We start from the raw sequence: 60,758 nt of genomic DNA, 5'->3' as shown, positions 1-60,758 counted from the left end.
AGCATAGAAGAGTATGAGGTAACTGATCGTTGTATAGTTATAAGGAGCCAAAGTGAAGGGGGACTGTCAGGTGAAATTTCAAAAAAGGATAAATTTCAGTTTCTCAAAGTATTTTCACTCATCATTGTGAAATAAATTCTCTGAATAGAAACTGTGCTAAATTTGTAGATTGCATTCAGTGTTACTGAACCCTGAAAGGGGGATTTTAATCCCACCTCAAGTGAAAAACTCCACATAATTGTAGCTATGGAGTTGTTTCCAATGCCTCCATAATGTTGCTTAAATAGATGGATGCTTGGGGTAAAGCCCCAGCTCCAATGAAGTCAATGGCAAAACTCCCATCAATAGAGCCCTGTGCGGATACACAAAGGTGTATCTGCATCTGACCCACTATCAGCAAAAATGATCTGTGGCTATCCATGGATTTGCAGGCTGAGGCTCCAAGGCATCTCTTCCTCCCCCCGGTCTGGTCAGGGAGAGCCGTGTGGGGAGCCCATGCGGAGTTGTGGACCCTCCATATGCCCTCAGCAGGGTGAGGAGCCGGGGGAGTGTATGTGTGTGTGTGTGTGGGGGGGAGGGGGACAAGGCCAGGGCTGCTCTCTGCACCCTCCCCACCGCACCGCGAGCAGGTGGAGGGTCCACCGCGGCTCCCCCCAGCTCCCCGGGGGCTCCATGCTGACCTGGGGGAGACCCGTGGAACTGCCCAGGAGCTACTCGGGCCTCCCACCCAGGGCAGGTGGAGGCTCCGCTGTGGCTCCCCACAGCTGCCCACCTGGTTGTTACCGTGGCTGGGCTGCGGCTCCAAGCCGCCCCTCCCCCGGCTGGAGCCAGGTCGAGGAGAGCTGCGCGGAGCCGTGGCGGACCCTCCACCTGCCCTGGACTGGAGGCCCGAGCAGCCACCGCCCAGTGCCCTTGTCCCCGCCCCCTGCCAAATGTCCCAGCCTCCCCCAGCTGCCAGTGCGGCTCTGTCTGACCCGGCTCTGGCCGGGGGGCGGCTCGGAGCCGCAGCCCAGCCACTGTAAGAGCCAGGCAGGCAGCTGTGCGGAGCCGTGGCGGACCCTCCACCTGCCCTGGGCGTGGGGCCCAAGCAGCTCCCTGCCCAGTGTCCCTACTTCCCAGGCTCCCCGCCCAGGGCAGGTGGAGGATCTGTGCCTCGCTTCCTCACAGCTGTCCGCTTGGCTCTTACCGTCAGAGCCCTGCGCGGATACAAAACTTGTATCCGCAGCCATGCTGCTATTAGCTGAAATGGTCCACAGATCTCCCCATCTGCAGCTATATAGCAGATACCCACGGATCTGCAGGGTTCTACCGCTCAGTTCCCATGCTAAATATTTATAGTTACATCATCACACGGTTTGGCAAAGAAATTATCAAAATAAAATAAGCATTATGCCCTAGGACTACTACATATCGTAAAAAGGGGTGCTTGAACACACTGATATTCCAAAGCAGGATTAGATTGCAGATAAAAGGACTGTCAGTTTCTGAATTGTACCAGGCTGAACTCAACGTTTGTGCTTACATCATAAATGAAAAGAATGACAAGGAAAAAACATACAGAAAATGGGAAGATCAAAGCTAATTGCTGGACATTATTTATATATATATATATATAATTACACACACACATATAAAATATGGATAAGTACTTCCTTGAAACTCAACTAAGCCTCAAACTGACTTGATTGGAATATTAATTGTATGTATCCTATCTGTTAACATATTTGGACAACTGAAATGCTTATCATGTAGGTTTCATGACAAACTCCCATGGAAATAATGCTTAATTGTGTCTCAAAATAATTACAAAATAATCAGTTGCATTCTCCACACATGAATCAGAAAGACCACATAGACAAGTATAAACAAATCATCTAAACTTCCCATTAATTACTGCTGATCATAAAGGAAGACACTTTTCAAAATAAATTACAAGGCTAATTAATTGTTGTCACACAGAAAAGTAACACTGTAACATCGTTGTGCAGTAGCTTTAAAAGCCTACTACTTACTGTAATTTTAGCTTGGTTAGTTTGAACAAAGGCTATAACATTAAAAAAAAAAAAAAAAAGTAGCTTCCAGCTTTTATTTTGTAGGTATTGTTGGATAACAGCATTGAATATTGTTAGACCACTGAACAATTGGAAGTGGAAAGTTAACATTTAAAAAGTATCAAAGGGGTAGCCGTGTTAGTCTGGATCTGTAAAAGCAGCAAAGAGTCCTGTGGCACCTTATAGACTAACAGACGTATAGGAGCATGAGCTTTCGTGGTTGAATACCCACTTCGTTGGATGCATCCATGAATTCACCCACGAAAGCTCATGCTCCTATACGTCTGTTAGTCTATAAGGTGCCACAGGCCTCTTTGCAACATTTAAAAAGGATCGCTAAATTTCAAATAAGGTTAAAAAAGGGGCCAGAGGAAAACATATGACAATGAAAGATGACTAACAGCTAAAAGTTGCTCTATTCAAGCACTGACATATGTTATCTAGGCTACCGGGAACCTTTATGGTCATATGACAAAAGCAACCACATATTTCAGTCAAAATTACAGGGACAGACTTGGTCAAAATAAGAACAAGTCACTGTGCCTTGCTGTACATGCACATAGCATCACTCAGGTAGGCAATTCTGACTTGGATTTGAATTGGACTGCCTAACATGTTCAGTTCCTGTTACACGCTTTAGGATAGGAATCAAGAAACATGGATTACAGTCGTTTTGGAAGCAGCACATTTCACTAATCTGCAAGGCAAGAAAGTGCAAAGAAAGATTACCACTGCATTTGAAGATACAAAGGGCCCAAATTTAAAATGGTATTAATGCACCCCCAAAGTTTGCAGATGCATCTGTTTATCCACATAAAAGAATGCACACATCTGGGTGAGCATTTGCACATGTAATTACACTATTTTGCTGTGCAAATATTTGCACTCAGAGATATTGTGATGTCTTCTTTTGGGATGTCTCTGAAATTTAGTCCACAGCTTTTTATATAAATGAGGTCAGATTCATCATGTAATTATTAAAGAAGAATAATCAAAACACTCTTCCATACTCTTGCAAAGTGATTCTAAGAAGAAACTGAAGGATTCATTGAAAGGTGTAGATTGGACTTCCAGAGTCTAGCCTGTCTCGAGTAAAAAGAAAAAAAAGGGTGAAATTAGTAGCCATAGTGTGGTAAAAGGCTTGCAGTTTCTAAAAAATAGGGAAATAACATGAAGTAAAATAGATTTCAGAAGCAAATATTTCCATACCTTGCACTGTACAGTATCTGTAAACTTCCCCCTTAAATCAAAACTGCTACTTGGCACAGAAATCATTTAAAAATGTAAAAGGGACTCTCAGTTTTCTATAAATTTGGACTTTTTATATTAAAAACAAAGCAGACAGGCTAAAGGCAGTTTTCTTTGCACAGATGCAAATCATATTTTTTTTTAAAAACTGAGTTTGATCTTGATTTCTCCAAGGAGTCCTCTGTAGAATTCTTCTCTCTTCCACACAAACCCTTGAGTCAGAATCACCAATCTTTTAATTGTTCATTTTTATGTGCTAGGCTCATAAAACAGCTTTAACCAGATGAACGAAATGCTTCTCCAAATTCTCAAAACATCCAAAGTTACGGTAATAAGTGTGTTCATATTTTGCAGTTGAGGTAAAAAGATTTGTATCCATCAGTTTGTTTTAATTAAAGGCAAATTGTTGCTTAATGGTGTACAAAAACCAGCCTCTGCTACTTCAGTTGAGAGGAAGAAAGCTCCAGCTCACGTTTCAGCCTAGTGTGAACCCATTATCCCACATAGTTCTCCAACAAAAAGATGGAAGCCCAGTCTTGGTATTTCTAATGCAAGAGGGAAAAAAGCTAGAACACTTTTTGGGGGAACAAACAACGATATTGGGGCCTTCTTTAAAAATAATTTAGCAGTAAATAGCAAAACATTTCCCTCGCTGCCATTCTCCTTTGAAATGGAACAGGAGACGATTGTAAAAGTTTTTACTTTATTTCTGAGATCACACTGAGCTTTCCAAATGACTCCATCCTGACATGCATTAATTCAAAGCGACCTCCAGCACCTTTAAGAGAGACGTGTACTGGTTTTGACTAGAGTCAAATTAGTTAATGTAAGAAAGGAAATATTGTGGGGGGTTTTATTGTTAGCAAGCAGTGTCAAAGTTACAAAAATTAAATTCAGACTTTAACACAAAGAGAAGTTCAATTACAATTGCAGCTAAAATTGTGTAGGTAATCATTAAAAGCATAGAAGGATATATTTACTAGTAAGCAGATTCTGCAATCCTAACTGGAACTGCAACCAAGAGTAAAATACTACTCAGTGTAACTAAGGATGGCAGAATCTGACCCTAAAGAATTATACTTTTTGTAAATAATCTTTTAAAATAAGTCACATTACCAGACATGGATTTTAGCCATCTATTTCTTATTTAACAGTAGCTGCAAACAACCTAAGTACACTGGTTATTCAAAAGTTTATAAACAACTTGCAAACTGAATAATACGAGATAACATCAGATTACAATGAACACCCTGTATCAGAGTTACACAGAAAAAGCCTTGGGGAAGAATGACTGTTACAATCATGCACACAATTGTTTCAGAAATAGTATGCCGTGTGAGTAATCCAATTGGAAGACTCTTCCTTCGAGCGTTTTGCTGAGCTGTGTGATGTAAAAATAGACTTGTATGCCTCTGATTTCTCCTGACTGTCGCCAATGGATCTCTTGGTGGTGCCAGATGAAGCTTTACCGATTTTTCCTGATGCAGAAGAGCTTCCATTAGCTTCTAGAAAAGAAACAAAAATACTATTTCTCTAATTTTGCAAATCTAAAAACCCCCCTAAGCTATTAAAAAAAATCATTTTTGCACCTCTGGAAGATGAGTTTATTGATGGCTTGGTTCAGAAATCTGACAGCTACGAATATCTTTCATGAATGTATGAGGTAGCTTCTAGTTTACGTAATTTGTACCTCTTTCTGCACACACAAAATTGGCAGCTAAATCTACACACAGGAAAGCACATCTCCCTCCACTGTGTGTGCATGTACACCCTCCCTTACCCTGCTGCACTGCTTAACATAGTATTGACATCTACTGCTGTATGCAAAAAACAGAGCCCTGAACTCTGGTCTTAGCAAGTAAGTGGAGGAGGATATTTTTCTTCAGCTATCGTTTTAAGATTAGTTATCAAATGACAAAAGCTACACTCGTGACATGTTTATCACTTGGGAATCTATCTACTCCTTTTATCATTAATGAAGTCATTGATAAGCAACAACATGTGTCTTTTAATCATTTTTCATTCAAGCCAGAAAAATACCCATCCCTTTGTTTCTGATGCCATTTCCTTTTGTGTGTTGGATTTACTGCTAATATAGAAGCTCCTCTCTGCAAACACTGGCAGAAATGCTCAGTCTTTTCCAAGGACGGAGGTACAGCACGATTTTTAAAAAGCAGAAGCTTTAGACCACAAGCAAAAAATGTGTACACAAGTCTGGCAGAAACTGCACATAATTACTGCAATTATGTGTAAATTAGGCACAGTTGCATGTGTATTGCTAGTTTGGAGCATATCTGCATGTACATTTACCTGATTTGTGCATGCAATCATAGGAATTGCACATACAATCCTAAATAATCATGGACCTTAGCCTTCTCATTTTGGAAAATGCCCTCTTAATTGACTGGAGAGGATTAACAAAAGGTGGATTTGGAGTACCCATCCCTACCCTAAAAAATAACTCCATGAAGAGGTTTATCTTCACCCTCGGGGACAAAAACTCAAAGATACCCACCAAGAATGACTACTGCACCAAGATATATGAAAGAATCAAAATGGATCCCATAAATCCATGGAAATTTTAGGGCCCAGCATTCAGCAAATTAATTTCCACCCGGCTCCTAACCTACCTAGGTTTCTTTTTCCCTTACTGGATTTTATTTTCAGTTCATTAATGCAACCTATTTATGCAGAGACATAAATTAATGACCTGTCATTTCAAAAGGGTCAAGCAATTATTCCTTTGCTCTGATAAATTATTTCAAGCATGATTAGAGTTAGTATTATTAGAGGTCTACTAGCAATAATAATTTAGGATAAAATATCAATTTAAGAATCATCATTTATAAACTGAAGAACTCAGTAGTTCTTTGGGGAGAGGCAGGGGTCCAGACACTTATAATGAAAATACTCTGCGTACTACACAGAAGCACTATTGCTCATCATTGAACTATCTCTGGATTCATCAAACATTAGATGACTTTCTCTTCAGAAAATGTTGTCTTCTCCTACTGTAACTTACGTGATTTTGAATCTCATTTCTAAACTCTGGATACAAAAAAAAAAATCAATGAGACATTAAATTTTGTCATATATATTACCTAAAGTCATACTGCTACTCTCTGGACTAATGGGTAGCCAACTGCTGCTGAATACATTAGGTATGTCCTGAAGTTACTCTCCAGTGTTCTCACTGACATGTAGCAGAACAGCAATCAAGTTATTAAAAGATCCAAAGCTGGTAAGTCTCGTTTGAAATGAATGTCAAAAGAGACTTGTTGTTCTTCAGATTTAATGGGAAGTGTCAACAAATTTTCTGCAAATGTTATAAACTCCCCTCACCACTACCAATCTTGCATACTTAGATGGGCAAGAATATTTATTTTTACCAAGTTAAATCCTATAAAAATTGGAATTGGTAATGAAAACCATAAGGTGGCCCTGTCTTATTTTACACTAAATCCTCTTCTATGATGCATTGAACAAATCCCTCATGGGGTCATTTATTTTGGGAAGTGTTGTTTTTTTTTTTTTTTTTTAAACATTACTTTGACATTTTTATGGTTTGAGAGGAAATAGTAAACAATCTTCTTCAACTCCTAAATAATGGTATTAACACCACAAAGTGGAACTGATTAAGATACAATAGGTAAAACAGACATGTAGAAAGAAAATACGAATGATATTAAGGACCCAGTTGTCAGACCCAGGCTTCTGGGTGCACATGCAAACATCGGAATGCACTCTGCACACATCCCTTGGAAAGTTGTGCACACATGGGGAGTGTTAAAAATGTTAGACTTTTACCTCTTACTGGGCTTTATAAGGACAAATTCTCTAACACTCTGCACATGCTTCCCTTAGAATTTTCAAGCATGTTTGCAACATGTGGTTGCATGGGTATGTATGAGCCATTTTGCGCATACACAGAGGGACGCAGGGTAAAAGCCTGGTCGAAAATTTGGCCCCAAATAGCTAACAAAGAATCTCTATAAATATCTGAGCACAGGAAAACAGTTTATGAAAATTTTCCCAGTTAAACTGAAACATACACACCAACCTGTACTCTTTGTGAAGACAATCTGTTTCCTTTCTCCAGAATTAGTGTTCATGTCATCTTTTGCACTCTTTACTTCTGATGGTCCTGGAGAATCTACAGAATTAAAAAAAGCTAAAGCATAAGCTTGTTAAATTACTCAGAAGGTAAATGTCAATTATAGCTGTGACAACGTTACCTTCAGGGGTGTCTTGTTGAGAGACCGATTCTGCTGCCTTACATTTCTTTGATTTCTGAAACAATATAAGCAGAAAACGGAGTTTACATTTAGAATCTCCATATGCGATATCTAACCAAGTGTGCGTTTGATAGAAATATAAATACCTTTGCTATGCTTATGTGTTTTATACAATGAACTTGTTTTCTTTCCATACAATTACTTTATACTTTTCTTACTATTTTAGTATAGAAAATAATAGTTGATTAGCTTGGCGACATCTCAAAGAAAACCATAGGCTGAAACTAAGCTGCCTAAAAGCAGGTTTTTTTACTTATTTGGTTTCATCTTTTTAAAAAAAATACAAAGCCTAATTATTTTATTAGTAAAATGACCAGCTATTCAGTAATCTTATTGACTAGCACTGAAACCATTTGGCAAGATACTACAGCTGGGCACAATTGTAATGAATAACGGCATTTTTGAACAAAAGAAATTTCAGCATAAACAAATAATATAATTCAATCTTTATTTTTCTCAGTTAACCTCCTCATTGGGTTTAGCTGCTTTATATTTCCTACAGTTTTATCAAGGCATTCCTTCTTCTATGGATACTCACTTGAAAAACAAAGCTTAGTATAACAGTTAAAATTTAATTTCTCAGAAGGCTGGGAAAAAAAATCAGTTCAATAGCATCTCTTAGCAAGATTTTCAAAGCCCACTCTTGTATGTGCTCAAATAAAAAAATCTGTCTGTGTATTAGAATATGTAAAAATATATTTAAACTGTATGAAAGTATCGGAGAAAAACAATGACAATATTTGATGTCTAAAGATTTGCTGACAAAGTGAAGAAATTTACAAACATTGCAAAAAAAGACTATCCCAATGAAGGTAAACATTTAAAATATGTTGCTGAATCTATGAGCTCACATACTGTCACAAGTATGATTTAATCTTAGGGAAAAAAGTGACATAGCAAATGCTGCTCTTAGTTTTGTCCAGCAGGTGGTACTAAAAGGCCACTATTATAAAGCCAGAAATAAATTACTGTGATTTTGTTTGCAGGTATGTGGATGTAAATAGCACTCTCTCTTCACTATGCCTCCATCTTTATGTTATGGACATGTCAGACACTGAAATTTACAAGAACGCTATCTGAGAGCTTCAGAAAGCAGGATTTTTGTGTATTTCATTAACCTGTCTGCTTCAAACACAGAACTGGCAGAGAGAAGGGATGATGTATAGGAAACGTGTCCTTGTTCATGGAAAAGCTCTGCACACTAAATCTGACAATGGATCACCTGACAGCAGTTGGGGCTTTCACATTTTAGTTCTTCATCCAATAAGCAGACAGAATGTATGTATTAGAGCTAACAGATTACAACAAAATTGCATTTTCAGGGTAGGTTTTAGCATTGAGTATTCCTTTAGTAGCCCAACTAACAAGCCTGTCACACTTGCCTGCTCTCCAGTGAATCAGGAGTCCAAAGTTGTTACTGACACCAGATAACCAAGTAGAGAGGTGTTGAACAGAAGATGCAGCCCTAATGATATTTACTGATACTACTGAAAGAACATGGATTTGTGGTTTTGTTGGGTTTTTTTGGCTTGAACAATGCAGAATATCTACAAAAAACTTGGCATAAAACAGGGTTCTCCCTTCCACATCTCCATTTCAAGAACTAAAATTATCAAGAAACTTCTAATTTCTGAAGCTAGATGAGGAAGCACTGTTCTTGAAATGTAGACCTAAATAAGAGTTTTGTTCATTCAAATTTGCTTATTCTGATGGTTGCTACCCAGCAATTCCAAAGACCAAGGAGGCTCCCCATTGAACCAAGGAGAAGCTGCAATACAGCACACATTAAATACTTCTTGTATAAAATGCTACTTTAATTCAGTCTGACAAGGATAAGAACAAGATGCACTCTACCCACAGGAGAAAAGAACAGCAACCAAAGACCAAAATTAGATTGTAACAGAAGTTATTACTCAGACTGAGTGGAAATAAGTTAAATGTAAAAACCAGTGCCAGTAAAATAAGTGGTGTTCTTTTGTATGGCTTGAATAGGTAGCAACGACTACAAATTAGTAAAATATGAGTTACTAAAAATGGTAATAGTTTATTATTTCTTATTAAAACCTATTTATAAAGAGACTACCATGAGCTTAAGAAATTAATATAAAACATATTGTAGAATGAAACTTGTATAGATCTTATAGGCAACCACCTGTTTTAAACAACTGTTCTAAAGGACTCTCAAATGTATCAAGTACAATTCTGTTCCTGTATTAGAAAACCATCTCTAAAAGGTCACTTAAAATACGTTTCACCATAATATAAAAACAAATGCAACTGAGGATAAGTGACACACAGAATAACTGATTAACACCTTCCAAATACACATGGCTGGCCTCCAGCACAACAACATTGAAGAAGCAATCCTATTACCCTGGCTGGAGAATTAAATTTGCATTCTGACATATTTTAGTTAGCTTTTGAACAGGAAAGAAGACGCAAAACAGAAACAGCTGAAAAAAGCAAAACTACCCGGGGACTATTTCAAAATAAGTAGCTGCAACAATTTAGACTCATTAGGCCAACTATGATTCTTGACGATTTCATGAAACACGGTGAGGGGGAGTCAGCTGGAAGCTGGGTTGTGTTCTTAGCACATATTGAGGTTAGTGAGATAGTGTTTAGGACTGAGGGCAGGAGAGAGGCACAGGTGCAAGGAGGAGCAAGCATAAAACAGTTCGTATTATCAAGGATCCTACCAGTTCTGTAGTTAAGGTTATAGAAGGATTTTGACTTTTGACCGGACCTTTTCATTTGGATTCATTCTTGGACTCTACTGACCACATATGACTCTCCTGAAAAGTCCTGAATTTGTGTACATATTGAATCCAAATTTAGTCACTTCCTTGCTTCAGAGCAACTACTCAAGTAGTAGCTAATCTGATATAGAAGCCAATGGATTTGTTTATTTCTCTCCGATTAATTTGCTAGATTATAAATTACTGAGGTGAGCAGAGAGAAAAGGTGGCGCTATTATAAATAATATAAGAGTTTAAACTAAAACTATGGTTGAAAAAAAAAAACACCCACAAAAAACAAGGATATTTGGAAGGAAGCAGAGCACCCTAAACTAAGCCCTGCTGACTTTAGACACTTAACCACATGTGAATATCTATTCACTCTCAACACTGTTCCTTTCATAATCCTGAAGGACTCCCAAAGCATTCTGGACATTTATTGGCTAGTTTTTCAAAATCATAAGCAGCAACATTACATAATTTATTGTAGGAAGTGACCACCTCAATATTCAACGGAAACTGTAGGGGAACATTTAGTGGGTAGAATTACCAAAACTTGTAATTTGGTCAGCAGACATGGGTAACAACTCTATGCTTGTAAAAAGTGCCACAAAGTCTAATGACAAGAGATTGGGACCCTGGTTTTATATCTAATCCAAAGGACAGTATCTCCACCAGCATGGCACCCCTTGGCACTGTGAAAAGGGATTGGTTCTGTACCAATTTAGAAAAACAGAGCCACCAACTGCACCACCAATTGCCAGAATATTAGGTCCAAATATTGGCCAAGACTGAAACTACTTAGCTGGTGACATCTGATGATACCTGAGCTCAAGACGGTCATGCCTATAAATGTCTGTTAGAGGCTCACCACCCTGAACAACGTTACATATCCAGGTGGCTTTTTAAAACAGACTAGAATAATGAACTATAAAGTGGTGCACACACTATCCACGTACACAGGTGTGTAGGAGAAATATTTTTCTTCCAGTAGCAGTGTCCAATGAGTGAGTCATCTACTTTTTTTATGCACAATGACGATCAATTAGGAGTAGTCTTTATGTTGAATAGCTGCAGAGTATGTTTCAATATATTTATTTCTATTGCATTTTTTCCAATTGTCTATAATTATTTGTACTGACATTTACATTATGGTATGCTAAAGTGGCCGCCATACACTTGAATTGATGTTGGTTGCTTTAGTCTTATAAGCATAACGATATCTTTCTGGGACTTGGTCTGGAATAGACAGTGGAGATTACTGAATAAATCCCCTACACTTCCGGAGAGTATGCAGAAAATCAAAATGGGATAGCTCAGTGGTTTGAGCGTTGGCCTGTTAAACCCAGCGTTGTGAGTTCAATCCTTGAGGGGGCCATTTAGGGAACTGGGGCAAAAATCTGTTTGGGGGTTGGTCCTGCTTTGAGCAGGGGGTTGGACTAGATGACCTCCTGAGGTCCTTTCCAACCCTGATATTCTATGAAAACATTTTGCACCTAAAATGCATTGTCTTGCTGCAGGAGAATGCTGTAGAGAAACAACTAATACTTGAAAAAAAAATTGTTCTGGATAAAACTGAAGCATTCAGGTCAGTGGGTCCAACGTGAACTAAAGAGACTTACCAGCAAGAAATAAAATGTGGATAGCTTAGAATGAATGTGGTTCATTCTGAGAATCAATGAAGAATCTCTGTTTGTACAAGTTGAACTTTCACCTATGAGATCTATTCATAAAAGATCTCATTAAACACACTCAACTTCCTAGCATTTTTAAGTCTCTGTAAAATCATTACCTTTCCCACTTTACTCTTAAGCCTTCTCTCCTCCATTCTTTTCTTCAGCACTTCCACATCTTCTTTATTACCATTAAGTATAATCACATCTTCTTCTTGAAAGGAAACACCACACTTTAAAAGAAAAGAGGAAAAAAAGGAAACAAAACATAACTTTTCAAAATCTGAAAGTACCGTTTTTTTTAAACACTCCTCAAAGAACTGCCACATCCTTATCCTTCCTTCCTTCCGCCTTTTCCATTTTCATTTTCTCTCCCCATTTTTCTCTGTGTACATTTCTCTACTTTTAGACACCGATCAGAAACTGCCGCAGAAATGGAATTATACCATGGTCTTGCACAGAAGTGCTTCAACTCATGAGGGTGACTAAGGAATGAAACTACCGTTAGCACCTCAGGTAAAGTATCTGCATGGGAGCCCAGTGCGATTCCATTTTTGCAGCAGCTAACTGTGCAGCTTGCCCCATACTTGTCAGCTAGGAAAATGGAGGCATGTCCATTAGTCCTCATGCTTGATATTTGTTCAATACTGAAAGCTAAACATTTGCACATATATAAACCCAACTTAATCTAGATCAGTAGTATGTATGCATGTCAAGGTGACATGCAATTGTGCTTTTTTCTGAGGTATAAATGAGGGCTGAAAAGATTTTCCCCTTAAGCAATAGTGAATTTTTCAGACACCCTCTGTTTGTCAGGTGTTTGAGTTAAACAAGAATAGTTTTGAACAGTGCAACCAAAAATCCCTCTTCTGTCAATTGCTCCAATATTCTCTAGGTACGTGTATCAGAATCCTACTAGTTCTCCAGAGAGTCATAATGTTTTCCACACAAAACAAAAACAAAAAAATCTAGACAGTAACTGAATTTCTAATGGGACGGAAAGAAACCAAAATGTCAAGCCCCCTTCATACTACAAAGAAGAAAACCGAGCTTAAACTTTTTTTGTTTTTAAAGCACTTTGAAGGTCACCTTTAACAGACCTTTAAAAAGAGTGAACATGGGTTTTAGGGTTTTTACCACACAAAAAGTCCTTGAGTTCTTCTTATAAGTAATCACATTGTGAGAGAGAAAGCTAAAAATAAAAGTGAGCATTTTGTGTCAAATCAGTTCAGAAAGTTAGTTTAAATCAGTGCAGCCCCTTGTCTGGGCACACTTAAATTGGTTTAAGAGTGCCTTGTATTGCTTTAGCTTAATTTAAACCTGTAAGCCTATCTCCAATCAGTACCAAGCCAAAACTATGCGACTGGCTGACAGTACACAGATCACTTGGAGGGAAGCTCACTACTGTATCAAATTAAGAATACACATACACAAAACACATCTTGAAGTGAATTTTGTTTCAGTGTTTTGATAGGTTAAAACTTTGCTGTAGCATAAACAGATTACTCAATTAGCTTTTGGCACAAGAAGGGAGACCAGACATTTCCTAAGTTAAAAGGCAGTGCTCTAATGAAAAAGAGTTGTGGTGGGAGTCCACTCTCCAATTTCCAAGAAATGTAAATGATTAATTGATTAGATGGACTATCTTATTTTCAAGTACGGTTAAGGATGTGTCTAGGATTACATGTAATTACCAAAAATTCTTTTCATTTTTATCATCAGCATTAATATACTTTGGAGTTAAGGAAATAAAATTTTCTTTTTTAAAGCGCCTGATGCATAGATTGAACTAATCATCTACTACAACTGGGGTTAATTTTCTTACCCTTCCAGCAAACCTAAAACGAAGGGGCAAGAAATTGCAAGCAGCAGAACTGGCGATTGCATGTGTGCAGATAATATACACTAAGTAGACCCAAACCAGCGGTAAGCACTATTGGGGTTGATTCATATTGCCTTACTGTGACACAGTTAGCACTGGTGTCACAGTAACCACCATGAAAGGTTGGGGCTCCCTCTCACAGCTCCCTCCAAAAAGTCATTTGCCTCTGGATTCTGACCTTGCTGTCCAAAGAGTGTTTTCATCTCTTGGTGTGTAAATGCAATTTACATAGAAATCAGTTCTTAATCTGGATTAATAAAGTCTTCAGCACAAAGGATACCAATGGAAAAAACAATAGCAAGAGAGCAATAGTGGAAGGAATGTGATGCTATAGTACTAACTAGTAATTTATCTTAATAGGACAATGAGATTATTTTAATGAATGTTTTATCACCTCTAAATTTCCATCATTTACCATAATCACAACAAATTGCTTTTCCTGTAATAGAAACTAAACTAGAAAACAAAGTTGGCAATATTCCTTTGTTCCATTACATCAATATGGGTAATTCTTATCTTACTTTTCCCCCTCTTTCTTCAACTGCTAAATCAAAAGAGAAAATCTCTTTCAAAGTAGATGATAGGAAGTATTTTCTAAATACAAGAGACCATAAAACACAGCTATTAAACTATAGCCACCATGTTTTTTAGGACAGGTTTAAACAACATTCTTTTGTTGAAACCTTTGTTCTAATACGTCTATTTAGCTACCCACTTAAAACTATTTATATTCATAGTCAGTTGAAGGATGAATTTCAATATTTTGGTCTGTTGTAGAAACAATCACCCTCAGAGTATATCCCTTCAAAGGGATAATAAATACTGATGATCTTAATGGTGAACCATGCACTTAAGATAACTACATTTACAAGAAATTAATGTATTTGTATCAATCTGCATAGCAAATTTTAAAAATATTCCAATTGTACTAGAACATTCTGAATTTGTACAAAACCCTATTCCATGCAAAAAGGTACAGAAATTGCATAGTAACACACTATTTCTCTCTTCCCAGTAGTAATCTTACCTGGACTTTTTTTTTTTAATGGAGGTACCAGTGTACATTTTCTGTCCCAGTTTTAGGCTTTTTCTAACAGGTCCAGATTCTAATTTTCTTGCATAATCTATTAAAGAGGAAACCAACTTCTTTTTTTTCCCTACAAATGCAACTAGCATAAAGAACAAAAGCACACAGGCATTTTTCTGCTGACTCGTTGCCTGTGAATGTATTTAACTAATATTTCAAACTATGCCAATTCTGCTCTGAAATTTGTCTCTCTCAACAGGGCAATATTTTAAAGTGGAACTGTACTTGAAAGCAACACTTCCGTGTATTGATAAGAAATAAGTATAATGTCACCCTTTCAGGGGTTTATTCCAGAGAGACAGTACCATCTGATGGGCAATTTGCTTTCCACATGGCACAGCTATCAAACTGCAATTTTTTTAAAGGCTGTGGTGTGGATAAAAGAGGATAATGGAGGTAGTAACACTCAGTGGGACTTGTACAAGACATTAGAGTTGATATAGTTTCTATTTTCCTCCTCTTGCCTCTCAACTATGGCACTCCTGATCTACTCTATCCAATACATGTAATACTAAGCACTTATATATTGCTTTACAACCCAAATGCCCTGTATGTACATTTACCAATTAATCTCCATGAGGTACAAAGTTTTCTTCCATGCATTTTTCAACTTCATTCATAGAAAGAACAGTTACTTACTCTACAATAACAGTGGATCTTTGAAATGCTGAAGTAGCCTTGCACAAGTTTGGAATCTTTTCTGAGTAACAGTGTGTCGGGGCCATGCATGCATCCTGTAGTCACCTTGTGCTCCCATGCAAGGACATAAATGGCTGAGCAACCATGACCCTCCCTCCGTTCCCTCACAATTGGAAGCCCGTGACTGCTGAGGACCAGGAAAAGCAGGGACAGAGGATGGGTCATGGGATCTACTCTGACTACAACATTTCAAAGAATCACAATTACTGTAGAGTCAGTAACTGGTTCTCACGTATGTGTCAGTGTGGTCCAATTTTGGAGGGTTCTCGTCTTCCAGAGTCCCCTCAGATGAGCTGTCTTTTCCTGAACCATAAATACTAATAAAGATCCTGGATGTATGTAAAATTGTTAAAAACCTTTAGGTGGAACTTGGTAGTGCTTTTCTACTAACTTTGAGGGGGAGGGAAAATAAGACTGGAGTGTGCTACAACCCCTTTGCTGGGTATATTATGTCCTGATTGATTGGAAGGGCAATTATTGATGGTGCTGAGGATGTCAAACAGCTTATGCATATTCTCTTAGATCACCACTGTATTGATGTCCAAGATTTCAGTTATCCTCATAAGCAAGTCCTGGAAGGCCTTAAAATCATTTTGAGCCAATGTCGGGACTGATTTAACTGTCCCATCAGGAGAAGATGAAAATGCTTTTGGTGGGGAGGGCAAATGAAGTGTCTCCAGAACCACCTGTGCCCTAAAACAAGGAGTTTCCTCTAACTCAGGTGTGAGGGGCTTGGTATGGTCAGTGAACCTGTGATGTCAGAGACTTTATCCTCTTCCTTGAAACCGGAAATGGACATATGGGAAGGTGGGCCCCCCGTAAGGCCAATATGACTGAAGTGGCAAGTTATAAGAGTACTGGCCAGATTCCAGTTGACTAGTCTATTGTCAATCTTGCATTGGTGCATGGCATGGGATGTGTCTGGAACTCCCTGAGGGTCCTTTTCTGATTGATGCGAGCAGGTTCCCTTCTTGATAGAGGGCAGAAGGTATAACTTGGAGATGACAAAGAGAAGTATATGTCCATGAACAGCAGTACCATTGGATGTAGGGCTGCTGCCTGCTCAGATGCAGTGTGAAAGGTAATGAGTCTCTCTACTAAGTTCTCTCTCTACCAGCAAGGGTCTGCCGATTGGTGCCACTGTCTGTACTGGTGCTGGTCTTGATTGGTACCAGTATCACTATTTCCTCCACTTTCTTTTCAGTCGGTACCTTGTTCCCTGGGCTCAACGTTGATGAATATTTTAAGTCTTCCTTGCAAGATGATTCCACTGCATGCTCAGAGCTGTGCTTGTGCTTGGTTCAGATTGGCTGCACAGCACTTCTTGAAGTAGATGGCATATGTTCCAGGTCTCTTTGTCCTAGAGTAAGTGCTGATGCACTTGGCACAAACACTGACAATGCCGAGGGTTCTGGTGCTCTGTTCAGTTTCTGAGATCCTGGCACAGGTACCAGTGGCTCGGGTGCCCTTTTAGAGGATTTCTTCTCCGCACTGGAACTGGGGTATACTGTCTGGTTACTGGGGCATTTGCCAAGGATAGTCGCCTCAACTCTGATTTGGTGGATGTCTTCTCCAGGATCAAACATGACTTTCGTGAATTGCTCAAGTAGATGTAATTTGAGCCCTTGTGTCTCTCAATTTTCAGATGTCAGACAAGAAGGAATGGCAGATTGTTGGGGATGTGTGCTTCCCCGAGGCATAACAGGCATTTGTCGTCCCTGACAGTTAAGGGCATAAAAGCATCACACAATGGGCAGGTTTAAATACTGTCAGTTTAGAGTCTGCTATCAAGATGTTTGGGGCAAAGAGCCTCACCTCGTGGAACAGGGGCATACAGCTTTAAAAATGTTATTAAGATGATGTTTAAAAAAAAGTGAACGGTACAGAGTTTAAGCGTAGAAGTTTCTGGTTATCAGGGAATAACGTACAGATTATCAAGGGGTGCAAAAATCGGATGGTGTAAGGAATACATAATCTGCAATATCCCCAATTGGGGGTAAAAGGCTAACGGGACAAAGTACAGACATTGAGATATGAGGGTATGTTGTTCATATAATGGCTATGTTCAGGTGTGGAATATAATGAGTGGATACGATGATGAGGATAGATTGACCCTCATTTGGGGACATTTAACGTTCAGTGAGTTTATGGTTCCAGTTCATATGGTCCAATGGAAAGTCTCTACTACTATTCTGAAAAGATTCTGGTCTTGTGTGCATGAGGCATATGTGAATCTACAGTGAGATCCATAATGACCCTTAGGTCTGGCAAAAAACAATTTCAAAGGATAATACCAATATTTATGTTTAAGTATTTTTTTAAATTTTTGCAGATTTTTAATTTTTAAAAATTTCACAGTTGCAGGAAATGTGGGGGGAGGGGTCAGACAAAAATTTAATGACAGACACAGATTAAAAAAAGGAAAGCTTTATAAATGTTAAAACACGAACTGTCAACATCACATGTCAAAATTTACAAAGTAAATATCATGAAACCGAACTCTAAAAAGTTCTCAAGCAGCATTTTTCTTACTTTGCCCATCTGTAAATTTCTGTTATTGACAAATATTTTTTCTTTGGTTTGTGTGTGTATGGTGAAATCTATGTTTACCGACATTTACCAATAAATATCTAATCCTCCCAAACCTACATATATTCCAAGAACAATGTTTCATTGTGTGTATCTGCTATCATTTGGCAGACATTTTTTTTACACAAACAACAACTGTTAGTGAGAGATTAGATAAGGAAGTTCCACTATCAATTTCTGTCTTTGCATTTTCTGTAAGATTAAATGTTTTCTGCTGGCCTGGAAGATATTACTCTGCCCATACTGCTATATCCCAATGTTCTGCTTTTTTCCCCATCCATTCAAATCCCTTAACTGTCTAGGTTATTTAATTTATTTATTTCCAGAGGGGATTAATTTAGTTAGTCTACTAGACATTCCTCCCCCCCACCATCAGTTTATAAGAACATTTATGCAGTATTTTGACTGAAGTCTGTTTAATTTTTCTGTTGAGATATAACCTCTCCCCTGCATAATTACAAAGGTGGGGGCCATATGGTTCAGAAAACTAATCCTAACACAGAAGGAAAAGAAACCTGGAAGGAAAAAGTAAGGGCTAGAAAGACACGTACTGAAAACTACTTTGATAGTAAGATAGATGTCTCACTAGTTCTGCCGCTGCTACCTATTTCATATTTCAGCTGCTGGTGGATAAGATACTACAACACCACCAACTTGTTATACGCTTGGCCATTTGTGAGCCGGGACACCAGAAAGCTTGACAGTCAAGACAAATATGGTTTTGTACTAAGTGGGGAATACATGGAGGTTACTAAAAATCTTCCCTGTGAGTCAGTAAAAGTCCTGTAAAAAGACAATCAAGTCCAGTTGGAGGTTTATTAAGTACAGAATCGAACACAGACACCCTTACACAAGGATGAACTGTTGTTTTTGCAAGTACTGCTCTCAGATGATCATACAAAACAACCCTATAATCCATTAAACTTTAAAAAAAGCCATTCATACATGTTCAAATTTTCTCCATTAAAAATTATTCGAGACACCAACTGTAATTAAATGAGGCATACATACACAACATTGCCTTAATTTTTGCCTTTTGTTCATAGCAAATCAAATCTGGAAAATAAGGCAAAAAGTGCTTTAAAATTACAAATAACTAGAAGCCACCGAGAAAAAAGGCAAGGGAGACACCTGACCTATTAGTCTTGTTCCCATTCATGAGGACAGAGGTCTTCTTTCCATGACAGCAGCCAAATTACTCTTCAGCAAAACTAAGGTTCACAGATTGTGACAGATGCCAGTAAGCAAAATCTGCACTGACCTAAGATAAAATAGAAGTCCTTTTGGTCATGCCCCAGGAAGAAAGATAGACTAATTTTCTGTTCAGCGTTTACTGCAACCAATACATGCATCTTCATGACCCGACCTTGTCACGCCAACATCTCCCAGTACCTTACTGCTATAGTACCTCATGGCATTAGAAGATCCTTTAAAAAGCTTTTCTCCCCTAATATTTTTAAAGTGATTAAGTTACTGCTTGTGCCTTTAACTTTGCAATTATAACCACTAAATTTGCTGGCAGGCAAAATGTGAAAAATCTGAACAAGCAACCAGCTCCGGTTACGTTACAGAGACCAAACCCTTCCAAGATATGATAAAGTGAGGACAGTTTGAGAGATTGCACTTTTAAACAGCAGCACACTGCATACAATGGAAAAAACAAACTCCATCTTTCTCTATTGCTCCACCAGGAGCAGTTTGTTATTTGTAGTTTTGAACAGGAACATTGCATAGGTTTTTAAGTTGGCAGTGTCACTGGGCCTACAGCCTCACAAAGTTTTTTCTTCTGAATATTACCCTCTGTGCTACAAAAGAATGATGTTTCATAACAGATCGGCTAAAATGTGAAAGATTGGAATTAAAAAAAATAAGGAAGTGGGATTCCACCTGTCCTCAGAGGAGAACGAAGGCGAGACAAGATTATGGTGATCAACAGATGGCTCAGGCAGTGGTGCTATAAGGGGGGCTTTGGGATGTTTGATTACTGGGAGGCATTCATGGACAGGGGACTGTTCTCATGGGATGGCACAACTGATTAAAAGAGCTTTAAACTAGAAACTTGGGGGGAAATGGTTGGGAGATGCTCATGTAATCTCCACGCCAGATTTTAACATTGAAAGGGAGGAAAATCAAGTAAGAAAAGATACTGCAATGGAGAATGGAAGAACAGTGGGTAGGAAAATGGACATTAAGAGGAAAGATAATGCCTATACCAATGAAGCTAACAGGTAGGCGATACTGGCAGTTTAATGACTACACCCAGTTGGGTGAGGAATATGGGCAAAGCCAAGCAGCAACAATTAAAATGTCTGTAAACCAATGCAAGGAGCCCGGGTAACAAAATGGAGGAACTAGAACTATTGGTACAGAAAGTGAAACCAGATATAGGGATAACAGAAACACGATGGAATAGTAGTCATGACTGCAGTACAGATATTGAAGGGTATGTGCTGTTCAGGAAAGACAGAAATAAAGGCAAAGGTGATGGAGTAGCACTGTATATTAATGATGAGGTAGATTGTAAAGAAATTAGAAGTGATGGAATGGATAAGACAGTCTATTTGAGCCAAAATCATAGAATATCAGGGTTGGAAGGGACCTCAGGAGGTCATCTAGTCCAACACCCTGCTCAAAGCAGGACCAAGTTGCAGATCCCTAAATGGCCCCCTCAAGTCTTGAACTCACAACCCTGGACTTGGCAGGCCAATAGGGAAGAAAGCAACTAGATGTTCCCTTGGGCTAGTGCTTGCAGTATGCTACAGACCGCCCAGGATCTAATTTGGATATAGATAGAGATCTCTTTAATGTTTTTAATGAAATAAATATTACTGAGAATTGTGTGACTACGGGAGCCTTTAACTTCCCAGATATAGATTGGCGGACAAGTGCTACTAACAATAGTAGGGCCCAGATTTTCCTGGATGTGATAGATGACAGATTTCTTCACCAAATAGTCGCTGAATCAACAGGAGGTGATGCCACTTTAGATTTGGTATTGGTGAGTAGTGAGGACCTCATAGAAGAACAACCTTGGTTCGAGTGATTATGAGTTAATTCAATTTAAACTAAATGGAAGGATAAACAAAAATATATCAGCAACTAGGGTCCTTGATTTCAAAAGGGCAAGCTTTAAAAATTAAGGAAACTAGACAGAGAAGTGGACTGGACTGAAGAACTCAAGGATCTGAATGTGGAGAAGGATTGGAATTACTTTAAATCAAAGTTGCAGAAACTATCTGAAGCCTGCATCCCAAGCAAGGGGAAAAAATTCACAGGGAAGCATTGCAGACCAACCCAGATGAGCAAGCATCCCAAACAGGTGAGTAAGAGAAAGCAGAAAGCCTACAAGGAATTAAAAGATGGGATAGATCAGCAAGGAAAACTACCTCTTGGAGGTCAGAAAGTGTAGGGATAAAGTGAGAACTGCCAAAAGACAAGCAGAGTTGGACATTGCAAAAGGTTCTATAGCCATATAAATAAAAAGAAAACAAGGAAAGAAGAGGTGGGACCGCTAAGCATTGAGGATGGGGTGTAGATTAAAGATAATCTAGGTATGGCTCAACATCTAAACAAATACTTTGTCTCAGTTTTAAATAAGGCTAATGAAGAGCTTAGAGGGAGTGATAGGGTGACTAATGGGAACAAGGATATGGAGGTAGAAATTACCACATTCAAGGTGGAAGTCAAATTCAAACAGTTTAATGGGACTAAACTGGGGGACCCAGATAATGTCCATGATTTGGGAAACTATAGACCTATTAGTTTGACCTCAATTGTATGCAAGGGCTTGGAACAAATTTTGAAAGAGAAAGTAGTTAACAACATAGAGGTGAACAGTAATTGGGATAAAATACAACATACCGTATATACTCTATCATAAGCCAGTTTGTTTATAAGCCGACCCCCCCAAAATGGATAAGTAAAAATGAAAATTTTTTATGACCCATTCATAAGCTGGCCCTATAATTCAGGGTCAGCAAACTTTGGCTCCCAGGCCATTAGGATAAGCCGCTGGCGGGCCGAGATGGTTTGTTTATCTAAACCTAAGTAAACAAAGTGTCCCGGCACGCCAGCTGTTTACCCTGACGGGCCGGGACAGCAACTGGTGAGGAAATTTTTTTGGGGGGAGAAGCTGGGGGTCAGTGGAGTAACCTCTGACCACCCCCCACATGACCCTAGCCCGGGACCCCCACACTCTCCCCATCCCATTCCTTCCCACCTTATCTGGGGATGGCCAGAGGATGATGTCTCTGGCCTGGCTGGAGCTGCTCCAGGCACCAGCCAGGGCCGGCTCCAGGCACCAGGCAACCAAGCACATGCTTGGGGCGGCACCTGGTAAGGGGCGGCGGGGGGAGCGCGGCGCGGCATTCCGTGGGGAGGGGGGGCGCTCCGGCGGCGCGGGATGGGCACGGGCACAGCGCTGGGGGGGGGGGGGTTCCGGTGGCGCTCAGCGGCGGGCTCCAGTGGTGCAGCGCTCGGCGGGGGGGGGCGGTGCGGGGCTCGGCGCTCGGGGGTGGGGGGGTTCCGGCAGCGCTCGGTGGGCGGGCTCCAGCGGCGTTCGGGGGGGGGGGGGGGTTCGGCGGACTCTGGCGGCGCAGCAGCGCGGCGCTGGGGGGGGGGGGGGCGGGCGCGGCGCTTTTTTTTGCTGCTTGGGGCAGCAAAAAAGTTAGAGCCGGCCCTGGCTCCAGCAGGCTGGGCAGCGCGGCCGCAGCCTGCTCCAGCGGGCCAGACTGTGTGGCACGGCCGCAGTGTGCTCCAGCAGGCTGGGCCGGGCGGCACGGCCGCAGTGTGCTCCAGCAGGTGCTGCGCCAGGTGGCGCGGTCACAGCCTGCTCTGGGGGGCGGGGCCGAGCGGCATGGCTGCAGCCTGCCAGCCCCAGAGCTGCAGCTGCTTCAGAGGCGGGGGGGGCGGGGGGGGGAAAGAGCAGCGTGGCCAGAAGTGGAGAGACTCTGTCCCCGCCTCTTCCCTTCTGGCTCTGCTGCCTCTCCTTGCTCCCTCTGTTGGAGGGAAGGGCTGTGTCCCACGTCTCCCTCATTATACCCGTTCATAAGCTGACCCCCTTCTCTGGTGCTTCCCTTTTTTATCAAAAAAATTCAGCTTATGAACAAGTATATATGGTAGTTTTACAAAGGTAGATCATGCCAGGCCAATCTGATCGCCTTCTTTGAACAGATAACTGATTTTTTAGACAAGAGAAATGCACTAGATCTAATCTACCTGGAATTCAGTAAGGCATCTGATACAATTCCACTTGGGAAATTATTAGTTAAATTGGAGAAGATGGGGATTAATCTGAGAATTTTGAAAGGTGGATAAGGAACTGGTTAAAGGGGAGATTACTACAGATCACACAAAGGTGAACTATCAGGTTTCCTGTTAAAGGCGTTGTCTCAGAACAGCAAAGGGCATGCCTTCATGCAATCTATCTATATGACGAAACTGAAACTGTTTACATGGCTACTGAACGTGCTTAACTGCTGCTTTTGCCTCTCTTTTCTCGTTAAAACATCTTGCAGAGAAGACACTCAGAAATCAGAGAAAAATTGAAGGAAATTCCCATGGATAAAAAAGCAGCCAATCACTTCTGTTTACGTGATTCAAGCTGTAACTGCTGAAAGGTAGGACACTGAATACAAGCAGAAAATAGGCGTGCGAATGAGCAAGTTCTAGTTCCTTTTGTGTAAGTGCTCTCTCTAATTATAAAATGTGTCTAAATTGCTTTAGTCAAATTATATATTTGTGAAGTTACATGATCTAAGATGGTTACATTAAACAACTATTTGAACTGTGAGAGCAATAGACATCCAAAAGTCTTCAGAATCTGACTTTACAGATACGTAGATACACACACACTTTACTACCAAAAAGGTAATTTCAGATTCTGATGGTCTAATACCTATACAATTCAATTACTTGTTCAATAGGTATAGAAGATACAACTAGCTACACACAAACTCTGATTTCACAAGGTAGCCAGAACTTAGAGTATAAAAAGAGTAGCTTTTAGAAGAAATGAAAATCTTTTAAAATTAAAATTAAACAGATTGCATTGATATGAAAAAAATTTACATAAGAAAAATAAAGCCTTTTTTAGTACCAATATTTTTTTAAAGTTTTCATTATACTAAAATCTTCTCTTCCTGCCACATAACAAAATCAGGGTTTGTACCTCAACTACTTAGACTATAAGCTTTTTGTGGTAAGAATCATCTTCTTGTTCTGTGTTTGTACAATGGCTAGCACAGCGGGGTCCTGGTCTAAGACTGGGGCTCCTAGGAGCTCTGGTAATAACAGATACAAATGTACCTTTTATACCCATTAACAAATTTAGCTTTATGCATTTAAAGCTTGGCATCTCTGTGTTATTGTTTATTCAGCGTCTTTTAAAACAAATGTGGAACTCTAAGCCTAAAGACATAAAAGCCAAATTAGGTTGTTTATTCTCCCCCCCCGCAAATGTATGTACATGTGATTGTTGAAAACATAAAAAGGGCTAGAATTGTCTTCCAAGGAATCTACAGTAGGCCATGGAATACATATCTCCATAAATCTACTGTCCCCTGTTCTCCCACACACACCCCAGCCACCCTCTAAACCAGAGCTGGGCAAACTTTTTGGCCTGAGAGCCACATCTCGGTATGGAAAATGTATGGCGGGCCATGAAATGAGTTCAGGGTGCAGGAGTAGGCTCCGGGCTGGGGTAGGGGGTTGGGATGCGGGAGGGGGTGCGGGCTCTGGGGTGGGGCTGGGATGAGGGGTTTAGGATGCATGAGGGTGCTCTGGGCTGGGATCAAGGGGTTCGGAGGGCAGGAAGGGGATCAGCACTGGGGCAGGAGGTCGGGGGGGGCGACTCAGGGGTGCAGGTTCCGGGCAGCTCCCAGAAGCAGTGGCATGTCCCCTCTCAGGCTCCTATGCGGAGGCGTGGCCCCATCTGCAGGCGCCGCCCCCGCAACTCCCCGCGTAGTCCCCTGGCTGCCCCTATGCGTAGGAGCTGGAGGAGGAACATGCCGCTGCTTCCGGGAGCTGCATGGAGCCATGGCATGCGCGGAGCGGGGCAAGCCCCCGACCCTGCTCCCCAGCAGGAGCTCGAGGGCTGGATTAAAAGGTCTGACAGGTCGGACGCGACCTGTGGCTTGTAGTTTGCCCACCGCTGCTCTAAATAGAGCAAGAATTTAGAAGGAAGGATTGACTAGTGTTTTATTAGACCTGAGATCAAACCATACTTCATGTGCCAGCCAATCACAAGCTCATGCATTAACATGGTGCTTCAGAAGATGAATGACTACTAGCTAAAAATACTTTTGGGAGGCCAGTATGTAAAGATGCCACTTCAAAAGACTATTCATTAGAAACAGTAATTCAAGTATTGAAAAATTCATTTTCCTCAGTGTGTGGGGAAGTAGGGGCAGGATGGAGGTGAAAGAAAAAGGGTAACGAGGAAAGAGGAGAAAAGACACTTTAAGCTATTAATTTGTAGAATTTAAACTTTCCTCCAGAGTTTCTAGTTCTTAATAGTTGCAAACAACCCTCTAACTGTAAACTAATGCACTGCTGTCTGCAGAGGACCGCTTTGGTCCCTTGTTTCTGTTCAGTTTTCCTCAACAGCCACAAAGTGAAATCAACAAGACTCTCATCGGTTTCACAGTTGCTCTTCATAATCCTAAAGCGTTTGTCTATACAGTCTTTTGGCCCAAGCCTCCCAGCCTGGGTTGACAAACTTGGCCTAGCAAGGCTCTTGCTAGTGCTCTAAAAATAGTTTATACACAGCACTCTGAAGTTGTGGCTGGTGCTGAAGCTTGGGCTCTGAGGCCTAAGGAAGTGGGTGGGTTTCCGGGCCTGAGCGCCACCCTGAGCTGCAAGTTCAAAGCACTGTCTACACAGCTATTTTTAAAGCTCCAATATGTATATCCACCTGGTCTAGGAGGCTCACTCCCGATTTGCTCCAAAATGCTATTTAGACATACCCAAATAGGCTTGTTAAAAGTATGATCTGTAATAGAGGCAAGCAGTGGAGATACACAAGGGGAGAAAAAAAACGCTGGGGAGGAACAGCTGACACACTTAATTCCTTCCCCCAACTTTTGCAGGAGTCAGGAGGGATGGCAGAGTAGTCAATCCTTGCCCACAGAACCTCATGATGTATTGGGGGAGGAGGGGAAGACAAGGGAGAGGAGCAAGAAAACAGCAATTAGGGGAAGAGCAGAGGCTTCAAATTTGTCATCCAGAGGCTGATGCAAAAGAGATCCTCAAGAATAGTCTGCGGTCAACACCGTTGTAATAATCCCAGCATCTTCCCCTTCATGGCAGCTGGGAAGAAGTAGGCTGTGTTTCTCACTAGGATATTGCTCTTGGATCTGCCTGGTGGGTCCCCATTTCCTCACATTTTTTATTGGCCCCTTTGGCTAGTAGACTGTTAGCTGATAAGTGCCTGATGAATGTTTCAAGTTCTGCGGTAACCTTAAGTCACACAGGAGAAGATACTCCCTTTTCCGTGCAGGCCCTCAGATGGCTGAAGTGGCCTCCAAGTGAGTTCTAAGTACAACCTCTTTGCTGAAATCTGAAAATATATTTGGATAAGATTAACTTCTTCCTGCTGAACAAACTTCTAGGGAGAAGCATTTTCTTTGGAGTGGTCTTCTTTACTTGTCAATCCTAGGACTAAACAGATCACCCAACAGTGACAACCACTAGAACACTCCCTCCAAGAATACTGTGCTGAACCAGCCTGCCTGAATGTCATCTGTATTGTGAGAAAAACGTGTGTCAATCTTACATAGGAGCCCCCCTCCCAGCTCTGCACAGGGTGCACAACCTTCAATTCTAGGTCAATACAAAACACTACTTCAAAAACCAAGAGCCTTGGCAAGACTGACTGCCAGAGTGTCTCTCAAGGAGGCTGACATCTGTCATTTATATCATGTACAGGATTAAATACACCACAAAAGTCTTAACATATAATTCTTCCAAACTGTTCATCAAGGAGGTTGTTCAGCAAAATTAACTGGGTGGTAAAATGATTAAATTCTGGGGGGAGGGAACAAGAGAAACAGTAAAAACAAATGACAGAAACATGATTTAGATACTATCTGAATTCTGCAGTTCATTTCCATAGGATCCCTTTATGAAGCCCTATGCACATGAATTAGAGATAAAATATCACCTTATTTTAGTTACGAAAGAAAAGGTCATCCAGCACATACAATATGCACTGCAGAGATGTGATAATTAATACATTACAGCATCTAAAACAATAGTGCTATTGGTTATTAAGGACCCTATGCTGCAACTCTGTATACAGAGTTTCCTTTGAAGTCAGCGCCTTTCATTTTTGGAGTGCCTGCAGCAGCTCCTTAAGATATTTCTAGGCCATCTCTGTACTTATTTCTGACCAACAGACTTTTTGTTCAATCAAAGTGACAAATGTGCAACTGTAGACCTACTCACACATACTATTTTTAGACTGCAAATACACAAAACACAAAAGTATTTCTCTCTCTCTCAAGGCAGTTCTCATAACCAAAAGCTCCTCAGCCCCTACGGGGCTTATCTATTATCTTTTTACTTATTTAACAAGTGTTAAATTTTATAAAAGCAGAAGGGAAATATTTAGATTAGGAGAATGCAAAGAAATGGAAGTGTGTTCTCTAGGATTTTTGTTTTGTTTTTAAACTTCAAGCTGCTATGGAAATCCGAACACACCCCTCCATTATACTCAGTTGTCTGCTTAAATTGGAAAGTTTCAGCAGATAAAGAGTTAAGAAAAGCATAAGGTTTTTTCCACATCGTTCATAGTGCTGTGATAGCAACCCAGAGGTTAAAGACATAGAATACTATTTATACTCCGCTACAATGTAGTTTCTACAGATCTCAGACTGGTTTTTACTTCCTTAAAAGGCTGCGTCAGAGCAATGACAAAACAAATCCGGAGAAGCTGAAGCTTTCTTTCATTACATTAGAGGACATTGCTGCTTCTGAATATTAAAGGGGCTACTGCAGAACAAATATATTATGCAGTTAAGTGAACTAACCAGTAAATGAAAACATTTCATGTTAATATTTAACTGATTTCACATGACGTTTCCACATAAGGAACAAAATGAAGGACTTAGCCTGAATTTTCCCCGAAGGACAATGGATTACACATGGGATTTCTTTATTAAATTCTGCTGCAAATGTCTGGCTTCTCTTGTACAAGGTGAGTTTCCATAAGCTGGGTTTTAAGATTTATTTATTGCAACATCCCTTAAGAAAACTATAAAGAATGCTTTAATTTTGACCAAAACATTGCACTTAGTTTTAAAAAAGTGTTTTTCAATATATTGCTTTTGTCTGCAAAATACAGTTCCTGTTATGTATGTTTATGAAGAAGGTCATTATATGTAAAAATCAAAGCTTTAAAATCTTTATAAAATTCAAGATCTTGTAACTGCGATTTAAGATTTCTAGCAAACAACTCATTTTCTTACAACTGCATAACCCAGTGTTTTACAGCTTTTGTAGTAGCATTTGCATTAAATAGCAATGCTCAAAAATTTTGTGCAGTAAACGAAGAAAACAGCTAAACTATTAGCCTTCATAAACCTGTTTGAGGTTCTAGTCAGTACTGATCCAATATTCATCTTTTAGTGTCAAAAGGATTTTAATTTCAAAGAAAGTATTTATTTGGAGTCCAATCTAGCAAAAATTTCATTTACCTCACTGAGTGTAGGATAAGGCCCATAACAATTTATTTAAAAAACAGTTGTAAGAAGTAAGGATACAATAAAGCGACATTCACTACTATTACTTTCTTTCAGAATGTAGGCTTGGACTTTGTAACATTTTTTTAGAATTTTATTGCTCACTTCCCTATATAATTCTTCCACCATCTGTTGTATAACTCTCTCTTTAATCAGATAACAAACAACCTGAGTACATATAAAAAAAACAAACTTTGGAATGAGCATAAGTGCTTTTTAACCCCTTACTTTCTTTATAATATATTTTCTCTTCTAAAGGCATTTGATTCACTGAATTATGAAGATGTGTGAACTGAAGTTTAACTAAACTTTAACTTTAAAGAAATACCACAAGTGCATATGCAGTAGCTGATTTAGGGATACAGTGATTGGGCCAGAATATGAAGGCAGGGAGAGATGCTAACAAGCAAAATTGTTTTAACTGATCTGAATTTAGTTTTGTAAATAAGCAATTAAATATATCAGAAGCTACATAATGGGGTCTTGATTAATTGAACTGACTAGTATGTGGACGTATTTCTACAAGTAATGTTTTGTGATAAATTCACTTTGCTTTTTAGCTAACTTTCTCAAATTAAGATGTTTGAATTTTACCTTACCCCAATAGTTCCCCCCCACCTCCCATATTATCCAGAAAAGTCACCACATACAAACCTTGGAATTTTAACATGTTAACCAAAATTTTCAATTGAGTGCCTGAATTCAGCACCTAAAATTTATACCAAACAGAGGTGCCAAGCACCCAAAATAATCATTGACTTCAGCACCTCTGAATCAAGACACATATGTAACTAAGTTTGAAAGTACTGGCCATAATGTAACAAGGTACTCTGAGTATCAGGTCTATAACCATGATAACTCTTTGCTTATGATGAATACTTGTAGATATTTTTGTTTTAGTATATGCAAATTCAAGTTCACCCAGGTACAGAGGGCTTGAGCAAAGGTCCTCCATACACACTGCCCCTTTGAGGGCAGATGGAGGTATGGGCAGATTGGTTTTGCAGGAGGCTCTCCATATTGGCTCAATATATTGCCTGTAAGGTCAGATGGGGTTACAGGATATTCATATATCCAGTGGCCCAAACTTCCCATTGAGAGGCACAGAAAAAGCAACAGCTGTTTTTCAAGCTTTCAGGCTGGTACAGTGACTGTGGAGGGCTTGTGTTTTAGCCCCATGGCCTCATGATGGGCTTTATGGAATTCTGTATTTCCACACAAAGCTTGCCTATTCAAGCCTTGTGCAGAAAGGAGGCAATTTCAACCTGACCTTAATGCTTTACTTGCCTTTACATGTAAGCATATGACAGAAAGTTTGCAGTACCGTCACAAAAAAATTAAGTAACAACTGGAACAAGAAAAATGAGCTTATAGTGAAAATAAACCACTGACATCACTATTATTTTAAACTAAATACAGTCACCTTCACTAAGGGGACACTGTTAAGTTAAAAGAAGAACAGGAGTACTTGTGGCACCTTAGAGACTAACAAATTTATTAGAGCATAAGCTTTCGTGGACTACAGCCCACTTCTTCGGATGCGAAAGCTTATGCTCTAATAAATTTGTTAGTCTCTAAGGTGCCACAAGTCCTCCTGTTCTTCTTTTTGCGGATACAGACTAACATGGCTGCTACTCTGAAACCTGTTAAGTTAAAGACATCTAGGTAGATTGTTAGCAGAGACTTCTGATATTTATATATCATATGTAAAACTTACGTATATTCTTGTTACTGTTCTCTTGTCTCCTTCCTACTCTCAATCCTTCCATGCATTTTATCTTTCTTAGACTGTAAACTCTGCGGACCAGGGCTTTTTTTTGCTCTGTACCGCACCTAGCACACTGGGGTCCCAATCCTGACTGAGGCCAGTTAGTGCTACAATAAATAAAACAGATTCCATGAAAAAAAAAAATGTTAAAGTGGATTTTTCACCATTTATGTTTATTTTTTACATTTGGAGTTAAAATATTATGCATATTCCTAAAATGTCTAAGAAATATATATTGGTGAAGGAATCTTCTCTTCTTACACGTTTGTGAAGTGCTGTATATATCTATGATACTATACAAAACCCAAAACTCTTTATAATGCTTAGCTACTACAATGCTAAGCACTATAGAAAAACCCAAGACAAATCCTAATAATCTCATGCAAAACCCCCTAGAGGATGCTATTTATGGGTTTGACTGTTTTAAAGACATATTTAAATATAAGTAATAAACAGACTATAGTTTGATTTCTCAGTTTTTAAATCTATCCATTAAATAATATTTCAAGAAAAAGATTCCTCCTCCTGCAGAGATGTTGCATTTCCTAATCTGGATCTAAAGCATATAGATAGCAGCCCTGTAAAAATTTATATGCTAGTGGATTTTCAATACCTTTTAATAACTTTGCATTTCCTATCCTTCAATGCAACACTTATGCTGATGTCCAGCACAGTGAATGTCTCATGTGACACATGCCCTAGAGATCCCACCATTCACTAATTCAGAGTGACTTCTCTGTTCTCTTTTTAATCATTCACTCATTATAAAACAGTTATTTTGGCTCTAAGACAAAGCCAGTGCCACCCTACTGTAGCAAACCCTCAGCCCCGTAAACCCTGCTACTGGGTACATAATGTCCATTATACTAACCTATTCTTGGATCTGTTAGTCAGTTGGCAGCAGGCTACACTCCCAGTGCCTGTCACATTTCATTTCTGCTGTGAAAACGCTTGTGTCTATCTTTCAAAGACATTCTTCTCCTCTTGCTTTCTCCACAACATGAAAAGGTTGATGCTGATGTGAGTGCTGAATTGTTCAGCTTCAAGAGATGCAACGGACTCACTTAAAATCATGCTTGCAGATATATGTTTACAAAGTAAACATATCCCTTATGAGCCACTAAGAAAATATTCTTCTGGGACCTGATTTCCTAATGTTGTTCTTAGGCCTGCGTGTTCAGTGCATACTGAAGAGTACTGCTGACTGACGCACAGTTAGGGCATAGAAGCAAAATGGATGAATCTTCCATCTAGTGTTCCAGAAAATGGATTAATGTGCTGAAGGGGAAAAATAAGACATTCTTCCAGCTTGAAATCCTGTGCTCTCTAGTAAGGACAATATGATAAATACATTATTTGCCAAAAGTCTAATAAGATTTAAAGATAATATGTTATAGAAAATCTCCAGTTTTCAACTTCAATTTGTGTTGAGTTGTGTTATCCTCTGTTCAGAATGCTTTAGAAGCTTGAAAACAAAATTACTTTATTTGATCTTCTATTTGAAAAACGAGAAACTTTTGTTTTAAGAAAAGCATGAAATCTTAAGATTGTAAGAAATAGCTATGGAAAGATTTAAATTAATAAACTGCATTGATTTTCTTTGCTCATGATATCAGAATTTTTCGTTAGTCTCAAGTGATGTTGACAGATGCAAAATATGCTATATTTGTGTGTGAAATATCAATATTTTGCTACAAGCAGTTACTTTTTTTAACCTTTATTTAAGTTATTACATAAAGCAGTAGAAAGCATGAACTGTCTTTACAATTACAAGTAAAACTGTTAGAAGTCCTAAAATAATAATTATCAGACTATCAATTTCATTGAAGGTGCCACCAGACTCCTTGTTGTTTTTGTAGATACAGACTAACACTGCTACCCCCTGATACTTGAATTTCATTGAATGTCTTTTCTTTTCTAGGAAGGTATATATCCTATGCCAAATACTTCACGGATAAGGACTAATGACTTGGGAAACTGGACTGCTGTAATGTCATGCTTATGATCTGAGATATCTGTAAAAATATGTATTTTCACATATAAAACATGAAATTCTAAACAATTTTGCTGTAACAGAACTGAATTGACTGATCTATACACGTTAGAAAGTAAATTACAACTACTGTCTTTAGGATATGTTTAAGTAAGCTAAAAACAAGAAAATGCATTGTGTTTTCAGGTTTTGTATTCAAAAGCACTAATTTAAAGATGTTACAGACAAAAAAACAAATGAGCCATAGCTCACTTTTTATTATAACGATGGTAACAAAAGTATAGAAATACCTTTGTGGATCATATTGTGATCTTTGGCTCTTATTTTAGTAGTTTTTCTACAGCTAAACATATCAGAGAGAGAGATATGAAGCTTTAGTATCGTCAAAACATATCTGGTATGTCCTATCTACTCCTGTGAGAGGAGCATCCATTTAATAACAGCTGTCAAAAGAGATTAAAATATTTAATAACTCTTGGGCTGACACAGGAGAAAAAACAAAAAATACAGCTAATGTAAGTAATAATTGGAATCTGCAGAGAATGCAACAGCAGATATGTTCAGCTCCTTATTATCAATAAGGGTGAGCACAGGGTGGGGGAACAAAGTTAAAGTTTGAGAATGTGACACTTATTCCTAACTGCCTTCCCATATTGGTGCTTGTGAAATTTAGCACTTCTATGCAATACTAAGAATACAATTTCTGCATCTACAAATGCATAATTGCTTCATCAGGTTAAAGAAATTAAAACACTATTTTCCCCCCCTTTTAGGTAATTTGAACTATGTTTAATTGAACTATGGTCAGAAGAAAGTTTCTAGAGAGCAAAAAATGAACCAACTTGATGCAACAAAATCAGGATTTTTAGTGTGCATTGGCCTCTGTATTTTCATCTTCACTTTTATCTATGTAAGAAACACATTTTCTAAGGTACCAAGTGAACAAAAATCCTTCCCAGATACAACAGAATGTGGTGTTTATCCAGATGAACTTTGTTCAGCGCTTTTTGAGGGGAAAAGTGCTGCACCTCAAATTGGAAATTTGTGTCAGATTATTCACCAACCTGAAATGCCTGACTGCATACGGACTCCATGCAATTGCTCCAGTGTCTTGAAGAGTCTGCATTTTATAACAAGACCACTATCTGAAGAAGAAGGAAACTTCTCCTTGGCATACATCATCACAATTCACAAGGAGTTAGAAATGTTTGTGAAGCTACTCAGAGCCATTTATCTGCCTCAGAATGTTTATTGCATACACATAGATGAAAAGTCACCACAGGATTACAAAACTGCAGTGCAAAACCTAGTTAACTGCTTTGAAAACATTTTTATTTCATCAAAAAGAGAAAATGTTGTTTATGCAGGATTTTCAAGATTACAAGCTGATATTAATTGTATGAAGGACTTAGTTAATGCCAAAACTCAATGGAATTATGTTATTAATCTGTGTGGCCAGGATTATCCCATCAAAACAAACAAAGAAATTATACAGTACATCAAAAGTAAATGGAATGATAAAAATATTACTCCTGGGGTGGTCCAACCTCCTCATATGAAACATAGGACGCATCTTAGTTACAAAGAATATGTACATTCAGGAACATCCTACGTGTATCCAACCAAGAATATGAAAGATGATCCTCCACATAACTTAACTATCTATTTTGGTACTGCTTACTATGTACTCACTAGAAAGTTTGTGGAGTTTACACTGACCGATGTACGTGCAAAAGATTTGCTTGAATGGTCAAAGGACACATACAGTCCAGATGAGCACTACTGGGTCACACTGAATCGTTTAAGTGGTAAGATGCATGTTATTTAGGGTTACCATACGTCCGGATTTTCCCGGACATGTCTGGCTTTTTGGGCCTCAAATCCCCGTCCGGGGGGAAATCCCCAAAAGCCAAACATGTCCAGGAAAATAGGGAGGGGCCGGCGGTGCTCGGCTGGGGGCTGGCCCGGGGGTGCGGGGCCAGGGCCGGGGGTGCGGGGCCAGGGGCGCTGGGCCAGGGGTGCTTGGCTGGGGGCTGGCCCGGGGCCGGCACCCCAGGAGCCGAGCCAGGCTGGAGACACTGGGGCCGGGGCCAGCCGACGGAGGGAGCCGCTCGGTTGGGGGGGGCCAGACTGGGCCGCGCCTCCTCCCCCCACTCCCCCCAGCTTACCTGCTGCCTGCTTCAGGCTTCCCGCGAATCAAATGTTCGCGGGAAGCAGGGGAGGGGGCGGAGTTGGGGCGGGGACTTTGGGGAAGGGGTGGAGTTGGGGCAGGGGCATGGGCGGGGCTGGAGGCGGGGCCGGGGCCCCGTGGAGTGTCCTCTTTTTGGACACTCAAAATATGGTAACCCTAATGTTCTTTATACCATGAATTGTCTCCTTGTCCCACATTATTATGACATTTCAGCCCAGGAGAGTGATGAGGTTCCCTTTGGAACCCAGTGATGCCATTGTATATCAGCTGCAGAGGTTATTTTCTCCATCCTCAGTGGATGTATTGCAGTGTCCACATCCCCTGATGGTTTGGGAAAATAAAAGATGGAATCTTTAAGTATTCCAAGTATCACAAATGGCAGTGCAGACCACTAGTTACTGGGCTAGAAAAATGTAGCTTTTAAGAATGTCCCCTAACCCCCTGTACAGACTACTTGTTCTAATGGAGCAATAAATTGGGCAAACCTATTTGATATTTCTATTATCTGTCATTTTTAATATCTGTAAAATGAAGAAACAATAAGGCAATACTTTTAAAAGATAGCTTCAAAGACAATCAACATTATTTGTGTTACACAGAAAATAACTGTCTTTAGCTTTGGTTTGATTTTTTTTAGATGCTCCAGCTGCTACACCAAATGCACAGTGGGAAGGAAATATACGAGCTATTAAATGGAAAGATCAAGAAGGAGTTGCACATAATGGCTGCAAAGGTAACGTGATAACTGAAAACAGAACCAGACCCTTTCAAAACACTGTATTTATGAAATACCACTATCAGATAAATTGATGCACTTGCTCTAACATCCATTGCAGAATAATTCTTATGTTTCATAATTATCCATGAAATGTCTCAGTCATGGATATTTTATTTTTTTAAAGTATCAAATAAAAGCAACCATACTAAATTACTCTTATACCCCGTCCAAATATCTTTCGATATCTTCGAATACTGCGGACTGTTACAGTACCTATTTACTAAACTGTTCTTTAAACCCCCAACTAAGAAGATAGTTCTATAATTAAGTGAGTTAATGACAGAGTTCTACACATTTAACATTTCAGTAGCATTAAAGCTTAAACTAATGTTTTTACAAGCCATTGCACACTCACATAATTCCCACCTATTAAATGAACATGTATCTAGTGCACGAACCTTAGTAGTTCACCTTAAACAGAAGAGAACAGATTTACTTGACATCCATTTGACAAATATGCACGTTCAACAAGTGAGTGTGCACGTGTCCACAAGGTAACTCAGGGTTGGCCTATGTGCAGTCCAGCAATTCAGACAAAAATGCGGAAATATAGTGATTTCTAAAGAGCAGTTTGACCCTGGTTGAGTATTCAATCACCTACTTTCATTTAAACCTGTAACTGCCATAAACTAAGCACAGAGGAAATTTGGTGACAGGACAAAACAAGATGAATGAATTGTTGTACCCCAGAGGAGAGCATGGGATCAGACCACCAACAGGTCAAGTGAGCAACATGAAGCACTGCAATGCGTCACTGAAGCAGCAAGTCTGGGTACAATGTACACCCCTTTGTCTAAAATCAATAATCAGTATGTAGCACCTTGTTTTTATAAGTAACAAAACAGTAATATTCTTTAGATTTACTTCAATAAGCAGATACATCTATTTGTCATTAATGTTAGTAGCACCTTAAAATATTTTAAAAAACATCTAATTCACTATTCCCCACTTTGTGTACCTTCTGCATTTCAGTCAGCTTGGAACTGTTAATATATTTACATTTTGTCTTTGCAGGTCATTACATCAGAGATATTTGTGTCTATGGACTGGGGGATTTACAGTGGATCATTGAATCACCTAATTTATTTGCCAACAAGTTTGAGCCCACAACATATCCGCTTGTTATGGACTGCCTAGAGAGACGCTATAGGCTTAAAGTACTGCAGCAAGCTGAAGTCCCACTAGAAGCCCACTGGCATTTTCAGGAAAGTAACTATTTTAATATGAAGTTGAATGTTTGAGCCTACTGGACATCTAAAATATTGAGCAGAAAGAATGGGAAGAAATTAGCAACATGTCTTTTAAAAGTGCAGACTTCTTTATATAAATTATATTTAAGGAAGGTGGTATCATTAACCCAGCTCGTGTTCTGTTGTTCACCAACTACCATTTCTGGGAACTACAAACAGTAAGAAAGTTCCTATCGGTATTAAGAAATCCTTAATTATTGAATAGAGTACACTCACGATTACTTCAGCACAGACTGCTTTTGAGAAAGTTCTGAAGAATATGGACAAAAAGATCAGAAGACAATTTTTTAATAAGGAAAGAAGTGACTTTTTTCCCTATACCTGAATAAACTACCATATGATTACATATGAGACTTATCAAAGAGAAGCAGAAAATTCAAGCTACTCCTTAAAATAATTCATTCAATGGGGAAATAATTGTTTCATATGGCCCTGAAGAAAGCACCATTCAAGTTGCTGAAACAGAAAATAAGAAGCACAGATTGAACAGAGACAAAATATTAAGATTTTAAAGTTAAATTAAAGTGGTGTCTAACTATATGTCCTAGTAAGTAACTTATTTTGAATCAAGGGAGAAGTTTACATTATGTACAGTAGTCTTAGAGGGACAGTGTAGGTTGAAAACATTCACTGAGTTGTTTTTTTAACCTAATGGAGTTGCAAGTAACACCTAAATTTCTAAAACTGAAAGAAGTCAAGTGATATATATATATGTGTGTGTTATTTTCTCAGTTTATTTTGTGTATTTGTCAGCACTTTGTATATAGTCAATTTCACTGTTTTGTTGATGGCCTGTTACATTTCCTGGCTCATGCACTAGCATGGCAACATCACTTATGTATTGCTCCGGTGGAAGCTTACATGCATATTTTTCACTGGAGGGTATTTATCAGTAGCAGAGCTGCTATTAGTTGAGTTTGGAGCTGGGGGGACCCTGTTCCTGGGATCTCTGAATGGAACTGGCAAACAATGGGAGCATAGACAGGGCAAGAAGGAACAGCCTGTACTTGGGGCTGGGGAGCAACTGAAAACTGGGCAACAGGCCCATTCTTCCATTCCACAGGGTATGTAGGTAGCCCACTTCTTTCCAACACCTATACATAGCTGTAGAGTTCAGAGAATATCTAACAGCATACGGACATGCACACCACCTCCAAATCCATTTGTGGATTAAAGGAAGCACTGTTCTGCATCAGGAAGGTGGTGTCCCCAGCCAGACCCTATGAACAACCAACAAACCAGAGGCAGTAGCACAAGGATTCCGCATAAGTTTGGGCAAGGACTTGTCTTCACTTCCCAAAACCCCTCTACTGGTTCTGGGGAACAAAGCAGTTCTTCTCTCCTTAAGCCTCCCCTGGCAGGCCTTACCTCAATCCTGCACTGAAATGACCGGTAGGAGTGTGGGGCACAAACACATTTGGGTGTTGGTGTTCTCAGGCCAGCCCACTCTCCCTTGAGCAAGAAATCCATATAAGCATCAGCAGAAGAGAAAAACAATTCACACTATGTCACTGATGAAAGGGGACTCGCAGAGAAACTTCCATTTTTTTGGGCCACTTAAAAAAATCCAAGTCGTCAGTGTTCCTGAAAAAAAAAATGCGTGCAGTAGAACCTCATTCCCATGACCCCAAATACACTCCTGTATTTCTTAGAAGTGAATTTTGACCTACTACATACTATTATTTATAGATTGCACATTTAGAGACTTCCATCTAGATACCTTTTTTTTTTATGGCTGCCAATGGGTCTTGCTTCTTGAAAATTTTAGAGGCATTCAATAGACCTTTGCTGTGCTCTGCCATTTATTTATGTATGGTATTTAATGGACTTCTGCCATGCTTTGCCAAGCACTTTTAAAAATAATCTAATACCGCTCTTTGGAGTTCCTTTTTCACTCAGTCTCCCCATAAAATGTCTCTGGGGGAGTTCATAGGGGCCGCCTTTAAATTTAACCCATTCTCCAGCATGGTATTTATTTCTCCATATTCAAATTCTTAAACCCTTTTAATGCCATTTCCCTAAATGCTAGCTTATGACCCCCCACACTAATGGGTGTATACATTACATACTCAAGATGAGCGGATTCAAGTAATGGCACTACTATTTTGGGGTTCCCGCAAGACCTCTTCCACTGGGTTCCCCAAGAACTCAGTTCAACTCCAGTCTCATCACTTAGCTTCCCTTATCAGGAGTACAGCAAAGCTGCGTGGAGTTGATCAGACTCAAGTGTCAAGGTGGATATAGGGCACACATCCAGTTACTCAGCAAACCTCCTCTTTTATTTAAATTTACCCATTTGCACTGCATCTTACATTTTGGGACTGGCTTCGTCACTTTGAAAGAACCAATCTTTATACAGCATGCACTGTCCGTGCACTACTTACTTCTTACCTCATTTTATGTTCCAGTCTTACCTTTTCCATTATTATCTTGTCGGTTGTAAATGGTTCCCTGGGTATTCCCCCTTATCTTAGCTAGTACAGACATTCTGTTTCCAGCTTGCTGATTCATTTCCTTCCTTAATCCTGTCTCCCAACAAATAAGGCCTCACCCAGGTCCAATTACTCATGTCAAATCAGTCCTATACCTGTGAGGTAGCAAAGTATTATTCCCCTCTTTCCAGATGCAAAAACTGAGCTACAGAGCGGTTAAGTGACTTACCCAAGGCCAAAGTGATTTCCCTTCCTGAGGTTGAGTTTGGAGCTGAGCCATATTATTGAACGGTTTCTTGGCAGCACAGTTTATTTGAAAAGAACTTTAACATAAGCACTGAGCATCTGTTTCCCTATTTATTTAGCAAGTCAAGAAATTCAACCTCTGCCTCCATAATTATCCATGGTATAAAAAGAATCAGCATACAACTTAGTTATTTAAAAATACATTGCAGCATAACTCTTATGAATTTCATGGTTTCAAGTCACAGGGTAAACTAGCAAATGCCTTTTCTCAAGAAAATTCATCATTAGAGCATTTTTCACTTTGTTTAGACTGATTGATAACTAAGGATTTTGTTACGTGCATCAGTCATAACAAAATTAGCTTTGAACTTTCTCTTTAAACACCATTATAAAACATTAAGCGTATTTATCTGTTCTGCACAAATGTTTTAGAAAATAAATGTAATGATCACAATCATTTTGTTATAAGAGCCACTATAAAGGACTCTGTGTTGTTTTGCACGTTAACAACCCAATCTGCCACCCTTATTCACAATAAGAAATATCTTTCTCCATAATGAATTAAATTAGTGGTTTACTTGTGTAGTAAGGAATCACTTAACGTGTATGAATAGCAGAATCTGGCCCTAACTGAATAAACTAGAGAAAAAAAATCTTAGTTTACAGCTGTCATATGTACATAAAAAGAACTTCTTGTTAAAATAGTATTAAGGTTTGATTTAAGAATGGGCAAGCCAAGAAGTTCAGAGTTGAGCCTGATCCTTCCTTAAAATGGCTCTTCTATATTTTATATAAACACAACAAGGAGTCTGGTGGCACCTTAAAGACTAACAGATTTATTTGGGCATAAGCTTTCGTGAGTTAAAACCTCACTTCTTCGGATGCATAGAGTGAAAGTTACAGATGCAGGCATTATATACTGACACATGGAGAGCAGGGAGTTACTTCACAAGTGGAGAACCAGTGTTGACAGGGCCAATTCAATCAGGGTGGATGTAGTCCACTCCCAATAATAGATGAGGAGGTGTCAATTCCAGGAGAGGAAAAGCTGCTTCTGTAGTGAGCCAGCCACTCCCAGTCTCTATTCAAGCCCAGATTAATGGTGTTGAATTTGCAAATGAATTTTAGTTCTGCTGTTTCTCTTTGAAGTCTGTTTCTGAAGTTTTTTTGTTCAATGATAGTGACTTTTAAATCTGTAATAGAATGACCAGGGAGATTGAAGTGTTCACTTACTGGCTTGTGTATGTTACCATTCCTGATGTATATATTTTATATAGTTTTAATACAAAACTCTACATATAAAAAAAAATGGGGGGAGGGCAAGAAGTCACCCAACGTCAACACAATGGGGCAGTTTAAGAAAAACATTTCATCCCTAACTCTGATTTGGCACAACCTCGTTAAAGTAAAAGCCTTAACAATATTTCAACAACAATTTAAAAAACAAGTAATTAATGTGACTGGGAGCTGAGAACAGCATTAACATATATTTATGGAAATTTATTAAATGCACATTATTGTTTTTTACCAGCAAGTTGTTCAGGGTTGTCTCATGTCAATCTGCATTTACTAACTTTTAAAAACTGTTGACTCAATAAACTTCAATCTATCATATCAATGTGGTTATGTACAAAGTATGCTGCATAATGTATCACAGATGCACTAATTCTATGGATGAAAAGCATTTGAAACACTTCTGAAAGTTGTTGCACATGTGCAACAGCTGTGTTTCCAAGATAAACATATTTGTGTATGTTTAAAAGGCATTTTTTCAAATACAGTACTATAGCAAGAGTGTAGTAAAATCTGTTGAAAATGAAACAATTTTCAAAATAAAATGTTAAAGAAATGCAAAAGATGGCATATAAAACCACCGCCTTCTATTTATTCACATTTACTTTACCACGGCTTATGAGAAATGTTATATTTAAAAAGATGCCCCTGGTTTCAATTAGAGAGCCTGCTGTATATTGCAAGGATACAAAATAGAATCCTAAATATGGTTTTGAAGAACATAATGAAACTTTTATTTTGCTATTTTATCAAATCAATGGACCAGAAGTACATTGTTAAAGGTTCTGCCCACTCTCCCCTCCTATCCAATATACATATTAATCCCCTTGGTCCCTTCGAGTGCCGTCTTTGCTCTGCAGGAATGCTTGAATAATATTGCCAACTGTATGCATTATAGTCTTCTTATTGAGTGCTTGATGAAGTTGCGATTGCCTGCCTGAGGTGCTCCCTTCTCCTTTTGCTCCCCGCACTTGTCTTTCAGAGAGGTTTATCCAAGTTAAGAATCTTGGTTTCACTTTTGACCATAGCCTGGCCTAGGGTTGCCAACTCTCCAATCACACAAACCCAAACACCCTTGCTCTGCCCCTTCCCTTAGGCCCCACCTACTCCACCCCGCCTCCCTCCATCTCTCGCTCTCCCCCACCCTCACTCACTTTCACTGGGCTTGTGCAGAGGATTGGTGTGTGGGAGGGGGTGTGGGCTCTGGGCTGGGAGGTGGGGACGAGGGGTTGGGAGGGGGCTCCAGGTTGAGCCTGGGACAGGAGGTTGGGGTGCAGAAGAGGGTGTGGGGTGCAAGCTCCGGCCAGGAGGCGCTTACCTCGGGCGGCTTCCAGGCAGCGGGGCCAAGGCAGGCTCCCTACCTGCCTTGGCCCTGCGCCGCTCCCAGAAGCGGCTGGCATGTCCGGGGGGGTGGGAGGGACGCAGGGGGCTCTGTGTACTGCCCGTGCCTTCAGGTGCCCCCCCCAGGGCGGCAGGGACATGCCAGCCACTTTTGGAAGCGGGGCAGGGCAGGCCTTAACCCCGCTGCACCACCAGACTTTCAGCACCTAAAATCTCCCAGTTTGCCTTCAGTAGCCTCCAGGAGATAGGGCATGATTCCAGGAAACTCCCGGCAAAACCGGGAGGGTTGGCAACCCTATGGCCTGCCCATGGAAGCAGGAAACATATCTGACACTGTAAAAAAGTGTGTTTTTTGGTTGTGCAATCTGCATCTTAACCATTTGATGACCTCATAACAGCAACACAGACTCTAGTAGGGTGACCAGATGTCCTGATTTTATAGGGACTGTCCCGATTTTTGGGTCTTTTTCTTATATAGGCTCCTATTACTCCCCACCCCCGTCCCGATTTTTCACACTTGCTGTCTGGTCACCCTAGACTCTAGTGACAAATCTGGTTTACTGTAAATCCCTTGTCAGTCCTCTCATTGTGGCTACTCCTTCGCCCACAGTTTCTTCAGAACGTTGCATCACAGTTGCTCCGGGGCTTGAGCTACCATGATCACACTGTGCCTGCCCTGTATGCCTTAGAGTTGGTGGCTATAAAGGAGCAGTTTAAAAATCAGCAGTCCCAGTTTTAAAGTCATAGACCCTAATGGCTTTGGATCCTGATTATATCAAGGGCTACCTACTAGTGGAACTTGTACTAATGGCTCTTACTAAATGCCCTTGAGATGGACATTATCAACTTGAAAACTAGACATTTTCTAAAAACAGAGTTCAAATAATTTCAGCTATTATACCTGTTGCTAAATCACCCTGTTAATCTCTGCAGCTTCACAATAGTTTCCTTTTTTATAACGTTTTTTCATTCCGGTTGCTACATGAAACATTCACTCAAAAACAATAGACTGACTGACTACACAGGAAGAGAATGAAAATGTCCATTATATGCCAAGTACTAGCTCATCAGCTGGTGTCAGTCAGCATAGCTCTATTAAAGTCTGTGGAGCTACAGCTGCCGTAAAAGTGAAGATCATGTCCAAGTTGCTGACAAACGAACAAAGAAATGAGACAGGAATTTTTCTTCCTTCAAACTCCAAATTTAGTAATCTGAGGTGCTATCTGCAACATTAGTAGGTGAAACGATTTCAGATCCAAGTCCAATATTGAAATTGAAAGCCTCTCTTTTACAAGCACACAATTCCTTCTGAAGTAGACAGGAAATCATGCTGCTGTTCTGTTGGATCCTGCATTGTGAAACACATCTCCACGAAACCTTCTCATTTTGTGTTGTCCAACCATCCAAAGGGGCTTCCAGAAAAACATTTCTGTTCTCCCAGTTCCTTTCTTTTTTCTCTCTCAAAGTCATATCCTGCCATTGCTATTTTAGAAGTGTGGCATCTTACTGATATTATATTTGTTTTCTCCTTTTCTACAGCAGCTCCAGGGTTTTCAAAAATACTATTCTATATACTGCTCAATCAAATGAAAAACTTTATAAGTATTTAGGCCTTTTCTATAATCAGAGTCGCTCGGGTTTAACCATAAATTGGGTGAAAAACTGATTTAGTTAAACCTGTGCATTGTGGATAATCTTAATCAAATTCAAATCAGGTTTATATCAATTTGTCTTAAATTGATTACATTTAAATTTAATTAATATAAAACAGATTAAATTGCATTGAGTGTTTCTAGTTTTTCACTGGTGTAAATCACACTTTTGGTAAAACTGGTGCAAATTTTAATACAGACAAGGGGTGATGTTTTCAAAAGAGCCCAAATGATTTAGGAGCCTAAATCTTTTAAGAGGCTCTAAGTGCCTCTGTCACTAATGAAAATTTTAACTAAGGATGGATGACAGGTCCATCAATGGCTATTACCATGATGGTCAGGGATGCAACTCCATGCTTTGGGTGTCCCTAGGCCTCTGACTGCCAGATACTAGGACCAGACAATAAGGGTATGGATCATTTGATGATTGCCCTATTTTGTTCATTGCCTTCAAAGCATCTGGCAGTGACCAATGTCAGAACAAAACACTGGGCTAGATGGACCACTGGTCTGACCCAGTAGGGCCATTCTTATGTTCTATTAGTAGAGCTCTCATGTGTTCTCTACATTCACTATCAAGGAAGACTCATAGGTGGTGACCCCACGTGCCATCATTACTCCCATGATTTCTACTTGTGTGAATGGATCAAATTCTTAAGAGGTAAGTGAGAGAGGTGGTATCCCCGTGTTCAGCAGAAGGTTTATGAAAAGAATTATGCTTCAGAAAATTCCTGCAGAGCATGACTTTGCTGTCTACTTAGTAGAGGATAGGCAGGCTTTCTTTGCCTTCTTCATGGCAGTAGCATAGGTTTGCATTAATTCTGGGTCTCTAGGTCCGTCTGTATCAGACGGTTTCTCTCACGACCAAAACTAGTTTTCTTCCTATTTTTCCTGTTGCAGTTTATCCATGAACATGGTAACCGGTTTATGTGGTGGAGTGGGAAAGGGTGCTTTGGTGGAAGAGTGTCTACCAGCAATATTCCAGAGTGGCTATAGTGCTCCACTAATTCTTATATGCCTTAGCCTCTTGGTTGAGGAGAGTCTTCTATAAGTACATTTGGGAATTTAGCGTGGTGCAGAAATTTGGGGGGCTGACTCATGATTTCCCCTTGTCTGTATAATGGATACAGTTTTTATTTTAGATTGGAGGAGTAAGTCGATGGCATGGAAGAAATAACTTGTTTCTCTTTCCTGTGTATGCATCCTATCTGATGAACTAGCCCAGGACATGACTGGCTGGCATGCTCTCGGAGATTACCTATATGAAACCTAAGGTGCAGAGTTCAGACAAAAAATATTGGGCTATTATATAAGCCATAGTCTACGTCAATGTTTCCCCAAGACAATGAGTCTTCTGAATTTCATCACTGTCAGAAAGCATCTCTCTAAGTTCCTTTGGGAAGCACTTGGTGTTTAGCTGTTTGCTAATTACTAGGTATCCAGATTAGTCTGTGGGCTCACAATTTAAGTGGACATACAAAATAGATTTTTTTTTTAAATGAACTTTTACACAGTTGAGATTAGTCAGGAATAGAGTGACAACCCAAACTCCAGATTTATGCTCTATGGGTATGTATTTGTGCTGCCTATTGTGTCCTCTTGGGTGATGCAAACTAAGAGGTCTCAGGATTGTCAGCTAGGTTTTTAGGGTAAAGTGCAGGTTAAGACATTCATCTGTAATAAAATAGTGGACACAGAAATACTTATTGACCAACAATGGACTTATTTTAACCTAAAGTAAAATAACCAATTTTTGATGAGTTGTCAAACAAGCAGGTGACTAAAACAAAAATGTTTCAACTATTCAGCACAACAGAGTATATGATATCTGAGACAGTTTATCAACTTTAGTCATAATATCTACGTTTAACTATCCCCTTCCTCTCCTCCTTAAAAAATACAAAGTTGTCCACCGATTGAATCAATTAGATATTGGATATGAAGAAAGGGAGCATAATCAAACACATGGCCTATGGGTTATGCTGTAAAAAGCTTACATTTCTCCTACACACACAAAAAATCCATTTAACTTTGCAATCAGTGTACTCATAAGAGCCATGCTAGAGCTGATCATTATTGCATCAGAAGTTGCTTCTTCTGAGAACATGTTCTCACTTATCTTTAAGATACAGGTTAGCAAAACAGAATGTCTTTAAATACACCAGCTAGCACAACAGAAGCTGTCGCCATTGCCACTATTTAGAATGTAGCTTCCAAGACGTCTCTGTGGGAATTGGAAAAATCCAGAGCTCAATATTGTGGAAGGCCTTGTGTTCCCAGAGACAGCCTATACCAGATATTAACAAACAGTATTCCTAATACTCAATCACTGATCATAGAACATACTATATATAGAAAATGACAGCTTTTTTAGTTCATATTTTCACATTCACTTCAGTTTTTACGATAGAAAATGACAGCTTTTTTACTTCTTATTCTCACGTTCACTTCAGTTTTTAAATCCACTACTGCACAAAGAAAAAGAGTGCACCAGGGGAATACAGCTAATTATTGCTTTCAATATAAACAAACCATTAACTACCAGAAAGCATAGAAACCAGCTCCCTAAGGGCCCTATTTACTAAACTTCTACTCACTTTCTGTGCATGAGGCAACTGGATCAGGGCTTTCTCTTCTGAACATTCAACTCTACTCTAAGTTCTTCAGTCTTAACCACATATCAAAGGAAGTGCAGACCAAAATATAGGGCGTGGTCTACACTTAAAGATTTTACTGTGTCAGTTAGGGGTGGGATTTTTGTTTTTAAACCAACAAAGCTATGTCTGTAAAAGTCCTACTGTACATACAGTTCCACCAGTATAGTTAATGTAGGTTTCCCGAACTAGCATAAACTACACTGGTAAAATCACTTTTATACTGATATCAGTGCATCCACACTAGAGCATTTTGCTGGTATAGCTATACTAGTAAAACTATACCAGCCAAGCTCTCCTAGTGTAGACAAGGCCTGTAGTAAGAGGAGGCCCTGAGAGATAAACCTTGGTATCAGAGGCCTGGTATGAGGCCTAAGGCCTGAACTAAAGTAATGGTCAAGACTTTGCGAACATAAAGCAAAGTTAAGCTGTGAGCCAGAGGCAGGCCCTGCTCACAGAAGCTGGCAAGGAAAGGGCTGATGCTGCAAAAAGAGACATACCTAAAAGGTACTGGACACCAGATATCAGAACATACACTATACTGGAACATTCCACAGATAACATGGAACAGGCTGATCCATCCCAATGACAGGGGCAAAAGGGTAAAATGATGGATAGAGTTGTTTTGATCGAACCAACATGTACAAGGTGAGAGGCGGCACCTTACTACGTAGAGGGGTTGTACCTTGCTGCGTAGAGGGGTTGCACCTCAATACGTCAGGAGTGATGTATAACTTGTTTGTACCTGTGTATAAGAATGTATCCCTGGGGCGGTATCTTTGTCCAGCCGAGGGGGCAGTGGAAAGTCCCGCCACTGACTAAGCTGAGTCCATTGCCGAGCGGCACTTTCTCGTAGTATGCCCTGACTTAGGCTAAGAAACCTACAGGGAACTACAATTGTGTCAGGGTCGCAATAAACCTGGCCGAGGTGCCTTCGTACCTTACTAGACTCTGTGGCTATTGGGGGTTCTCGTCAGGTTTGCTGTGTCAGCTAATCTGCAGAGCTGGGACCGCACACAGAGGGAACACACACACGCAGCCGAGTGATATTAACACAGGAGAAAGCAGAGCACCACACCGGTAGCATCTGACAACAAGGCCTAGAATGAGTCCACTGAAAACTTGTGTTAAGAATCAGAGTCCCCAGATGTACTTAAGTCAACCGTATATATCCATATTTTTAAGAGTTAAACTACTATACAGGTTCCCTTAGAAGGTGGCAGAGTCAGATTTTTACCCATTTGTTTCTGGATGTCAATATATCATTAGTCTGGTGATACAAGCACAATAGCGCTCCAGAATCCCCACAACCTGCCTCGCGCAGCTGCTTGGAGGCATGCTGAGATCTTGGATTGCATCACTATCTGGGGAGAAGCACTCTTTCAGGAAGCTGTTGTGGTTAGCCACAGAAATAAAGCTGGTGTGAAAAGCAGATGTTCACGAGGGGCAGGAGCAGGATGTCAACTAGTGCTGGAAAAAGCTCAAGCAGCTCAGAAGAAAAGACACTGAAACAAGAGATGAAATGAGACCATCTAGTAGGGGACATGTGATCTGTCCATTTTTGGAAGAACTAGACAGGATTCTACAAAAATATAGTACTAGCCATTCCAGGCAGTATTTGGAACCTGGTGCTGGCTCTCTCCCCATACTGAGGATGACTGGCTAGACCCACGGGAAAATGAGCAGGAGGATGCTGGAGAGGAGCTGTCCCTTTTTTGTGACGCAGGACCCTGACGGCGGCCAGCTGGAAAGCCAGTCCCAGTTCTACTCTGTTACAATGGACCCAGTTCCTGCCCTGCATTGTCTGAGGCCGAATACCAGGCTGGAACTGAAGGGACAGATCCCCTAGAACTTTGGCATCTAAATACCTATCTTTACAATCTATTTTTTATTGTTATTGTTGATGGATGTGAGCTAGGAGCCCCCACCTCCCTCCCATCCTGCCCTTGTGCTGCTTCAAAATGGTGCCCCCAGCATGGTGCAGTGGAAGTTTGTACCCCACCCATCCTCTGTCCTCCTAAGGAAAAAGGACAGGATTGGGAGACAGGATTCTAGCCCCAGCTCTGCCAAACTAACTCTAAAATAGTTTTGAATCAGTTAAAATTGAACCAGCAGAGTAGTTTAAGACTTGATGTACACCTACTACAATCACAATTATACTGAAAGCAGTATTGAAATGTTAGCAGCAGTTATTTGTGAATACACTTTTATACAAGCATTCAAGGAGCATGAGCCTGTACTGGGACCACCAAAATTCTCCACTATATTCAGACCTTGTATGACTTTTGGACAAATCAGTGAACATCCCTGCACCTGAGCTTCAACATCTGCAGAACCAAGCCAATGTCATGTAACCACCATGCTTTACTAATTAAAGACAAATGCAGCAGCTGAATCTTCATTCCAGTGGTCCACGGACCATGAGTCCTATTCTCTTAAATACTCCAGGAGAAATACCACTAAAACAAATGTGTGGGTCTATCTGCTAGATCTAGTATACATGAACTTTGTATACCTATGGTGCAGAATGAATATTAATTTTAATCAAGAAAAGCTTGCATATGTGATGTTTCAGCTTTTTCTAGCAGCTAGTGCAATTCATAGATTCCAATGCCAGCAGGGACCACTGTGATCATCCATTTTGACCTCCTGTATAACACAGGCCATAGACCTTCCCCAAAATAATAGCTAGAGCATTTCTTTTAGAAAAACATCCAATCTTAATTTTAAAATTGTCAGTGAAAATCCACCACAACCCTTGGTAAGTTGCTCCAATGGTTAATTACTCTCACCATTAAATATTTACACCTTATTTCCCGTCTGAATTTGTTTAGCTTCAATTTCCAGCCACTAGATTGTGGTTTATCTTTTTCTGTTAGAATTGACAAGCCTATTATTAAATACTTGTTTTCCATGTAGGTGCATATAAACTGTCACCCCTTAACATTCTCTTTGTTAAGCTAAATAGATTGAGCTCCCTGAGTCTATCACAAAAAGTTATGTTTTCTAATCCTTTAATCATTCTCATGGCTCTTCTCTGAACCCTCTCCAATAACTCAACATCTTTCTTGAATTGTGGGTACCAGAACTGGATACAATATTCCAGCAGCAGTCACACCAGTGCCTAATAACAAGGTAAAATAACCTCTCTACTCCTGCTCGAGGTTCCCAGTTTTTGCATTAGCCCTTTGTCCACAGCATCGCACTTGGAGCAATGAACAACAACAAACAAAATTATCAATGGAATACCCTAAAATAAAGAAAATATTCTTTTTTGAGCACACCAATGTCTTCAAGAACAAGTCAAATAACAGAAGCAAAAATAGAGTAAATAACTCTCTTGTGCATTCATATCATTGCTTCTAGAAAAACATTAAGTGAAGAAAGGAAATCCATCTGCACCTTGAATTTCATCAAGAATTCACATCAGTGTTTAAGTATTTATGTACCAACACACAAGACTGTTTTACAATGTTAAAATCATACGCAGTAACGCAATATATATAGTGTTAATTTTTCATCTGGTGAGATTGCTGTACTAGTTTTCCAAGCAGAATAATTCAAAGTAACTTGTCTTTTACTGTAAGTATTGAGATTATTTAACTATTTAAAAATCTGGGAAAAAGTTATCTGACGTTTTAATGTTATAAATGGGTCAAAAGATTTTTTTAAAAATAAAACAAATGGCAAGTATTCAGCAAATATAAAAAAACACCTTTTCTTGAACTGAAATTAAAAGAGTACAGTGTCTGGGGAAAACAATAAAATGAACAAAACATTTGATTTTGGAGAATAGCTGTTATAAAACCAAACTAACTTTTAGAATAAGGGTTTTAAGATGTGCATTTCCCAAGACAATCACAAAGGAACTATTGCAATCAATTCTGTTAAAAGGATATCAATAGGGTGACCAGATCACCAAAGACAAATATCGGGACGCGGGGGGGGGGGGGGGCTGGCGGGGGGCGGGGCCAAAAAAAAAAAAAAAAAAAACCTTCCTCCGCAAGTGCTGGAGGGAGGCCCGGGAGACTCAGGGGAAGCGCGGGGCCGGGGTGAGTAAGAGTCCGGCCTGGTCCCGAGCAGGCAGGACTCAGTCGGGTGGTAAGGAGAGGAGGGGGGCGGCCCGCGGGGCCAGGCGGCAGCTGTTGTTGTCCCCCCGGGCAGCGGGACTCGGGAGCAGCCGCTGCTGCAGCTCCCACTGCCGCGGGGGAGGAAGCGGCCATGGCGCTTGGCGGCTGCGGCGCCCCCGAACCCCCCGAGCCGGGGCCTGCTGCGGGGACCCAGCAGCGCGCACGCTGCGCCCAGCCCCTGGCCAGCGTCTGGGCTGCTGCCCAGCTAGTGCTATCGCGCAGCGGCCCCGGAGTGGGGGCAGCAGGCCCCAGCCCCCCCGTCCCGCAGGGGAACGAACGGGGCTGGGCTGCCGATGCCTCTGCCCCGGGGCCACCGCGCGATAGCACCAGCTGGGCAGCCCAGACGTGCCTAGCCAGGGGCTGGGCCCAGCGTACGCGCTGCTGCAGGCCCCGGCTCGGGGGGTTCGGGGGCGCCAGAGCCGCCGAGCGCCATGGCCGCTTCCTCCCCCGTCGCCTGGCCCCGCGGGTCGCCCCCCTCCTCTCCCAACCACCCGAGTCCTGCCTGCACTGGGCCAGGCCGGACTGTTACTCACCCCGGCCCCGCGCTGCCTCTGAGTCTCCCGGGCCTCCCTCCAGCACTTGCGGAGGGAGGGGGAATGGTGAGCCCGGGGAAGAGGCGGGGATTCGGGGAGGGAGCCAATCGGGGGAGGAGGGGGCGGAGTCGGGGCAGGGGGGGGGGGGCGCGAGCACTTCCGGGCTCAAGGCTCGGGGCATTTCCTTGTTTGTCCGGTTGTCCCGACCGCATGTCGGTCGGGACGCGGGACAAACAAGGAAATATCGGGACGGTCCCGATAAAATCGGGACGTCTGGTCACCCTAGATATCAAATATTATTTTCAAGTTACTAGAAAAGTGAAATCTTTGAGTTTTGCAGATGCAACCTCAATTTGTATGTGCATCTGTTCAAATTTTTGTGTGAAGAGGCATTTGCGTCTGGCATACAGTGTCTGTATATTTATGTGTACACCCAAACTATGGCCACATTTACTCCTCTGTGTTTTTAAAGCAAAAACAAGATTTAAAGATTAAACTTACCCGATGACAAACTTCTGTTTTAATTTCTTTAAGAGCACGTTCAGAGAACACACAGCCACAATTCCGCAAAAAACAAAACCTTGGGAAAAAAAATAAAACCAGAGTAATTTGATTCTAACATTTTAGAAAATTTAGTTTACCAGTAACAGACATTTTATTTCATACATGTGTAATAAATAAATTAAACCAACACTGCAGATGGCAGCAAGTAATTTACCTGTTAGCTTTTTGTACACCTCCTTGTGGCTAATCAAGAGAAACACAAGTATGACATAGCTAATTTGTATTAATGATAGTGAGGCTCATTATAATTACTAACTAAACAAACAATAAAAATCAAGCATTCTGAATTACGCAATGTACTTTGTTAATTTATTCTGACTAGTCTAATTTAGTTTATTTTTATACTATTTCAGTGAATACTAACAAGTTTACTACAATCTCTCAAAAATTAATGAATTCTTACAAGACCTCACTATACTTTGCTACTGATCCATGTAGGTTCCCCAGATCCTCTGAAGTATCTAAGCACTAATCAAACTTTCGTATTTGTATGATGAGCACTCTGATGAGTGAGGGACATTCTCCACCCTGACTTTTCCTGTTGTGGCTGCTGCAAAGATCATATTCCTAGCCCATCACTTTCCCAGCCCGTGTTGCCCCTTCCTTTGCACACCTCCACTGGCTCCACTTTCTCTATCACATCAAACATAAGCTGCTTGTATTCATTTTCAAGACCCTTCACAGTCTATCCCCATTTTATCGTTTCTCATTCACTAATGAGCCATCAATCAGCCCTCCAGCCTCCATTGCCTACTTGTTAAATTTTCAAAGAAATTTCCTCATATATTTTCCATAGGCTTCCCCTCACACTTGTGAGGTGCCCCCTGCAAACATGCACTAAGCTACCTCATTATCCATCTTCAAAACCTCTCTCAAAAGCATTTAGGAAAAATGTGGACAAACTGGAAAGAGTCCACAGGAGAGCAACAAAAATGATAAAAGGTTCAGAAAACCTGACTTATGAGAAAAGGTTAAAAAAATCTGGGCATGTTTAGTCTTGAGTAAAGACAACTGAGGGGGGAGCTGATAACAGTCTTCCAATATTTTAAGGGCTGTATACAGAAAGAATTGTGATTAATAGTCCTCCATGAAGGCATGACAAGAAATAACAGGCTTAATCTGCAGCAAGGGAGCTCTAGGTTAGATATTAGGAAAAACTTTTGAACTATAAGGGTAGTTAAGCTCTAGAGCAGGAAGCTTTTAAAAACAATTGGACAAACACCTGTCAGGGATGGTCTATGTTTACTTGGTCCTGCCACAGTGCAGGGGGCTGGACTTGACTTTTCAAAGTCCCTTCCAGCCCGACATTTCTATGATTCTAAGATTCTATGTGTCTGTCAGGGAGGGTTTAGGTATACTTAATCCTGCCTCAGCACAGGGGGCTGCACTAGATGACCTCTTGATGTCCATTCCAGCCCTACAGTTCTATGATACATACAACAAAAAGTTGGTAATGGTTAGGCTGCTGAGACCACAGTCTATCATGCTGACCAATATGCTCTCACTGTTTCCCTGTACTCCCCAATCTGCATCGCTTTATTGTCTCTTGATTTATAGATTGTAAGATCCTTAGGGCAGGGATTGTCTTTTTTTGTTGTTGTTCTTGTATGACTGTACAGCGCCTAACACAATGAGGCCCTGGTCCATTAGTAAGGCTCGAAGGCACTACAGTAACACCAATAGTAAATAAATAATAATGTTGGCGCTAGTCATAGTAATTCTCAAAGCATTTGATTTGAAAATTAATTTGAGAAGTGGATTAAACATAATGGCCATTTTTAAAAATATGAACCAAAGTAAAATGCAGAGTCTTAGAGCGGTTTAGCTAATTTTATGATTCCTACCATAATTCAGTTTTCCAGTGTTCAATATAAAATTTTTTGAAGTTAAGACAAAGATAATTCTTACTTTTATACAATCCAAAATAACCATGTTACTGTGCATAAATAAATAACATAACAAATTTTCTGCTAACTACTAAATGAGCAGTATTGCCAATGGGAGCTATATTCTTAACATATTTGAGATATTCAGAAAGGGAAAGAGAAAAAGGTGCGAGACGGATCTGTTAATGATTCTGTATAAGGTTTATATGCTTTGGGAAAGAGCTTCCTTTCCAACAACCCGATATGGCAAAAAAAAAAAAAGCTTCAAAGTACCATTAAGTAAGAGTCATCCCCTCCTCCATCCTGAAACATTTGCTGACATTAAAAAGAAAGCATTCATGAACCGATAAATGAGCAATTAGACATTCACCTGCCTGACTGTTAGTTACTGAATATAGTACAATTTAAAATGGATTCTTGGAATGAATAGGCATTAAAGAAGAACATTTTTCTTGCCTGGGGTAATTATTTTGAGAGGCGGAATATTAGGTCATTCATCATCACAAAGAAAATGGGTGAGGAGATCTTGAACATAATTTGGTAGACTTCCACTCTAATTTCACAGATCTGCCACTATTACATTCCTCCAAAATAATGTGTCACAACAGGAGAACTCCCTGGGGCTCACCCCGCACCACTGAAGTTAATAGGAGTTTTGCAGTAGACTTTCAGAGGGAGAGGGATTAGAGCCCCCTAATGGAGTTATGACAATTTACAGCTGCTCAGGATCTGCCCTCCCAATATTTTAACAGTTTCTACAATATTAATTTACACAGTTCTAAGTAAAGTCTAGTTAAAGTTACATGTACGATACTAACCGATGCCTTCCATTCATTTCCAAGCCCACCACAGGGCAAATAAAGCGTGCACACTGGATGTCGTCATATTTATCACCTTTTGTGTTCCCTTTATCACCTTTCCAAGCTGGATTATCTGCAAGGTTCAGCTCTGTTACATTCTGAAAGAGACAAAGGTAAGTTTTTAAGTTGTGTTCTAATGATGCTTGAGACATGTTGAAGTGGTGATGTTCCTGAAGATACATTTTCCTTTATGGCTTTGTAGTGGGGCAGTTGCCCCACTTTGGCAGAGGGAGGTGAAAGCAGGCTGGAGGGAGCCTGTGCAGAACCCAGCCAATCAGAGAAGGGCAGAAAGGCAGCCAATCAGGGCCAGGCTGGGCCCTACATAAAGGCTGCAAAGCAGAGGCAGCAGTCCCTTCCTGACAAGCAAGGGAGAAGGACTGGCTCCCTGTAGACAGAGCACCTAGGCGAGAGCAGTGCTGGGCAGGCTCAGGGGAGCAGAGAGAGAGCTCCGGCCTGTTACACGCCAGGCGGCGGCCCCTGACGAAAAGGGCCAAGAAGGTATAAGGACCAAGGGGACGTGGCCCAGAGTACACAAGGAAAAGAGGGGATTGAAGGAGGGCAGTGGGAGGCTACCGCTAGAGGGTTCTGTAGTGGGAAGGCCTGGGTCCTCCCCTCCCCTCTTCCTTACCATGAAGGAGCATGGCCAAAGGACAGTGCCTGAGGCAAGGGATTAGACTTTGGGGCGGCAGGTGCAGACTGAGGACTGCTGATACCCCCGGAAGGGGGGAAAACAGAGCAGGGGCACAGCCAAAGGGCTGTATCCAGAAGAGGATGCCGCAAGCCAGAGAGCAATGCGGGTCCCAGACAGCACAGCAGGCAATGGGTGGGACACAACCTGCAGGGGGCGCTCCACGGCTAGGACAGAGCTAATTCCTGGAGCGACCAGCAGGAGGTGCCGCGGTGGTGAGCACAACCTATTACAGGCTTATTATATGAAGAAATGATGAAATTCAACAAAGACAAGTGCAAAGTACTACCGTTAGAAAGGAAAAATCAACTGCACAACTACAAAATAGAGAATAATTGGCGAGGGTGTAGTACTGCTGAAAAGGATCTGGGGTTATAGTGGAGCACAAATTGAATGAATCAACAATGTGATGCAGTTGCATAAAAGACTAATATTCTGAGGTATATAAACAGGTGTGTCATCTATAAAACACAGGAGGTAATTGTCCCAGCTACTCAGCACTGGTGAGGCCTCAACTGAAGTACTGTGTCCAATTCTGGGCACCATACTTTAGGAAAGATATGGACAAACCGAAGAGAGTCCAGAGGAGAGCAACAAAAATGCAAAGGTTAGGAAAATCTGATATGAGGAAAGGTTAAAAAAAACTGGGCATGTTTAGTCTTGAGAAAAGATAACTGAGGGGGGGACCTGATAACAGTTTTTCAATGTGTTATGGCTGTATATAAAGAGAACTGTGATCAGTAGTTCTCCATGCCCACTAAAGGTGGGGCAAGAAATAATGGGCTTAATCTGTAGCAAGGGAGATTTAATTAGATATTAGGAAAATCTTTCTAACTATAATGGTAGTTAAATCCTGGAATAGGCTTCCCGGGTAGGTTGCGGAATACCCATCATTGGAAATTGTTAAGAACAGTTTGGACAAACACCTGTCAGGGATGGTCCAGGTTCGCCTGGTTTTGCCTCAGCACAGGGGCCTGGACTTGCTGACTTCACAAGGTCCCTTACAGCCCTTCATTTCTATGATTCTATTTTATGTTAGAGCCTTCAATGACATTTATAATGACAATGACATTTTAGTGTCACAGACACTGTAAAGTTTTTATAAGTTCAGCCATATAGCAGCTCTGAAATTTTACACCTGCAAAATGTTTGTGACATATCTGGCATGGGAGACTCAGGATTCTATTCCTCACTGGAAGTGTTCTAACACATGTTCTAACAGTGTCCTAATTCTGCAATACAGTATAAAGATTTAAAAATAAATATTTACAAAGTGGCCATATTGGCTCAATATCAACTAGCCTCTTTCCCAGTTTAGCCTCACTGTGCCTCTCTTTACCCACTGTTTAAAAGGTGATAATACCACCTGTGTTACAGAGGTGGTATGGGCTTGGCTATTAAATAGTGACATGCAAGGTATCATGAGTAAGGCTACGTTTCAGTCACAAGTATTTTTAGTAAAAGTCACAGACAGGTCACGGGGAGTAAACAAAAATTCACGGCCCGTGACCTGTCCATGACTTTTACTAAAAATATCCATGACTACAACTTGGGGGTCTGCCTGGAGGCCCGCGGGTGCTGGGGGAGGGCGGCCCAGATGGTGTGGGCAGGGGGGGAGGGCAGCGGCATGCAGCCCGGGATCCCGCTGGTGTTGGGGGGGGGGAGGGAAGAGAGAGAGGGAGAAATTTTGGCGGGGCCGGCTGGCTCCCTACCTGGCTCTGCGTCTCTCCCCACCGCAGCAGCAGAGTTTGGGTGTGGGGGGGAGAAGGGGGCTGGTGAGGTGGGCTCTGGACGGCGCTTGCTTGGGGGGCTCCCCGGAAGCAGCGACATCCCCCTTGCTCAGCTCTTAGGCGGAGGCATGGCCAGGCAGCTCTGTGACAATCCCACAGCCTTAATCATGAGCTATTCACAGAGCAAAGGGTGATCCAAATGCAGCTCTAAAGTCTATGAGGTGACATGGGTAACTCTCATGTTTAATGAAGAAGTGCAGCTTATGAAGACAACACGGTACAGCATGCAATACTCCACTTCAGGACAGGACGAATGCCTGTTTGGATCAAGATGGAGTACAGCAACTGGGTGAAGTAGTTTCCACAGGTTGCATCCTCATAGTATAGAAGAAAGTGACTGAAATCTGCTCTATTTTATACAGACTGGGTACAGACTTTGGCTGCCTAGCAATTTGAGATTGTCACCATTAGTTAAAAGTATGTGTTCCCCTCCCATACAATATATCATAAAAAGACAGATAGCCTGCAGTATAGCAGAAGTGTCTCCGATATTGTAAGCCAACACAATTGCTACCAAAGTATCAGACTGCCTAAAAATGAGATGCTAAATTTACATGCTATATAAGAATTTACAAAATTATTTGCTAAACTTTCCATTTTGAACTGGAAAGAGTGCCAGAACAGTATTTGAAAAATTAAGATATTAATTGGCTGCCTTTTAGAATCAGATTTAAACTTTGGCATCCGCTTACCTTAATGCTCCTGATATATGATGCAGCCTGCACAAGGGATTTATCAGACGACTTATCCAGTAAAAATTCAATGATAGCATCTTTGTTATACAGCCTACAACATAAAATTTGTAGTCAGAATTCTGTGACTTATTCAAAAATTAGTATTTTTATCAAGAAAGCTAAAGAATAAACAATCATACCTGCCCAGCTCACAGGCTACAATTGGTCTCCTTAGCTCTTCTTGACTCAGTGTGCAGTAGTACCACTGTGCCACTAATTCTGCATTTTTGTCAACCTGAAGGAGGAAAAAACACTGGTTTATCATTCATTTCAGATGGATTTTTCCCACTGGCAGATTTATCATTCAAACCTTTACATTTGAAACCAGCACCCACACCCTACAAAATGACAACCAACTACCCTCTGGGCTCAAATTCACCTGATAAAATGCTTTTTCAAAACTTTTAGTGAAGATTCTGCATATTCGCTAGGTTAGACCTTGATTTAGTGTTATGGGAAACAAGTGTTTTGCCTATGTCTGACTTGGAGCCCAATCCTGCTAACCTTTACTCATGCAAGTAGTCCCACTTTTTTCAATAGGACTCCTGTCAGACAAATGTCTAACTGCATGTGTTACCACTGCATTAGATTATAAACTCAACTAGGAAGGTGGGGGGGGGGGAAGAGTGACAGCAGAGGGAGTGTCTTCTAGTACTATGGTTTTCAACCTGTGGTCTGCGGCCTGTTGGAAGTCTGAAGACTATGTCTAAGGGGTCTGCAAAAAGTTGTCATTATCATAGAACAGCAGTTTTAACCTTGGGTCCACAGACTGTCTAAGACTTCCAAAGGGGTCCGTGCCTCCATTTGGAATTTTTGAGGGGTCTGAAAATGGAAAAAAAAGTTGAAAACCACCGTTCTAGTGGTTCCCAACCTTTTTGTTGGAGCCCATTCCTTGGGATGGATTGAAAAAGGATAATGTTGTTCCTTATATTTTGTCTATTATCATCTGTTCTCTATTCCTCTGTCTTTCCCCACCTCCTCTCTTTTCCCTCACTCATCTGTTACAAGTTTTTCTGCTCACTTGTCTCTTTCCACCTGTTCCTCTTCTCCCCTAAGGCTGTGGCTGCCCGTCGGTATGACCCAATGCTAAGGCAAGTGAAACGAGAGCAGAAAAGCAAAGTTTGGGCTGGTAGGCTGTTGCCTGAGCCTACAACCTGTAAATGTGAACTACTACTTCAGCTAACCACATTGTGGGCCACAAGAGAAATAGGAAGAGACTACGGATGGATTTAAAACAGCTGCTTGGTGCTTTATACATTGCAAAATGTTTGCCATGTTTGTGTACACTCCTGGGGATGGCCATGAGGTCCTGCAGCTTTTTCCATTCACACTGATTCTCTCCTCTGATCTGCCCCTCAAGGCAAGAGCAGATAAAGTCATTGAGAACATTGTACATGTTTGATACATTAAAAAAAATAGAAGAGATCTAACTAGCTGTCAGAATGCCTTTAGTGCCATAGTGTAATACAGACATTGCCATACTGAATCAGATCATTGATCCATCTTGTCCATTATTCTGTCTCCAGGAGTAGCCAATACTGGATGTCTTCAGAGGAATAACTGCCCATAGGGGAAGTTTCTTCCTAACTCCATGCAGCTAGTGGGTTGGCTTATCCCCAGAAACACGGGGGCTTACATCCGATTGGACAAAAAGTGCATAATGTAACCATAGCTAGCATCCAAGAATGTACCCATAGAAACACACAACCCCTTTTGAATCTTCCTGAACTGCTGGCTATCACTACCATGTAGCAGTGAACAGCAGGTGAGTGCCATGCTGTGCAATAAGTGGCGCACTCTGCCCGTATAACTGGCATGAAGTTTAACTTCATTCCCATAACAAGCCGTCACAAAAAGCTGCCGCGCTCGGTCAGTGTCAGATAAAGAACAACCTCCACCTGGAAAAACACGCTGCAGCCTCACATTTCCCCCCGGGGGTCTGCAGGGGGAGAAAGAGATTCCAGTGGGGTTTGCAATCGCCAGCTCCGAGACTCAGGGCTATTTCTCCAAGAGTCACTAACAGGCTTACAGCGGGGATCTCCCGCTGTTTTACTGGGGGAGTCCCCTGGCTTCCTGTTCAAACCACGACTGCAGGCCCAGCTCCCCCACAGTGACCAGGCTTTCCACACTCCCGGGGGGGGGCTGCAATCCCCGCCCCCCCCGTTCCCCCGCGGACCGGGCCAGCCGCCCCCAGCCATGGCTCCCTGGAGCACACTCCTACCTTCTCGACCTTACGAGGCCCTTTCACTAATTCGTGTCTCTTGGGGATGGTTCCCCCGTCGCAACCCATCGTTCCCTTCCAATCTGCACTTCCGCGTCGTCCCCTCTCCCACAACAAACGTACTTCCGGTAGGATGAAGAGTGCTTCCGGCGCACGAGGATGACGCACCAGGGACTCGGGTTGCTAAGGTCCCCTAGCAACCAGTCACCCGAGGGGCGGGGGAAGGGGAGGAGGTTGAGGCTGTGGCCTTGAGCTCAGTGTCCGTCCCAGTATGGATTGAGTGGCTGGTGGGAGGGCCCATCCTGCTCCCACACTAGGGCCCTGGGAAATACGCACTGTATCACAGAGCCCAACAGGGCCCCCACATGTAGGGTGACTGAACAGCAAGTGTGAAAAATCAGGACGGGGGTGGGGGAGGTAATAGGAACCTATATAGGAAAAAGACAAAAAAATCAGGACTGTCCCTATAAAATCAGGACATCTGGTCACGCTACCCACATGTCACCCCAAACCTGCACGCACAGGTACAGGGAGTTGGGCCCTGGCACACAGGAATGGCACTGACACACAGCCACATGGGGATTGGCTTTGGCACATGGGGATGGACACTGATATACAGGGGCATGGGGATAGGCACTGACACACAGGGATGGGTACTAACATACAGATACATGGGGATGGGCACTAGGGTTGCCAACCCTCCAGAATTGTCCGGGAGTCTCCAGGAATTAAAGATTAATCTTTAATTACAGA

At 41.0% G+C, this 60,758-nt stretch overlaps 2 protein-coding genes across 8 annotated transcripts; one reads left to right on the top strand and one right to left on the bottom strand.

The window, feature by feature from the left end:
- Positions 1–4,138: 4,138 nt before the first annotated feature.
- On the bottom strand, positions 4,139–60,161 carry RTF2 (replication termination factor 2). Of its 2 annotated transcripts, none has more exons than XM_005284209.4 (9): positions 60,006–60,161; positions 57,925–58,019; positions 57,743–57,836; positions 54,531–54,670; positions 51,764–51,842; positions 12,125–12,238; positions 7,535–7,589; positions 7,360–7,452; positions 4,139–4,804 (listed from the first exon to the last, which is right to left on the bottom strand). In XM_005284209.4, exons 1-9 carry the CDS (start codon positions 60,072–60,074, stop codon positions 4,617–4,619), a joined length of 927 nt encoding a protein of 308 aa, XP_005284266.1. In that variant the 5' UTR covers positions 60,075–60,161; the 3' UTR covers positions 4,139–4,616. The 2 variants fall into 2 exon arrangements, with proteins under 2 accessions (XP_005284266.1, XP_042714309.1); XM_042858375.2 differs by having other exon boundaries at positions 4,139–4,801.
- Positions 23,691–41,529, top strand: LOC101941424 (beta-1,3-galactosyl-O-glycosyl-glycoprotein beta-1,6-N-acetylglucosaminyltransferase 7). 6 transcript variants are annotated; one of them, XM_042858372.2, is made up of 5 exons: positions 28,004–28,457; positions 32,691–32,877; positions 33,536–34,570; positions 35,591–35,686; positions 36,746–41,529. In XM_042858372.2, the coding sequence occupies exons 3-5, from the start codon at positions 33,595–33,597 to the stop codon at positions 36,970–36,972; spliced, it is 1,299 nt and encodes a 432-aa protein (XP_042714306.1). In that variant the 5' UTR covers positions 28,004–28,457; positions 32,691–32,877; positions 33,536–33,594; the 3' UTR covers positions 36,973–41,529. The 6 variants fall into 6 exon arrangements, with proteins under 6 accessions (XP_065422124.1, XP_005284263.1, XP_042714306.1 ...); XM_024109184.3 differs by having other exon boundaries at positions 28,318–28,457; positions 32,691–32,756; XM_024109183.3 differs by lacking the exon at positions 28,004–28,457 and adding an exon at positions 31,945–32,098 and having other exon boundaries at positions 32,691–32,756.
- Positions 60,162–60,758: the final 597 nt, after the last annotated feature.

Source organism: Chrysemys picta, chromosome 13, assembly GCF_011386835.1.
Source record: "Chrysemys picta bellii isolate R12L10 chromosome 13, ASM1138683v2, whole genome shotgun sequence".
Lineage (NCBI taxonomy): Eukaryota > Metazoa > Chordata > Testudines > Emydidae > Chrysemys > Chrysemys picta.
This window is presented reverse-complemented; position numbering and strand designations above follow the sequence as displayed.

Coding starts and splice junctions, on each gene's coding strand:
- RTF2 (XM_005284209.4), bottom strand. CDS start 60,074: ATGGGTTGCGACGGGGGAACCATCCCCAAGAGACACGAATTAGTGAAA. Junction 51,843..54,530: donor GAAATGAATGGAAGGCATCG/GTTAGTATCGTA, acceptor TTTTTTCCCAAG/GTTTTGTTTTTTGCGGAATT. Junction 7,453..7,534: donor TCAACAAGACACCCCTGAAG/GTAACGTTGTCA, acceptor TTAATTCTGTAG/ATTCTCCAGGACCATCAGAA.
- LOC101941424 (XM_065566052.1), top strand. CDS start 33,595: ATGAACCAACTTGATGCAACAAAATCAGGATTTTTAGTGTGCATTGGC. Junction 34,571..35,590: donor CACACTGAATCGTTTAAGTG/GTAAGATGCATG, acceptor GATTTTTTTTAG/ATGCTCCAGCTGCTACACCA. Junction 35,687..36,745: donor TGCACATAATGGCTGCAAAG/GTAACGTGATAA, acceptor TTGTCTTTGCAG/GTCATTACATCAGAGATATT.